The sequence below is a fragment of the Pinus tabuliformis genome, chromosome 4_1, assembly GCF_031772625.1.
Source record: "Pinus tabuliformis cultivar Carrire ecotype Pingquan chromosome 4_1, CPIR1, whole genome shotgun sequence".
In the NCBI taxonomy this organism is placed as follows: domain Eukaryota; kingdom Viridiplantae; phylum Streptophyta; class Pinopsida; order Pinales; family Pinaceae; genus Pinus; species Pinus tabuliformis.
Window position 1 is genome coordinate 330,735,682 of NC_142303.1, and position 72,089 is coordinate 330,807,770.

The 72,089-nt window shown below is 38.7% G+C and overlaps 1 protein-coding gene and 1 pseudogene across 1 annotated transcript; one reads left to right on the forward strand and one right to left on the reverse strand.

The window, feature by feature from the left end:
• Positions 1 to 6,767: 6,767 nt before the first annotated feature.
• LOC149175625 (zinc transporter 6, chloroplastic-like) lies at positions 6,768 to 7,521 on the reverse strand (annotated as a pseudogene).
• A 16,127-nt stretch (positions 7,522 to 23,648) lies between these two features.
• Positions 23,649 to 51,378, forward strand: PHR2 (photolyase/blue-light receptor 2). Its single transcript, XM_089419724.1, has 4 exons — positions 23,649 to 25,231; positions 50,235 to 50,464; positions 50,605 to 50,703; positions 50,802 to 51,378. The coding sequence occupies exons 1-4, from the start codon at positions 24,056 to 24,058 to the stop codon at positions 50,884 to 50,886; spliced, it is 1,590 nt and encodes a 529-aa protein (XP_089275850.1). The 5' UTR covers positions 23,649 to 24,055; the 3' UTR covers positions 50,887 to 51,378.
• Positions 51,379 to 72,089: the final 20,711 nt, after the last annotated feature.

Below are 72,089 nucleotides of genomic sequence, written 5' to 3' on the forward strand. Positions count from 1 at the left end.
TGGTCTTCCTCCAATGGAGTCGCCAGATAGATGATTACAACCAGAAATGTGTCCAGACCTTGTCTATCATCAAAATCTGGAACTGTGTCATCTCCCAAGGAAGCTGAGCTTCAATCTCCTCTCCCTGGCAATGGTGCCAATTAATGTTATCACCCCAAGAAACTCTCCTAGCTTGTATCTCAGAGATGCTCGAGAACATTACAAACTCAACAAAATGTTGGAAATGGATGAATGGGAGGAATGATGCTTGTTCAAGCCAGATAACCACTTCTACTATGCATAACCCCAAACATGGGTGAACACCCCCAGACTACAAGGCTTTAGACCACCAATTACTCACAGTTTGAGGATTAGGTGAAAATGGAGAATGCTGACCACACCAGCAGATGCACAGGACCCTGTGATGGCGGGTTGCAACCAGTAAAGAGGTCTGTAAATCTATTTCCTAATGCACAGACAGGATGACAACTCTCTGGCACTAAGTAAACAAAAACCTGCATAACACATTCAATGATACATACTAGGTTCTAACACAGAGGTGGGATGACAGCCCCTCTAATGCTAAACATCAAGAGCACATGAAAAATGCATAACAGGCATAGCCTAGAACAGAATAGAAGTGGAAAGTGAGCAATTAACAACAAAAGAAGCTTGTATTAGCTGAAAACGAAGACCAGACACTGCAAGTATCACAGTAGTTACAGTCTCCAGAAGTTGAACCTTACATCAAAACTACAACCATCAACCTTCATTACATCTGTGTTTTGGGTATATATAGAGGTTGATTACAAAAATGCTCTGCTATCCTATACGAGGAGGGGTCATAATGGACCACCAACCACATTAGCTGTCTAATATGGGCCTCTACTGCAAACTACGTGCTTTAATGAACAAAATTGGCCTTTCGAGATACTCTGTTGTCCTTTTCGAGCAGGTGAAGTGTCATATGGAAGTAGTTCCATAACTAGTAAATGTTGTAATCTGCTCGAGGTTGTCCTTTTTCTTTTTAGCCATTCTTCCTGTTAAATGCGTTTGTTGAGGAGTAATTGTGTCGAGTACATGAATGCAGGCCACCTTCGTCCTTCGGGAGTCTGAAATGGCTATGGACGGCGATCATGTGGGCGAACTGAGGGGGAAGATAGGCCATTGGATCGCGTAGCTCAACGGCGGGAAATAGTCGGCGAAGGATATCGGGTGGAAGCGGGGCAAACGATTGTGAGTCGTCGGATCATGGGCGGACAGATCCGACGGTGATCGGGCGAAAGACATGCATGGGGGTTAATGCGTGGGGAGAGGCGAGAAGGCGGTAAGCGGTATTCCCCGCACCGCTATCGGGGTCGGGCGGTAAACGTACACAGCCGAGCGATCACAATAGGAGGACGACGCATGGCGGATGGGACAGCCAAAAACCAATTTCCCCACTAGCTAATGTGCGGGAAACTTATGGGCATGGGAGGTGTGAATGCCATCTGATCGCGGTTGGGTAGATCGAACGGCACTGATGCGATCGCATGGATTTATGTGGATGTGACGGGAAAGGGCGATGCAAAGCACGTGGTCGGGTGATTGGGGTCACATGGCGTTTAAACTTGGCGTCCGGGGAGCTAAAGAAATATAGGTTTATGCTAAATGTTGGAGTAAAACAGGGATAGCGGGGGTTATGGAGTTATAAGGAAAATGAAGGAGAAGAGGAAACAAACTGTTGCGAGCCCCTTTTAAGCATAACCAGCATTGCCAGACCTATTTTTTATCCATCGAATGTTTTAGAATATAGTGGAGCTAACATGTCCTATGAAGAAGTTGCAAAACCTTAAGACTCCTGAATAAAGAAGAAAAATTCATGACATTGTGAGGAGGAGTTCTTATAGCAACTGATTGTCCCATCGTCTCCACCCGAGGAGTTGTTGTAGGTCCCTAATTAAGAGGGAGCCTGAAAGCAAGTTTCTTACTTGATATAAATTTGGAAGCAAATTTCCTAAGCTAAGAGGGAGCCTAGGTACATTCCTTCCATAGTGAGTACATTTATTCATTGGAATAGGTATGTCCTCCCTAATTAAGAGGGAGAGATATACACATCATTCTTGTCTTCACTTGGGAAGACATAATGGAGGATTGGGTAAACATAAGGCATCCGATGCTCTTTGAGGATGAGTTACGACATCCAAGATAAGAGTAGTCATAGACGAGCAATATTCTTTGAGGATTGGGAATCCAAAATAAGAATAGTTCGAAGGGGACACACCCTGAGAACCCAGGTGGGGTATGTTTTGAGAGAGACAATGATGAGGGTGTTTATACATCATTGGTCTCGCCAACATTGAGCTCAAATCTTATGGATAGATAGAGTTGTTAGTCAAGGTCTTTATATGTGACAATGTTGGTTGATATGATGTTATACAAATGGGTTACCACTCAGACTCTTCTTATGCGAATTATTTAGATTGAGAATGTCCAAGTACCTTTTATGGATTATGAATACCTCCCAAGTTAAGAGGGAGTGTTGAAAAGTGTAACTAGGTTCGGTCTTCGTAATGACATGTGTAAATGTGATTTTATGTAATTGATGCAAAGAAGAAAAACAAAATTATTATTGTAATGCTTGTCTCATGGGTTTCATGAGCAAGGAATTTTATTTTTAGGTAAGGCTCCCATTGTGAGCCTTTAGGATTGGTCATAAAGTCAAATTGAGTCAATGTCATGTATGAATAACCCTTCTTGGGCATGTTACGTATTTGTATGAGTCATTAAAACAATAAAAAGGCCAAGCGAAAGACTCTTCTTCAAGTCGACTTCAAGATGGAATAATGAAATTGCACCAAAAGACATGTCGACTCACCCTCAACTCATGTTGGCTTATTTGATGGGCAAACAACTATAAATAGGCAACTCAACCTCGTTTCAAAAGTATGATTTTTGGTCAAGGTCTGAAATAAGAAGAAGTGTGAAAGTCACTAGGAAAGGAACCATATAACCAGTGAAGAGAAGGCAAGGAGAAGCAGAGTGTTTTGGCACTGTTTTTGGGCTATTTCTTGTCACATGTACTAAGCAAGAAGGCAACATTTATTGCAGAATAAGCTGAGAAGATTGCTAGAAGAGCCAAGGCCAATAAGATCACTTATGAAGTGAATCAAAGGAGAAGTCATCAAGTTGAATTAAGGAGAAGTCATCAAGATGAATTAAGGAGAAATCATCAAGATGAATTAAGGAGAAGTCATAAGAAGGTCTCCTCCATAAGTGAAGTAGTAGCAAAGTAAAAAATTTGGTCACACGTGCTACAAGTAGGGTTTCAACAGAAGCTGAGGGTTGTAGGTATGATCCTAGAAGCCGAGATCTAAAGGATAATCGAGAAGGAAGGAGAAGCAAGCAATTTGACTATTGAATAGAAGAGGTCTTGTGACTTGGTCTTGGAGAGGTCAACAGGTCAAGGGTCTTGGTCTTGGTATTCGTCAATTGAAGTCTCTATAAGAAGAATAATTTGTTCGGATTTTCCTCTCAAGTGGGAGAGGTTTTGGCCCTGGCTGATAGCCTATATTTTGTGTCTTTGGTCTCTTTATATTTTATTCATTGGTAGTTGTTTGATGAAGAATAACATTATATTAACCTAAGTAAAAGAAGATCGTAACCTATGAAAGTAAAAAGCATTCATGAGCAATTATCTAACGAAGAGAAATCACTTAATCCTGATGCCCTAGATTTCTTAACATACATTATGCATGTGATCCACTAAAATTGTCTTTCCAAGTTGGTTCCCTAGTGTTGCTAACTAGTGAGATGAACTAGTGACACTTGACTCGATGGATGGATGTGACATCAAGGGAATGATGAAAGATGTTAAGTATGGAATGGTTATGGAAATACTACTTCAATCCAAGTTTCAAAAGTAGTGGCCCTCCTAAAATCCTAAGGCCTTAGAGGAGGTCCCACTGGACTAGGGCTAAAGACTAAGACTAACCCCCCTGGTAAGGTGAGAGAACAATTTTATAGTCAAGATCAATTAATTGTTCAAATCACCCCTTTATCCATGTCAAAAATTCCAAAGCGTTAAGTAAAAGCACTTTATTTCAAAATGGTTAAAGTACCTACCCACCTTCATTCAAGAGTAATTGTAGATGGTGAGAGGTGTATGACCCATGAAAATGGTAGAGGAATGTGGCATATCATTACCACTGAGAAATGTGTAGGGTTGCTGGCTTGCTGAATGTCCAAGACAGGAGAATTTTGTTTCTCCTATAGGGTTACCCACTTGGGCGGGTAATAATACCCGATGTAGAAAAGTAAGGAAAAGGACATGTTATTTCAATTATTTTAACCTAATGACTACTTAATATGGCTTAAGGCCCACGCATGTCATTGAAATATTTTATTGATGATATGCATTGAAATATTTCTTCTCTTATTATTGTTTTTTTAAATGTCATATATCAATTCCTTATTTAGTATGAAAGGAATTACACATCTCCCTCATATTGGATTGTAAAAAGTGCTTTTAGACTTAATAATCATAATAATTAACATAATTGACCCTTCTAAGTATGGAGACTTGAACTACAAGGGAGCCCACTTAGTAATAAACCATTGAAATTGAAATATAAGTTACCCTTATATCTAATGATAGAAAAATCAGGAAAAGGACATGTTGTTTCAATTATTTTAGGCTAATGACTACATAATATGGCTCAAGGCCCAAGGTTTGCTTGAAGGCTTGGCATTGTATTATTCATTAGACTTGAATATTGGTGGATGCTACATAACACTCCACTTTCATCAATTTAGAAAATCATTGTCCACTTTTACATGATAGCCAAACGAAAAGGTTGATAGTTCATGTGTGAAAAAATAAAAAGAAAAAAAAGAATCGTTGAAGAGGTAAGTGATTCCAATTATCCAATCTCACAACCAAATGTTGAGCATCTTATTTATCTTCTCATTATGTTGACTAATAAAAATGATACTTGTCTCCTTGTGGGGTGATTGAGTGGTTAGCAAAATTGGATGTTATCCTCTACACCTTTTTTCAAATCCCATGGGGGGGTATCTTTGGCCCATTGTAAGGCTTAAGGAGTAGGCTCCCCCACCTTCGTGGAGTATTGGTTCTTGATAGGTCAGTAATTCCTCGTATATCTAGAGTATGGGTTGCTGGATATACTCTTGGTGTTGTAGTGGTGGTCATTAGGTTTGATCTTGGGCCTCACCCAGATTACTCCAACGAGTTACTGATTCACCATAATAAAAAAATAAAACAATAAAATAAATTAAAAAAGAAGAAGAAGAAGCATAAATTGCTACCTTGCCTGCCTATTAGACATCACCATCCCATTATTGTTGCAAAACAATGTTTATACCTCCATTCCACCATTTTTATCACCTTTTTACACATGTTGGGATGGTTGTCTGTTGCCATGTGAACTCCCTTGTTGAAGTGGTCGTTTCAATGGGTTGTGCATTGAAAAGTTATAAATGATTTTTTCAAACATAATGCGAGATTACAAATGGATATTGTATGATTATTAAAAATAAGATAAAATATCTTATTAATATTTAGCTTGATTCAATTTGACTTATTGAATATATATTAAGTTTTTTTGTTGTTGAAATGTGTAGATCATAATGAAAGATAAGCATGAATGTTATGTCTTCAAAGATGACACAGATATAAATAAAATGTTATGATTACTAGATTCAACTTCCAAGTTCTTTTAGACTCCCCACAACTGTTCACATTCCACACCATAACCCTAATGGATTAGGTCTTCAACATTCCCCCCCTAATCCAAAGGGGTGTATGTGAGCCCAAGCAGAGAGATGACAACTACTAATGGATGAATGCGCTCTCTAAATATGGTGGTTTAAGGAAAACCATAAACCAAATGGATAGTAGAAGTCGAAGTCTTCTACCGGTGGTGGTTTAAGGCTAACCGCCAACTTGAAAAGTGTAGAAGAAGCTAAAGTCTTCTACTAGTGGTGGTTTAAGGCTGACCACAAACTCTAGAACTTGGCTCGAAGTAGTCCTAGAACAATTATGAATTTGGCTAGAAGTTGAAGTCTTTTGCGAAGTGGAGAACTATGATGGTTTAACGATAACCAAAAGCTATTGAAAATAGTGTTTTGAAGTTGACCACAAACTGTTGGAACTTGGCTCTAAGTCACACTTTTCCAAATATGGAAAGAAGCTTCTACCTTATGTTGATTGGAAGTGCTCATTGTTGGCAATTTGAAGATGATCGCAAACTGATGCCAGTTTCAAGATGACTGCAAATTAAATCATGCTCATATCATTGATTCTGGCTACAACTTTGATTTTACTTTAGGTTTGAGACTTAGGTTTTAACTATTGTTTGGGATCACTTGTACATTCTTGATTGACAGGGCTTCAAACTAGAAGCTTCACAATTATTAACTGATATTATTCCCCCTCATCAAATACAAGGCAAGAGGGTGAAAATCTTTTCACAAAGCTCTCATGGATGAAGATAGAAAACTATGATCCTCCATGTGGAAAACTCAACAAGGGTGTTAACTTCCACCGAAATGCACCCTTTTACAAAACAATTTAACTATGAAATTTACAACAAACATCACCATTTGCAAGTTACCTTTTTTTCAATATATAAAATTTTGATAACAAGCATATCTGAATGATGTTAACCCCAATAATCCTTTTATAATGACTTTCTCTCATTGAACTCCATTATGGACATCAATACCATACCTATGGTGATTCATATCAACACTGTCCCTAAAAATAACAACCACATCACCATTCTCATTCAAAGCCCCAATGTTGCTTGAGCGAGGCAACCACCAAGCCCTATCCCTTCAAAGAACTAGTGGAAGGCGAGAGTGCCTGCAAGGGGATTTCTAGTGCATCGATTATTTGGCATTGCCAAAGTTATCCCAATGTCAATGAGATGAAAAATAACTCCAATCAATACTAATTTATGCCTTTGATTCTTTAATTCCTCTAAAGTCTCCTCCTACATCACTGTCTCTTACCACTTTCGATGCTCGAGTTGCAACTAGCATGAGCAACATTGCTATCTTGGCCGATTACACAATATCAATCCACTAGAAAATTTATAGTAGGGTTTCCCATCTCAATGTTAACACTATATATGACCTAGTTTCACCATGTTTGGTGCCCAAAGCATCCGTTGGAAGTGTGAGAAATTCCCTATCCATGGCCATGAATCCTGAAAAGGGTGTTTGACAAAATGGACGAGTGGGTAGGCAATCACTTTCTAGAGTCTAAAAGGATTCCAAATTGGCACAATGGACGAGTGGGTAAACAATCACTTTCTAGAGTTAGAAGGATTCCAACGTTACATGGATGAATCTCTCCCGCAACAAAACATTTCACCAAAATGATAAGGGTGATGTAAAAATGAGGCCTTAGGAATCTTTGGTAAACAAAATTGACAAACAAACTCCCCTAATTCTTGTCACCAAAGTTGCAACCATGGAAAATAGGAATAAAGAGGGTTCATGGGATTGAATCCTCCCTTGCATGGCAAAATATTGCATTTGTAATGTCCCCTATGAATTAATTTCCTACGAAAGGGAAAAATAGCCTATCCAACCCCATAGGTTACAGTGTTGATAAAGGGGATAAACTCCATTTTTTCAATGTTGAGGCAACATTGTTTAAACATTGGGTGAGTTGGGGAAAAAGAACCCAAAATTGGGGGTTGCATTCACAACCCCTCACATTTGGTAGCCCGTGAAGGAATATATAAATAGAGGATAGTTGGAATCAAATTAGCATCGTTGATTTAGATCAAAATATATATGTTTCTTGAATTGTGGCTCTAAGGGTTTTATGACCCCTCACTCTTTACTAATTTCGGCAGTGAAAGATTCCACCCTAGTTAGCCTCTATTCTCCATTCATATTTTTTTATTATTTGTCTGGAAAAATCATGGAATCTTGCATATGTCTAACCAAGAAAAAATTGATGGAATATCTAGTCAAAGGCATTAATTGTGTGGGACATTTTGAGGTTTATGAGGCAACAAAGACAAAAATCGAGATTACATTTTGAGCTATAGGAGTATGAAATGGAGGTCAAGACTTCTCTATTAGAAAAAACCAAGTGAGCAATGATAGCCTTGAAAAAACATTAGTAAATTTGTTGTCCAAAAATAATGGGGTCGAAACCAAACAAATGAATCCTCGGTGTCCTGGAGATACTACAATTTTAGAGGAAGAAAATTTCAATAGCAAAATTGAAATGAAGGGAAATGTGTCTTTACCTTTTCCTATTGGAGGTGGTACTTCCAAGAAAGTTTCACAAGTGGGCAATGAAAGACAAAAATTTAACACGAGACATCCAACCCAAAAAAAGGTGGAAGCATACATCAAGGAAAGTAAATTGGAATTCGATTATGGAGATGAAAGGAACAAAGAAAATAGGGGCAAGGAGAGGAAATACAGAAAGGAAAAATATGAGGATGATAATGGAAAAACTAAGAAGTATAGGCTAAGACGGTATTATCGAAATTGCACTATAAATCACCATGATAGTAAACATTTCAAAGATGAATCTAAGCAACACGTTTGCTACAAGGAAAATAAGCATGTTGAATGTAATATTTCTCTTGGTTTTCATATTGATACTGCTTTTAAAAATCAGCTAGCTTGTAACAAAGTATTGGCTAACGTGATTCATTGGAAATGAGCGTTATTACATCAGATGGCTTTAACAGTAAAAATAATTTGAATCTATCTATTGCTCTATCACAAGGAATTTTTGACCTAGCTTATAACACTACCAATGAAAATTTTTGTAAGGTTATTGCTCCTACCATTGCAACTAGCAAGGATGTATGAAAATGTGATTGTAATTTGGTAGGTTTCCACAATATTGATGTGACTATGACTGTCAATAATTTCTGCAATAATGGTGATCCCAAATCAAAGGAAACATAGACATGGGTAAAAGACTCATGGAATTTGATAAGAATGTTCCTACAGGCGTTGAAAATGTCAAACGAAGATTAAAAGAAATGAATGAAGGAAAAATGTTGTTAGATGATATAAAAGGGTCACTTGATCAAATTCGAGAATGCGAAAAAAATTCGGATCAAGGATTGGATTCCCTAAGGATATCGATCTTTCTAACATAAGAGAATGTACAAGCCATTAAATAAAATGGGAGCCTTGAGTTGAAAAGCGTAACTAGGTTCGGTCTTCATAATGACATGTAATTGTGATATTTGTAAATGATGAAAAGAAGAGAATCAATTTTTTTTTTTGTAATGCCTTGCTTCATTGGTTTCATGAGCAAGAGTTTTTATCTAGATGGCTCCCATTGAGAGCCTTAGGATTTATCACTCGAGTCAAAGATTCAATGTCATGTATGGAGAAGCCCTTCTTGGGCATGCGTCAAATTTATATAAGTTTATAGAACCCTAGCTCTCTCCTCATGTCGGATTTAAGATGAAGTAAAGATCTAATGTCGGATTTAAGATGAAGTAAAGATCTAATGTCGACTTCAAGCTATGGAGACACACCTATCCATAAATACATGTCGGCTTATTTATAGGGGGGCAACCACTATATATAAAGGCTCTTCAAATTAGACAATGAATTAAGCTATGAAATTCAGACAACAGAAATAAGAACAGTTCAGACTAAACACAGAAGAGCAAGTAAGAGACAACGAGGGTTTGTTTTGGGCCAATCACAATATACAGTTCAGATCTCCACAGTGAAGAAGTTCAGATATGTCTCTTTATGATTTCGGATAGATAGTGACAATGAGAAGTTCAGATCTTTGGGTAAAGGTCTCAATGCTACAGCATAAATATACAGTTTGGATGAGGGTATCTATACCACAACCAGATGATATATAGAAGCCATTGTTTAGTGATATGAAGGAGTTGTTATTAAGTGAAGTATTACAGTGATTTGATGTTGCTGTAGTAAGTACAATTTGGTGACAATATAGTGATATGGTTCAATGCCATCTCAAGTATGTCTACAGTTCGTTGCTATCAGATTATGCTAAAAAAGGAGATGATCTTAATGTGTAAGAGGAACCGAAAGGATGAAGGAGAAGATAGTCAGAGAGCTAGTGTCTTGGTCTTGGAAGTGGCTAATAGGTCAAGGATCTTGGTCTTGGTATTCATCAATTGGAATCTCTATAAGAAGAATTTGTGTGGGTTTTCCTCTCAAAGAGTGAGAGGTTTTGGCCCTGGCTCATAGCCTACATTCTATGTCTCTTGTCTATTTATTTTTGTGCATTAGTAGCTGTTTGATGAAGAAGAATACTAATAACTTGAGCTAAGAAGAAGATCGTAATCTAATGAAGTAAAAGATACTCACGAACAATTACTGATCAAGAGAAATCATCGACTAATGATGCCCTAGATTTCTCAACATAGTATCAGAACTAAGGTGACAATTAAGGAAAGGAATCTAATCAAAGAGACACTCAAGGATCGAGTTTCAGGAAGGCATCAAAGCAAGTTAAAAGATATCAAAGTTAAATATAGATATACATCGAAGAAGAAAGTCTACTTCAGAAGGAGTCTTGGGATCATAAATCAAGGTAGCTAAAAGTCTATACCAGCAAGAGTGTTGGATCCTATAGTCCTCAGCAAAAGACCACAAAGACCCTCATCGAGATGAAGAGATCTACAAAGCAAGGCAACCCAAAGTATAGACATCCAATAAAAACATTTGTAGGACTAAGATCGCATCATCTTGGACACCCTAGAATCATTTATGATCTGCACTCATTCACCACCGAGAAGTCGAAGTATCTTGAAGTCAAAGAACGCTAGAAGGCATTGTCATCATCTTCAAAAGATACAAGGCAAGTTCCCTCTCATTGAAGCAAGGATCCCCTCCTTATCCTTGAATAAGATAATCCAAAGAAGCATCAAAACATCCTCATCAATCACCATCAACAAAGGAAGCTAGATCTAAAGGTGTTGACATCATAAAAGGAACAATCTCCTTTATTGAAGAAGGGATTTTTCATTTGGAAGAAGATCATCCAAAAGGGGCACTAATACATCTTTTTCAACCACCATCAAAGTGATCAAGTTGAAGATTTCATCTTCACTTATCAAGTAAGTACCTTTCATTCTATAATCAAATTTGGTAAAATGAATTCATTTTGCAAGGAGCTATAAGCTAGTTGGGTCATCTAAATTCCTTGCATGGAAAATGAGGAATGACATAGTCCTCAAAGAAAGTGAAGTCATTGAACATATTAATGAAAAGGTCTTCTTTAGAAACATGGAAAGAGATTCTTATGAAAGGTCCCCTCATATAGCAGTATTGGAGACATCAAAGAGATATATATGATAAGTTGGTAGAACTATTCTCTGAAGATGCGATAAAGAAGGTCACATCACTTAGATCTGATCTACACAAATTGAAGGTATCAAAGGATAAAGGGTTATCTTCATAAGATCTCAATTGCAAGATCTGGAAGAGATAATCCTCATTGTTCTAAATGCACTAACTAATGAACAAGGTAACAAATGTCTATAAGGATAAGAAAGGTATCCCATTCAACAATTCTATGCAAGATAAGAGATGACAGGTTGAGGGAAAAAGTGTTGAAGGATCAAATGAAAGGATTCAAACATTTTGTTGAAAGGAAAGAAGAACATAGCTAAGATTTAATGCTATGAACATTACAGAAAAGATTGTCCTAAACTCAAGAAGGGCAATAACAAGAAAGGTAGAGAAGAAGTCCATTTCACCAAAGAAGCGGAGAACATTGAAAGAAGGAAATTCAAAAAGAGGAAAAGCATTAGAAGTAAGAGCTCGTGACATCACCATGGGAAACATGAAGGATGTTTGATAGTCAACTATGAAGGGTATATCTCTTGAGAACCTCATTGGAAACTAAAGGAAAGGAAGAAGTCATACAGGACAAGGCTCATCATACATCAGGTAACATCTGTTTGATAAGGATATGCAAGATCCTCAAGACTCATTGATGGAATCTTCATCGGAAGGTTCACCAATCTAGAGTGGAAGCAAGTTCTTCATTAGGAACTCCAACTTGTGGAATTCATGGGATGATGGTATGATGACATAAAAGATGAAGTAGATCAAGGGGTTGAAGCTCTTTTCAATCAAGGAAGTCGTTGAAAGAAGCCTAGATGACCTAAAGCTAAATGAGGTATGTATGCCTGTATTCAATATTACAAAGTCATGCTGTATGGTTGCAGGTAACATGGATCGCTGCTCGATCTTGAGAAGCATGATCAAAGGAAAGGAATCTCCTCCTATAAAAGGTTGCTGGAAGGCATGGGTCACACTAGATGAAATCAACATAATATGTCCTCATATGAAGTATGAGGTGGTTGACTACAATTGAGGAACTTTGATTGGAAGCTCCTGGGAATAAAATGAAATGTGTGAAGAAAGGAAGGAAGAGATTGTGAAATAATGCAACCATGGTAAAAGTAATCAACATTCGAAAGGCCAAGAAGATTTTATTAGGAAATCTCCCGGAAAGATATGAAGACTCTGATGGAAGTCTTGAAAAGATGGAGACCCTTGACAATGGATATCTTTGGGAGATATGTCAACATGTATGCAGGATGCTGATGAAAACTGGAAGATGTCATGATGAAAGACCATCACAAAGGTAATTTTTATTTAAGTGTTCATTTCTTATTTTTGAACAAATATCTAGATGGGTTTATGCAGGTCTGCCAAGAGAAGAACTGTGGATTTCTTCCAAGAGGACCATACAGAAGGATGTAAGGTCCTTCAGGAAAATATGGCATGAAGAAGGCAACATGACATGAAGCAAGGCCAACTGAATACTAATGGATCACTTTTTGATGAAAGAAGTAATGACATGACTGACCCATGGATCAAAGTGATGGATGGTCTGTGCCCTATGAAGAAGCCCCAAAAGATGAAGACTCTTTGACAAAGAAATTCATGACATCGAAGGAAGGATCTCTTCAAGCATCTAGTTGCGGAGCTGCTATAGGTCCCTAATTAAGAGGGAGCCTAAACAAGTTTCTTACTTGGAAGAAACCTGGAAATTCCTAAGCCAAGAGGGAGCTTATGTACATTCCTTCTGTAGGAATGAGTACATTCCTTTATTGGAATTGATATGTCCTCCGTAATTGAGAGAGAGAGATAGACACATCATTGTGGTCTTCACCTGGGAAAACAAAATGGAGGATTGGGTAATCATTTGGCATCCGATACTCTTTAAGGATGAGATAGGACATCCAAGGTAAGAGTAGTTGTGGGCTGATATTCTTTGAGGACTAGCTATCCAAGATAAGAATAGTCCAAAGAAGGTCATACTCGGTGAACACCCCGGTGGAGTATGTACCTTGAGAGACAATGATTATGGTGTCTATGAATAATTGGTCTCGCTAACATTGTGCTCTGATCGCATGGATAGAGCAGTTAGTCAAGGCCTTGCTATGTGAAAATGCTGTTTGGTATGATGTTATACAGGTGGGTTACCAATCTGACTCTTCTTGTAGAAATTTTGAATAATATGACACTTATTCACAAAGATTATCCTGATTATACACTATTGCAGAATGCATGCATAATACATAACCTCCTCTACGTTGATCATCAATTTTGCGGAATTAAAAACAATGAAACATCAATCGCATGTGCACATTAACACAGTATGTAACCCGGGGAAAGCATACAACTGAAAACCCCACACTATCTATATATTATAATGATTGAGAACATGTAACAATACATAGTACAATACTCCTCACAAGTACTCAGTACTATCTCCACCTGTTACACACAAACTAGCTCAGATCTGAAGCCTCAAATCTCCTCCACTATTTGCCTGCCTCCACTGCGCAATCCTGCATGAGAATAATGATGAATGGCTAAAGAAAACTCATATTTCCTTGGCTGAACCACGCAATCCTCATAGGCATTACTCAATCCCATTGATTGTGCAAATCTCATGCACAACTATAGTCACAACTGACAGCAATCTCAACCTCTAACACCTGTCTCCACTGAACTGTACATGCACTGAGTTAACTGATGTATTCTTTAGTTGCTTTATGAGTTAATAATTAGTGAACTAATTAATAATTAATTCACACAACTCATCATTAGTGTACTATTTACTTAGACTAAAATACAACTAGTTCAACCAAGTCAAACTGAACACAACTCCATCAACTCCACAATAAACTCCACCAAACTCAACCACATGAGTTCTAACTGAAGTCCACCATGCAATAGCTTAACTGACTCATAAGAAAAGCGTATTTCCTTATGACAGTTGCATGTGCCACATTTGTAGCTCAAACTGAAGTGCTCCAAGAGGATAAGATAATGTTTATAGTCCAAATATTATTATGAGCTAATAATATTCGACTGTTCTATTTTTAGCCTGGCAGTCTAAAAATAGAAACCGCCCATATGTCTAAAAATAGAAGTCCATCTATTTTTACCAACATGACCAATCATCCACAAATAGCATCCTGCAACTCATAGACCATGATCTATATGTCTAAAAATAGACTTTGCGCCAAAAATAGCCTGCAGGACCACTTAATGAAGGCGACTCCTTTCCACTAAGCTCCATCATCTTGTTGCATTTTCAACACTCCCTCTCAACAAGATATGGATTATCTGCAACCCCTATCCTGCAACTCTGGAATGTTTTGCATGCAACACATTTGCCCGGTCCTTTGCTCCAACAACACGTGGAACAAAAACACTCCCAACTGACCACTCTGTTGGGCTAGGAACATACTATGATGCTGAAGCTCTATCTGCTACTGACAAGTGCTCCCTCTCTGACATCTATGCTACTGCAACATCTCCATGCATCTCGCACCATTGCACACTTCTCTGTGCCACCTAGCACTATGCAAAACACTTGTGCCTCTCGCATTGTTGCAGCCTGCTATCTATGCGCTGTCATGGGATTCCCTACATTTTCGCTCTCTCTGCTGTTCCATTCGCATTTGTCTCTACCCAATCAGTCAATTCCTACTACTCTACATTGGGGCTCCAACAGCAAGGTCTCATCCAAGAGGTTGGGTACCTTAAGGATCTTGCCCCTCCTCCTTAGGACAATCAATCCACATCACCCCACCTCCTACCTGGAGGTATGGCTGCATGCGATCCCTCAGCCCACCTAGCTCGAAGTTTCCCCCTACTGGAGGTCTCTGCATGAGTAGATGTCTCTACTCGATCTCCTCTCAGCTTCCCTTGTTGTGGCTGCTCCACAACCTCCTGAAGCTGCTGCACCAATCGTGGCTCCTCCACAATCGTCTGAGACTTCTTCTGGCTCTGCATGTTGAGAGTAATATACACTCCCTCTCAACCACCAAGTCTCCATCAGTTGCCTCGCTGCTCAAGGCTTTGCATGCATCTTGAACCTCAAGAGCATACAGGTTCTTGACCCGTGAACCAATCTGCTTCACCTGTCTAGTGATGATGTGTCTAAGGAAAACCTTTCCCTTACTGAAGACTACATCATAGCCTCTGTCTTCCAGCATCGCGATCGACACCAAGTTTCTCTTCAGACCCGGTACATACTTGACATCGGTCAAGGTAAGGCGAGCTCCATGCTCCCTCTGAAAAATAATCGTGCCTATACCTGAGACACTATACTTCTCATCATTACCCATCGCTATGAGTATCTAGAGATCTTTCTCCTCCAAAGTACTGAACAAACTCTTGTCACCGGTCATGTGGAAAGAAGCTCCACTGTCAAGAAACCAACCACTTCCCACCATGGATGAAACCATGCATGTGAAGAGTGTGAAATCCAACTCAAACTGTGAAACAAGTGCCTCACCTTCAGATCCTTCCTCGGATCCCTTCTTGGATTTCCTTCGTGGACAATTTGCAACATAATGGCCCACCTCATGACAACGAAAGCATCGCACTTTCGATTTGTCAACCTTCTTCCCATCATTGGAAGAACTAGATTCAGAAAGAGAACCCTTCTCCTTCCCCTTCTTTGCTTTGGCAGCCAAAGCGCAATTTTCTTCATCAGATGCCTTTGATGAAGATCCGTCCCTGGTATTCCGCCTGATCTCCTCTTGCACAAGATCCGATCAAAGTCTCTCCCATCTTGGCAATTTCTCCCGACCATTGACAGAGTCCTGATAGGAATGCCAACTCTTCGGAAGACCAAGGAGAGCCAAGCTCACCAAGTCCTCATCATCGACAGTCACCCCCACACTTCCCAGCTCATCCCGACACTGGGTGAACTTCGTGAGATACCTGGGCATACTGTCTCCATTCTCACACTTAATGTTTATGAGTTTATCCTTGAGTGCCAACTTCCTCTGGTCGCTCTTGCTTTGGAATAGATCTATCAACGCTCTCCGCATCAATTATGGAGAAGCCTTTCCATGCAGGCTGGACACAATGTGATCCTTCACGCGCTCCAACAGAATCCTTTGACACTTTGCTGTCTTCTTTTGCCAAGCCTCAACGTGAGCAATATCAGTAGGCTTTGGGACCTCAGCATCTATGAACTCCTTCAACCCATTGTCATCTAACACCGCCTCCATCATGTCTTTCCATGCAATATAATTCGAGCTGCCTTCAAGGGCATACTCTAATCGCAATCCGTTGAAAGACATTTCAACTTTGACACCAAGAAAACACTGCTGCAAATTCGAATTCTACCAGCTCAAAACTCAACCGCTTTTGATCTAAAATTCGTGAGAACAAAGTATTTCTCGTACAGAGATTGACTGTATGGGCTTTTACCAGATATCTCACCTTCCAAAAGAAGGATGAATCCAGAGGCTACCTGGCCCGATTACAGACTCTGCCTGAAGAAATAAAATGTAAACACTTTCTGAATAATAGATCTGATGATCAACTCTGCTCTGATACCATGTATAAATTTTGAATAATATGACACTTATTCACATAGATTATCCTGATTATACACTATTGCGGAATGCATGCATAATACATAACCTCCTCTACGTTGATCATCAATTTTGCGGAATTAAAAACAATGAAACATCAATCGCATGCGCACATTAACACAGTATGTAACCCAGGGAAAGCATACAGCTGAAAACCCCACACTATCTGTATATTATAATGATTGAGAACATGTAACAATACATAGTACAATACTCCTCACAAGTACTCAATACTATCTCCACCTATTACACACAAACTAACTTAGATTTGAAGCCTCAAATCTCCTCCACTGTTTGCCTGCCTCCACTCCGCAATCCTGCATGAGAATAATGATGAATGGCTGAAGCAAACTCGTATTTCCTTGGCTGAACCATGCAATCCTCATTGGCATTACTCAATCCCATTGATTGTGCAAATCTCATGCACAACTATAGTCACAACTGACAACAATCTCAACCTCTAACACCTGTCTCCACTGAACTGTACATGCACTGAGTTAACTGATGTATTCTTTAGTTGCTTTATGAGTTAATAATTAGTGAATTAATTAATAATTAATTCACACAACTCATCACTAGTGTATTCTTTAGTTAGACTAAAATACAACTAGTTCAACCAAGTCAAACTGAACACAACTCCATCAACTCCACAATCAACTCCACCAAACTCAACCACATGAGTTCTAACTGAAGTCCACCATGCAATAGCTCAACTGACTCATAAGAAAAACATATTTCCTTCTGACAGCTGCATGTTCCACATCTGTAGCTCAAACTGAAGTGCTCCAAGAGGATAAGATAATGTTTATAGTCCAAATATTATTATGAGCTAATAATATTCGACTGTTCTATTTTTAGCATGGCAATCTAAAAATAGAAACCACCCATATGTCTAAAAATAGAAGTCCATCTATTTTTACCAACATGACCAACCATCCACAAATAACATCCTGCAACTCATAGACCATGATCCATATGTCTAAAAATAGACTTTCCGCCAAAAATAGCCTGCGGGACCACTTAGTGAAGGCAACTCCTTTCCACTAAGCTCCATCATCTTGTTGCATTTTCAACACTTCTTATGATAAATTCTCCAGAGTGCGAATGACCAAGCACCATTATGAATGCCTCCCTAGTTAAGAGGGGGTGTTGAAAAGTGCAACTAGGTTCGGTCTTCATAATGACATGTAATTATTATCTTTGTAAATGATGAAAATAAGATAATACAATAGTTTTTGTAATGCCTTGCTTCATGGGTTTCATGAGCAAGAGTTTTTATCTAGATGGCTCCCATTGAGAACCTTAGGATTTTATCATTAGAGTCAAAGAGTCAATGTCATGTATGGAGAAGCCCTTCTTGGGCATGTGCCAAATGTATATAAGTCTATAGAAGCCTCCAAAGACAAGCACTAGCTCTCTTCCTCATGTCGGCTTCAAGATGAAGTAAAGATCCCATGTTGGCTTCAAGCTATGGAGACACACCTATTCATAAATACATGTCGGCTTATTTATAGGGGGCCAACCACTATAAAGATATGTAGAGGCTCTTCGCATTAGACAATGAGTCAAGCTATGAAATTCAGACAACATAAAGAAGAATAGTTCAGACTAAACACAAAGGAGTAAGGGATAACGAGGGTTTATTTTGGGCCAGTCACAATATGCAATTCGAATCTCCACAGTGAAGAAGTTCGGATATGTCTCTCTGTGATTTCGGATAGACAGTGATAGTGAGAAGTTCAGATCTCTGGGTAAAGGTCTCAATGCTACAATAGAAAGATACAGTTCGGATGAGGGTATCTATACCACAACTAGATGATATATAGAAGCCACAGTTCAGTGATATGAAGGAGTTGCTATTAGGTGAAGTAGTACAATGATTTGATGTTGCTGCAGTAAGGACAATTTGGTGACAATACAATGATATGGTTCAATGCCATCTCAAGTATGTCTACAGTTCGTTGCTATCGCATTATGCTCAGAAAGGAGATGATCTCATTGTGTAAGAGGAGCCGAAAGGAGGAAGGAGAAGACAATCAAAGAGCTAGTGTCTTAGTCTTGGAAGTGGCTAATAGGTCAAGGGTCTTGGTCTTGGTGTTCGTCAATTAGAATCTCTATAAGAAGAATTTGTGCGGGTTTTCCTCTCAAAGAGTGAGAGGTTTTAGCCCTGGCTCATAGCCTACATTCTGTGTCTCTTATCTATTTATGTTTGTGCATTGGTCACTGTTTGGTGAAGAAGAACACTAATAACTTAAGCTAAGAAGAAGATCCTAATATAATGAAGTAAAAGATACTCACAAACAATTACTAATCAAGAGAAATCACCAACTGATGATGCCCTAGATTTCTCAACACCTTGAATGTTGGTTTAAGGCAATTGCACGATCAATATCTTAGTGCAAATTATATTAGACAAAACGAATTAAAACCTGAAGAGGAAAAGGAAAAAGAACCTTGGCTAGTTGGTGAAGAACGCGATGATGACCCAGATCTACCTTCTTAGTAAGAGCAACATGCATTCCTGAGAGAGCAAGTCACTTTTAAGCAGGCATGCCTATTGCGAACTCATCAATATCGTCGAATATCCGTCAAACCTGAATGGTTGGATACACAAAGGATGCCATTTTACCATGAGTTTTGGATGAGGGTAATTTCACAACTATTAACTCGATTATGCATTCAAATAATGTAGTAGTCATGTTTGCACTCAAAGAAGACAATGCTTTCATGCATGAGATGTTTGTATGGTTGAAGACATCTGTCATTCCAAATCAAACAAAGAAGGACTTGGCTTTATTCCTCCAAGAATTTTGAAGTCTCAGTAGGATTTTGGAACTTGTTCACCAAAATGTGACTTGATGCTTCTCTTTTGCTTGCATTTGTGGTTCAACAAGAAGGCCATGCCCTTGTCAACCTCTTGACCACGTTTGGAGGGGACATGTGCTGCAAGTGTTTGGAAATTATTTGGATGATTTTGGACCCTAATGTGATGTCAAGTTCTTAGATGGATAAATTGATAGATATTTTATATGATAAGTACATAGACAAGTTGATCCGTGTTATCACATAAACATGTCCTGCACATGGGAGCTGGTACCTAGGTAGAGAAGCTACATGTATTTATGGCAACAACCTAAGGGTTTGTTTGATAGTGCCAAAGATTCTTACAAACATTTGTGACCTCTTAATTTTATGTGTTTCACACCATTCATATAGAATAAAGTATTATTTTATAAATAATGATGTTATAAAGAAGGTACTTCGCTTGATCTGTAGAAAGGAGAAATATCATGTGGTGGCTGGCATTTTATTCTTGCACACCATAATATCTCGCAATGATGATTCTTCATCATGATATAGTGAAGAATGACCTTTTTGATTCAATTATACAAGCCCTTATAACTAATGGGAATTGTTATAACTTTATTAATTCAGTAGTACTTGAGCTTATTGAGTACATTCACAAGGAAAATTTCAAGTCTCTCATTTCATATGCGGTTGAAAACTATTCTCATGAGTTGGAAACTATTGATTATGTTGATAACTTCCAACAACTAAAGTTGAAATATGAGCAATCTCTTAAAGGTTATCCTCCTCAAAATGTTACAACTAGAGGAAAAGATTGTAGTGAACATCGTCCTAATGATTTCAGTGACATAATTGCCATTTCTAAGCCAATGAAGTAGAATGATGTTCTTGAGAAGGAAGAGGATTGCTTCATTGAAGACATTGCTGATGAAGATAACTTGGTAGTTGCTCACACCTCTACTTCGCGCAATCAATCAACAAGCACAAATATTGGAAATGGAAATGTCACGGAATATTTAACCTTCATGAAACAATCTATTGAATTAGTTGATTATGAACATGAAGATGATGATGGGTTGTATGTACTGTCTGATCATAATCTTCTCTAGGAAACTCACAAGACAAGGATGCCCAACCAAGAGAGGTCCTCCTTTTGGAAAATACAAAGGCAGATTTTGTAACACCCAAACTTGTCATTGCTTGAGGACAAGCAATGTCGGGAAGGGGGGACTGTAATATCCCTTGTGAATTAATTGCTTACAACAGGACGAAATAGCCTATCCAAACCTATAGGCTATAATCTTGATAAAGGGGATAAAACCCAATTTTTCCAATGTTGGGGCAACAATGTGTAAATGTTGGGTCAATTGGGGCAAAACAACCCAAAATTGGGGTTTGCATTCACAACCCCTCACACTTGGGAGCCCATGAAGGAATATATAAATAGAGGAGAGTTGGAATCGAATTAGCATCATTGATTTGGATCAAAATATATTTGTTTCTAGAGCTGTGGCTCTAAGGGTTTTAAGACCCCTTTCTCTTTACTAATTCAGGTAGTGAAATATTCCACCTTAGTTAGTTTTTATTCTCCATTAATCTTTTGTTATTATATGTCTCGAAAAATCATGAAATCTGGCATCTGTCTGCCCAAGCAAAATTCATTGGCATCTTTAGTCAAAGGCATTAATTATGTGGAACATTTTGAGGTTTATGAGACAACAAAGATAAAATTTGGGATTCCACATTGATACTAGGGCATTTGAGGGCTTTCCACCAGGTTGCAGACTGAGGGCTGCATTGTCACAGGGCCGCATGAACGAGTTTATTCGAGGCAGTGAAATCCTATTTGGCATTTGTCCAGCCACTGAGGTTAAGGGCATTGCTGAACAATGAATTTAGTACAACACTTAAGGCAACAAGAACTTGAGTGAGGTATACGATTGTCCTCAAGTCAATTCAAGTTCATGTTGCGTAAGTTTAGAAGCAAGATTCCTGTTGCAGTAGGCTTAGAAGCTCAATAAATCAGTAAAGCATAATTAGGTTGGTTGTATATCAAATCAAGTGGATTATTGGATATATTCAATGTTTTATTGGGCAGTTAGCCTTGATTATTATGTCAGTGCAGAACTGATATTTATCGTTGGTGGATTATTGAAGAGTCATATTGTTATATTGTCTACTGAATGAACACTGTTGTCATATAATCATTTATGTTTGATTGGAAATCCTAGATGGGTCACATACTAGAGCAAGGGCACAAGGATTTTTGCATGGTGACACTAGGGTTCCAATAGAGAGATGTAGGTTTGGAGGACAATGTAGAGTAACAAACTTGTTAATGGAAACAATGAGGGCCAACAACCACCAGGTACCTAATTCAACCTAAAAAAATAATGCAAATGATTGTTGGCATCCATGGTTTTTTTCTAGCTTGAAAATGTAGGTTGGGAATTCAAATTTTCCTTGTTTTCTTGGGAAATTAGATGTTTCAAAGTTACTGATTCTCCAAAAAATTCTCATTACACTTAAAAAAAAGCTTTTTAATTCATTAAAATAATAACGATCACCATGACTTTGAAATTAGTGAATTATGTATCACTAGACGATATAGACTACCATGATTATGAAATTAGTGAATTATATATTATCATGAAATGCAAAATAATCAACATTGCCTTAAGACACTCTTTATGTGAAGATGATTATTGATTTAAATTACATATATACAAAAAAAAAATCCAAACACATTTATAGTTAATGTGATCAATATTAAAATAACCTAAATACCCTTATATCATAATTTAAACATTAGTTTTATATATTATAAATAATTAAAAAAATCAACAAACAATGTATTTTTAAACCTATAAATATATAAAAATAGAATACTTATCATTTAAATACGATACCCTTATATCATAATTTAAACATTAGTTTTATATATTATAAATAATTAAAAAAATATGTATTTTTAAACCTATAAATATATAAAAATAAATACTTATCATTTAAGTTTTATATATTAAAATAATTAAAAAATCAACAAACTAAATATATAAAAATAGAATACTTATCATTTAAATACGATACCCTTTACATTAGTTTTATATATTATAAATAATTAAAAAAATCAACAAACAATGTATTTTTAAACCTATAAATATATAAAAATAGAATACTTATCATTTAAATACGAGAACATTATTTTTCCTTGACATCAACATGAGAACATTATTCTTTCTTGACGTAAAGTTATATATAAAAAGGACAATCTCTCTCCAACATAAGAACATTGATCAATAGGACGCCATCTTTTAGACATGACAGCATTGACTAAATTGTTTTAATTTGGTAAAAAACTTAAAAAACAGAAATTTAAATATTAGATTTATGTAAAAGTACAATTAAGAAATAAAACCACATTTTACCAAGAGGTATATTTATTTGCAGTTGTCTATAATGCGACTTTTTGAAAGTCTTTCTGGTGGGTTTTTCAGTCAAAATCTGGCAGCAATTTATTGGAATCGCAAGTTTGATAGCTAGTTTTTACACAATCAAAGCGGCCCAGGGGTTTTTCAGGGTGCTGAATCCAAATATGCAGTTAAAAAACCATTTTAACTGCAAGTCAAGATTTAACCTCAATTTCTTTCACTGGATTTCGTCACCAGAATTTCCAAAAAGTGACATTATAGACGACTCCTATTTATTTTAGTTGATTAAGTATAACTGGATATAATTGCACAATCGAATATACTTTTTTGGATTACCGTTAATCTTTTGAGACTGCAATTATCACAAACAAACCAGATATTTAAGAAAGTTTAAGGATAAAGAAGTTTCAACAAAATTGGCTCCGTTGAAGTGACCTTTCCAGAATCACAATTGGCTTTGTTGAAGTGTCCTTTTTTGAATTACAATAAATTTCCATTTTTCGTTTCTGTAAATGAAAATAAGAAATCAGTGAAATCACACGAACAATTTTTGATTTAACTGAAGCCAGTCTCTATCAGGTAAGGAAATGCTATCTGCAGAAACTTCTTGGATGGATGGTAAACTCCGACTTCATCACTAGACCAGAATTCCTCTTACACATTTTTGACTCACTGTCGTTGGACTTGCAGGAAATGTTGGGTCACCATTGAGGGGTGATGATTAGGTGGATGGGTGGGTTGGTGTGGTGGTAGGTTGGCGGGTAGAGGGATAAAGATTGGAACGTATTTGTTGGATAGTGGGTTTGTTGGAATTTCTGGATATATGCTCAAACGTGCGTGAGGCGAATGTGCCATTGAATCTAGAGGGAGCTTGGTCATTATCTTTTTAGTTCTCCTTTCTTGCTTCTGTGTGTGGGTAGCAAGGAAGCAACAACAATGGCGCCTGCATACACTTCACAGAGTTTCAGGGAGCTGGAGTTGATAATGGACAACAATATAAACAGGGTCATTTCATCCCCTTCTTCATCATCCAGGCATCTGTATCGGCAGCGTCTGCAGAGGCCTACGCCCCCAGCAGAATCTGAGCAGAAACAGCAACAGGAACAGGACTTTGTTTCAGAATGCTGCGCTGTTGAAGCCCAGAAGCCCAATCCCATAACCCCGCCTATTCCCCTCGCCAGCGCAGCTTCAATATCATTAGCCCTGGGTTCGATTCTCTCCTCCAATCTCTTCCACTCCAGAACAACCCTACTCCCATCTCCTCCCCCCAAAGCTCCCACAGCCAGGCTAGGCGCTGCGAGACCCGCTCGTCCTTCGTCGCTGGCCGCCCCGAAGAAGCGCGCAAACGCCCTACCTACCCAGGCCAGCACCGCCCTGCAAGTTCCTGTTACTCCGCCTGCGGCAAGCCACACCAAGGTCGCCGGAGTCTCGGCCTTCCCGGACTACTATCGCCTCCGCCAGTCGGGCCGAGACGCCGGGGACCCGAGCAATGCCGCCGCACTGCGCAAAGCCGCTATCGTCTGGTTCAGGAATGACCTCAGAGTCCACGACAACGAGGCCCTGACGAACGCCAACAAAGAAGCGCTGTCGGTTCTCCCCGTCTACTGCTTTGACCCGAGGGACTACGGCAAGTCGTCATCCGGATTCGACAAGACCGGGCCCTTTAGGGCCACGTTTTTGCTGGAGTGCGTTGCTAATCTGAGGGCAAATTTGAGGGAACGGGGCTCGGACTTAGTGGTTCGCATTGGCAGGCCAGAGGAAATCTTGGTGGAGCTGGCCAAGAGCATCGGTGCCGATGCTCTGTACGCCCACCAAGAGGTCTCTCATGCGGAAATCACCGCGGAGGAGAAGATTAAGTCTTCGCTGGAGGAGGAAGGGGTGGAAACTAAGTTCTTCTGGGGAAGCACATTGTACCATCCTGAGGACTTGCCCTTCAAATTGGAGGATATGCCCACCAATTATGGGGGTTTCAGAGAAAAGGTTCAAAGGCTGAGCGTGAGGCAGATTCTCAAGGACCCCGAGCAGCTAAAGGGGTTGCCGACCCGTGGCGATGTCGAGCCGGGAAAGATTCCCAGCCTCTTGGACCTTGGTTTGAATCCTAATTTCGGCCAGGTAAAGCTACTTCCCCTTTCTGAAATAATTTATTTATTTAATGCTAAACTTAGTACTTTTGAATTGACTTGCATCTTGATCTGGAGCTGGATCTATTACACATCAAGAAAATGGATAAAAAAGCCACAGTGCAAACCTAATAAATAGCATGTGATATGCATCTCCGGTGCTTTTGATCGCTTTCCATGGGTAATATTGATCAGGTAAAAAAAGGCCAAGTGCAAACCTAATAAATATTATGTGATTTGCACCTCCAGCGCTTGTGATCGCTCGCCATCGGTAATAATGCCCAGGTCTTTATGCCAGTGATCTATTAAGCATTAAGAGATTTAAACAAATAGAAAAGAAAAAAGAATTGCAAGGTGCAAACCCAGTATTTATCAGATAGCATCTGACGGTGAAAAAGGGTTGTGGTGTGCATCTCCAGTTCTTCTGGTCCCTCGTCATGCTCAATAGATCCGGGGTTTAAACATATGCTTGTGTTTTAACTTTTGCAAGATGCGTTTTTTCTTTTCCAGCATAGATTTAAAGGTGAAATAAGTTACATGGACATGATCTAACTTAGCAGATATGCTATGAGCCAAACCAGAATTCTGTTATTATAACTGAAAGTCCGAAACTAGATCTGAAAAATTTGATACCTAAAACAAGTTCAATTCTGAAACTAACAGGAGCAGTACCAGCAGTAAAATTTTAAATATCTTCAAGTGTACAAGGAACAGAGAGTTGAAGACTCGCAACCGTGGTCAATTATCAGAGAATTCAGGATCCCTCAAAATTCACTCCAGATTGAAGAACATAAGTAAATTTGATCAGGAAATAGTTTGTAGTTGAATGTCATATAACCAGAAAATAAGTACGTTGGATAGGAACTTTCCAACTCAGGCCAAAGCCAAGGCAACATGGATGCTATTCTTTGCCTCAAATAGTCTCTTCCAGACAACTTGTAATAACACAACTCACAAAAAAGATCCATCCTGTCATGGGCAAGGGCCATTTTATCGTTAGTGATCCCACTTAAGCTTCTTTTTTTTGGCATGTGGGATAATAACTAGATTTACATAAATTTTGGTTAGTTAAACAGAAAAGTGCGTTTAATTGACAATTTTTCTTCCATGTTGCCACACTCCCACTCTCCACCTTGTAGGCAAGAATAAGGTTTCTAATGCCTTGCCAGCCCAAATTAACAATTAGCTCACAAAGAGCCCCAATCAACAATTGGCTCATGAAGAGGAAACATGTCACGAATGGGATTGGAACTTGGGTGGGGATGACAACAACTTCTCCTCTCTAACACTTGAGCTAGATCCAATGGGAAAAGTGGAAAACTTTAATTTGAAACAAGGTGTATTAAGTGACAGAAAACTATAATGAACTTGGAAAAATTCTAATGATCCAAATGAAGCATTGATAGTTAATTGGTCAAGCAAGTTATCCTCAAACATTGCAACAATAGACCCATCTGAACTCAAGTATGATATGAACCTCAAGGATGTGAAATTTGAGGTCGTATATCTTGAGTTCTGAAATTTGATATCAACCTTGTGTGAACTTGAGGCTTACATCCTTGAGGTGCATTTTAGACTTAGGTTTAGATGGGTTTGTGCTAGTGTAGATATTTGTTGCACAATTCTTCGTCTAATTTCAATGCACACAATGCATTGCCTAGATTTCGTTCATGGTCTCTTACAATTGCAAAGAGTTGATGGATCACCTTTGTTATCTCTCATTGGAACAGAAAACTTAAGATACGCAGAAATTTATATATATAAATATTTTATTAAAGAGATGAATTACAGATGATGGTTATTACAATTGCGGGTGCCTGGCTTATATACCGCCGCGGACACCCTTTGGGGAAAGGGCATGATCTTATGATCGTGCCCTTTCATCTAATTTAACTGAAAATTAAATAATAACCTAATCTAACTAATTTTTACATAACATTGCTTTCCTCTCGAAAGAATGCTTTGTCCTCAAAGCATATGTAACGACAGATGTTGTTGACAAAATCCTTCATTCTCCCAAGAAGCTTCTTCTTCAGGTAAGTCCTTCCACTTGATCAGATATTCCTTGATAGTACGATATTGAAGCTTTTTTTCTCTAGTAGACAAAATACCTTCTGGTTCTAAAATGACTCTTCCCTCATCATCTAAGGATGGAAGTGTTGTTTGCGCTGTTTGATTGTTACCTAGTGCCCTTTTAAGGCAAGATACGTGGAAGACGTTGTGAACACGACTTGTCTCTGGAAGGCTTAAACCATATGCAACTTGGCTAATCTTTTTGTTGATCTGATAAGGTCCATAAAACTTTGGTGCCAATTTGTTTTTTCCTTTCTGTTTTAAGGATAATTGTTTGTATGGTTGGAGCTTAACAAATACCCATTCTCCAACTTCAAACTCTCTTTCGGTTTTGTTACGGTCTGCGTGTTGCTTCATACGATTCCTTGCATTATTCAGGTTTTCTTTTAATATTTGGACGATTTTTTGGGTTTCTTCTAGTTGATCTTTAACAACGGGTAGATTTGTCTGGACAATAGCTAGATCCTTCCATTTCGGGGGTTCATACCCATATAGAGCTTGAAATGGCGTCATTTTTGCTGATGTATGATAAGTGGAATTATACCACCACTCAGCAAGATGTAACCATTGAGCCCATTTATTTTGTTTTTCTGTAGCGTAGCAACGTAGGTAGGCCTCCAAACATTTATTGACAACCTCTGTTTGGCCATCTGTTTGAGGGTGATAAGCGGAACTCATATTTAGGTAGGTTCCTATATGGCTGAACAATTCCTTCCAGAAATTACCCTTGAACTTGGCATCTCTATCACTCACAATGACTTTTGGAAAACCGTGTAATTTATATATATTTTTGCAAAATATTTCAGCGATTTCTTTTGCTGAGTATGACTTCTTTATTGCATATTTGGTGAGTTTGTCGACTACTACGAAAATCTTGTCCTTGCCTTCAGATACTGGTAATCCTTCAATAAAGTCCATTGAGATTTCTTCCCATTTCTGATTTGGAATGTTTAAGGGGTGAAGTAATCCTGGTGTCGTAATATTTTCGCTTTTATTCCTTTGACATGTGTCACACTCTGCTACATACTTCTGAATATCACGATTCATTCCCTTCCAAAAGAAGGAATGACGTGCATTGTAGTAAGTCTTAAAGAATCCTACGTGTCCAGCTGATGGTGAGTCATGTAATTCCTTGAGTATTTTAAACTTAAACTTGGAATTTGTATTTAGATAGATTCTTCCCTTATACCATAGGATATCATTCTTCCACTCAAATTTTGAGTTGTTGGGAAGGTTATTGATTATTGCTGTTATTTTTGGATCCTTGGCATACTCACTTTGAATTTCGTTAAGCCATTTAGGAACAACAACTGAAATTGCAAGTAGTGTTGGTTCTTCATCTTTCCTGGATAAGGCATCTGCTACTACATTGTCTTTACCTCTTTTATGTAGTATTTCTAAGTCAAAAGCGGCAATTTTTTCAATCCCTTTTTGTTGTTCTTCGGAAAGTGTTTTTTGTTGAAGGAGATGCTGGAGACTGTTGTGGTCTGTTCGAATAGAAAACTTACTTCCCAAAAGATATTGCCTCCACCTAGCTAGTGCGTGCATGATAGCAAGCATTTCTTTGTTGTATGTGGATTTGAGGCGTTTTCTTTTGTTGAGCTTCCTACTTTCAAAAGCTGTTGGATGTCCTTGTTGCATTAATACTGCACCTATACCAAAGCCAGAAGCATCACACTAAATGATAAATGGTTTAGAAAATTCTGGTGTTGCTAATACGGGCGCATTAGACATAATTTCTTTTAATTTTTCAAAACACCTTCCTGCTTCCTCATCCCATAGAAACGAATTCTTCTTTAAAAGATTTGTTAGAGGTGCAGTTATATGTGCATAGTTTTTAATAAACCTTCGGTAATGTCCAGTCAAACCTAAGAATCCTCTTAGCTTGGATATATTAACAGGTTTGGTCCATTCTTTTATAGCTTTGATTTTGTTAGGGTCCACCTTTACACCTTCATGGGATATAATGTGTCCAAGGTATTCTACTTCTTCCTTTCCGAAGGTGCATTTGGATTTTTTTGCGTAAAATTGGTGTTCTTTAAGTAGTGTAAGAACCTTGTCCAAATGTTGCAAGTGCTCCTTCCAAGTTTTATTGTAAATTAGAATATCGTCAAAGAATACTAATACAAACTTTCTGAGATGTGGGCGAAATAATTCATTCATAGTTGCTTGAAACGTCGCTGGTGCATTGGTTAATCCAAACGACATTACTTTAAATTCATAGTGACCTTCGTGTGTTCGGAATGCCGTTTTTGGTATGTCCTCTAATCTGATTCTAATTTGATAGTAGCCTGATCTTAAGTCCAATTTTGAGAAATACCTTGCGCCATGTAGCTCATCCAACATTTCGTCGATAAAGGGGATTGGAAACTTGTTTTTAATTGTTATTTTGTTTAATCCCCTATAGTCAATACATAGCCTGAATGACCCATCTTTCTTCCTTACCAACACTGGAGTAGCGTAAGGAATTTTACTTTTCGAGATGATTCCACACTTTAAGAGGTCTTGGATTAATCTCTCGATTTCTGTTTTTTGGTGATGTGGATATCGGTATGGCTTGATGTTGACCGGGTCTGATCCTGCCTTGACTTCTATTGTATGCTCAATTTCCCTATTAGGCAACATCTTCAGAGGTAGGTCTTGAAATACTTTTTCATGTTTCCTAATCAGATCTTGTATCTCTGGTGACTCTTCACTGGTCATATTCGCAGATAACATTTCTAACTGATGACATTGTACTACATAAGCGGGTGCTCCTTTTCGAATCATCTTCATCATCTGTGATGATGATACAATTTGATTTTCTGGTGCTTGGAATCCTTGTAATTTGTACTTCTGACCTCCCCATTTGAATTTTATAAATTGTACTTGGTGGTTGGCGGCATAAGTACCTAAGGTCTGTAACCACTGAATACCTAAGACTACATCTACTCCTCCTAATGGTACTGTAAAAAATGGAGACTCTAAACTGAAGTCTTGAATCTGCAATTTAACCTTATGGCATTTCCCCACCTTTTCTATCTTCTTACCGTCAGCTACCATCACCTTCATGTTTGGTAAGGGAAATGAAAAAATATTGAGTCTCTTTGCCATGGTTGCATCCAAAAAATTGTGTGTGCTACCAGAGTCAATGAGAACCACCACGTTGTTCTTCTTTATGTGTACCTTTAACTTTAGAGTCTGAGGTTGTGATATACCTGTCATAGCTGATAATGACACTTGCGGAATACTTTCGTCATCTAATTCTGGAGAGAATTCCGGAGCATCTTCTGTTTCTTCAATGTCATAATCTTCACTGTTTGAATCATTGGTTGCTTCACAATTATATAGGTTCTTTGGTTCTTTTCCTTTAGCACACCTATGTTTGGGGTCCCACTTCTCACCACAACGCTTGCATTTACCCTCCTTTATCCTTTGCGCTTCCACATTAGATTTTTCATCTTCACGACGATGTGGTGGAACGTATCTTGTATTTTTTGCGTTCGCATACTGAGGTGTTCTTCGTCTTGAATATGTTTTTTCGGATTTTGACCAAAATATTTGTTCGAATTTCTTTTCGGCTGTTTTTGCTTTTCGTCTTGCTACTTCTATTGATGAAATGTCATGCGTCTCAAGTTCTACTTGTAAATGGGTTTTGAGTCCCGAGATGTATGACTGAATTAAACGAGATTCTGATAACCCAGGTACTCGTGTTACTAAGGTCTCCCATTCTTGAGTGTATTCATCCACACTTCCTTTTTGTCGTAATTTGATGAGTTTTGAAAATAATTCTTCTTCTTTTACACCTTGGAATTTTTTAAAAAAGGCATCTTTAAATTTTCTCCAGCTAATGACGTGTGTTGTTTTTTTCCACCACATATACCAGTTATATGCTTCTCCCTCCATTTTCATGGATGCATGCCTGAGCTTTTCGTCATCGTCATTAATGTCATATATCTCAAAGTATTCTTCTGCTTTATTTATCCATGCAACATTGTTTTTTTCGTTTCCATCGAATTTAGGCATCTCAACTTTTGCCCTTCGCTGGTATGTTGCTAATGGTTGAGCGAAAAAAGGGTGTTGATTGGTAAAGTTATCCTAGAGTTGCTTGTTTGTAAAGGCTGTGTTACTCGCTTCTTGGTGGGGTGTCGCTGATTTCCTTGGGGATTCAACTTTTTCATGAGAGTCAGTGGATTTTGCTGAATCTAATGAGATGTGTTCTTGATTCTCTTCATTTTCTTTTAGTAGTTGTTCGGGTGTACAGTTCATCTTTTTACACAAAAGTTTCAGCATTGTTATGGCATCCCTGATATGTACTTCTGTTTGGACATGTTGATTTTCCATCTTTGTTTCTATTCGGTTTGTCGTATCGTGAAGACTTTTGATTTCATCAGCTTGCTCCCCAAGCTTGATCTGGAATTCATTTAATCTTTTACTGACCTCGTCATGGTTGTTATTTATCTTATGCTCTGCGTCAACCAATTTTTTTTGGAAATCTGCCATTGTCATTGTCGACATTGAGCGAGTTTGTGGCGGAGTATATTTATCTGCCAGCGTAAAATTTTTAGGTTTTTTTTTTTTTTTTTTTTTTTTTTTTTTTTTAAATTATAATTATTAACCTTATATATATATATCAATTAAAGCTATAAATTATATATTATAATTAAATATATATATATTATATATAAATTAAAGTATGATATACATATATTATAATTAAATCACGTTATAATTATTTTATATATATATCATAAACGTCAACTGGACAGTCACGTCTTTTCTTTTGATTGTTCTGAAACTTATCGATTTTTTTTTTATTAACTGGCCGCTACATGTGATAATCGGCCAAGCGAGTGAAGGGCGAGTCACGTCGTAGGGTGAAGAAGTGTATTTGTCGTGGGTAACTCGGCGTTCACCAGGGATACGACGGCTGCAAGAGAAAGGTTACTGGCGGAAGGCAGAACGGACGGGATAACTCTGGACAGCGAACGGATGAGGGTGGTTATGTCAAGGACTGTGGACAGAAGTTCGAAGTTTGTTGGGACAGCGTGGGGTGGACGCCAGGCGTTGACGCAGGTGGGATGCACGCCGGCAGACAAGAAGTAACGGGTAGCCAACGACGGTGCGGATGGGAGAAACGGTGGCTGCGTGCAAGGTGGTGACCTATGCAACGAAAATTGTCCAGAGGGTCGAACCCGCTCTGATACCAAATGGAACAGAAAACTTAAGATACGCAAAAATTTATATATATAAATATTTTATTAAAGAGATGAATTACAGATGATGGTTATTACAATTGCGGGTGCCTGGCTTATATACCGCCATGGACACCCTTTGGGGAAAGGGCATGATCTTATGATCGTGCCCTTTCATCTAATTTAACTGAAAATTAAATAATAACCTAATCTAACTAATTTTTACATAACACTCATATTGACATTAATGGGTGACATTATATTCTGCAGATTGATGGGATCATTCTAGTGTTCCAAATCTTAGAATGTTGGTTGGTTAAGGTTGCTTCAGGGGTGTTTCTTTTTCTTCACAGATATTCATCATGGTGGTCACACTCTATTTTGGAATTTGGAAATACTAAGGGGTGAATTGATATTTCACTTCAATTAGTTAATTTTTAACCTTCAGAGTATTAATTAACATTAGCATCAAGATCAAAACATAAATCAACAACACCAGTCAACAATGCACAATATCAAAGACAATAGACACATAATTTTTAGGTGGAAACCCTTCTGGGAGAAAAACTATTGAATATTCTTAATATAGGTCTTTAAAGTTTAGATCAATAGGAAGCTCCGACTTCCAAGATTTTTTGCATCAACTGAAAGAGACTCCAACTCCCTAGTTTACAAGCTCCAACTTGAAGGAAGCTTCAACTCCTTGATTTACTAGCTCCAACTGGAAGGATGCTCCAACGACCTGGTTTACCAACTCCAACTAGAAGGATTCTCCAATGCCCTGGTTTACCCTCTCCGATGCCTTGGTTTACTCTCCCCAACTGGAAGGATGCTCAAACGCTTTAGTTCTTCAACTAATAGGATGCTCCAACACCCTGTGTAGGCTCCAACTTGCCCTAACAACACCATGCCTCCCTGTAGTGTAACATGTTCTTTAGTCTTTGACCCAAAGGAGGCTTCAATCTCCTGCGTTGCACCGCCTTGCCTCCCTATTCAGTAAATGGACCACGTTTCACAATTTTTAGATTGGATCCACCTGTGCTCAATAAATAATATCAAAACAATCTGCTGGCTTTCTCAATCTGCATATTGTCACAAGGTCGTCAGCAGTAATAATGACTTCTTGCGCTCAAAATATCAAACCTAGTAGCATAAAATGTATTAAGTTCACTTTCACTGTCACAATTAAATATGCTTCTGGTCAACATCAATACCAAACACTAGCTAGACAATGTAGCAGCACCCAGCGCTTTTTGCTAAATAGTCCTCAACAACTCAATATTCTCTGCTCATCAAGCTGTCAAATCCTAACAGTAACATAAATTCTGTCTGGAGACAATAACATTTCTAGTGGCATTCTCAGATATCAATAACAATAACTCTGCTTTCTCAACGCATCTCAACAGATTTTGTCAAACCCTAGCTCAACAATCAAACATGCATCAATGCCAACCTTCTCTGCAATACATATTCAACAACAATTCTGGTCAACTAGTACGAAAACCTAGACAAAACGCTGGAACTGATGAACTATTCCTCAAAAGGAGCTGCAGATAAGCCTCAGAAAACTTCCTCAGATAGGGCACGGATATGGCAAGACTTTGCTCAGCCAAAACCCTCCAACAATCCGTGACAAATCTGCTCAGACAGAGGTATAGTGATCACCGAAATGCATACTTAAACTCCAGTCCACACGTCACAGAAATAGACAGAATTTATGCCACCGAGAAGCATGGTTGTATAGCCATTGAAGCACTGGCAGGATCTGAGATTAGCCAACAAAAAAGCTTCAGAAGTTTGTTGTAGACATCTGCTTAAGAGGGCAGAGTAGACCTCTTCCAAGGATGCCCTCTATCAGTCAACAAAATCCGCACAAAATTTCTATTTAAAAGTGTTAACGCTAGATCAACATGTGCACAGATTTGTGCCCTAAGAGGGCCTAAAATTTCAGAGATGATAGAGCCGAATGCCTCAGGCAGCCCAAGCTGATCCACTCCAGAGATATCCTAGAAACAATCAAATTTCTCCTTAGAATCCTTGCCACAGAGGGCTGAGTAGTCCTGAATCAGACTCAAAGATTTTTAATTTTTTACAAGTGCAACTCAGAATTTTTCACACTGATCAGCTTCAAGAAAAAGGGCCGTATGGCGTGTTGAAAAACCCAGCAAAGAAACAGAAATTTAGCCCAAACAATCCCCAGTGAATAGCCCATAACCAATCACAGATGTATGCCAAAGGAAGGCCATGAAGGCCTGTAATGATCAACAAATTATCTACAAAACTGACCCAGAAATTCAACCGCCTATCTTCAGATTTGCTTGACTACACTAGGCCCCAGAGCTTGGATGAAATCTCAGAAGATTAGGTATTGAAATCATGCCCTTTTGTGCAGGATTCGACCACGCTTGGTCTAGGCCCTTGAGCATAAGATCTAGTCTCCAAATTTTTCGCAGGGCCAACATCAAGATATTTTGCAGTGATTTGGGCAAATATTGAAGATTTGAAGCTAATTCACCTTTTGGCGAGGGTTTGTAATTTTTTTTGGGCCTATAGGCCTAGTGTCCTCCTCCAAGCCTAGTCGCAACCCTGGTTTGCTCATTAACCCTAGCTGCTTTTTGGCCTAGTTACCCTTGTCTTGGGCCTAGAAGGCTTGGTCGTAAGCCTCTAAGGGCCTGGACTTGCCTTTCCCTACCTGGCTGTGGGTTTTTTCAGGTCTCTTAGGCCTGACTGTAGGCCTTAATGACCTCCTTCCTGCCCTCCGCCCTCCTCATCCCTCCGATGCCTCTTCCCCTAGCCTTCTGCTCTCAGCTAGCTTCCTTGAGGCCTTTTTCCTGGGCCGCAGCCCCTCTAGGCCTTACAACAGCCCCTTGTGGGGTTTTCTCCCTTAGCGGCAGCCTTTTAGGGCTTGTTTGATCCTAGCCGCAACCCTAAGAGGCTTGCTCTGCCCCCTCTTCCTAGCCATTCCCTTGCCTCTCTTCCCCTCATTTGCCTCTGTGGGTGGTTTGTCAAATTCTGGACTGATCTATTGGTGTGTTTTGCAGAGATGTGGAGATAATTTTGTATTTACAAGTGTCCCAGTCACTAGAAGAATTTTGGGCAAGTTTCTTCTAGGCCTAACGCCTAAGGGTTTGATCTCTAAACCCTGTTTTCTCTCATTGTTTCGCCACAACATTTGGTCTCTTCGTAACAATGGTAACAATTTTCATTTAAGAGCCATAATAATCATTCATAAGTTGCTTTACCTATTAAGAAATTAATTGCATAAGTTGGGCATCTATCATTTGGCTTACTTCATGATTTATTGATGACTGTCACACTGCATACTACGGCCTGAAATACATCAATGGCATAAACAAATCTTTTACTGTTTGCATTCTATATCAAGTGCTCTAATCTAGTTCAAGAGGAAGTTGTAATTCTAACACTGTTTTGCCACTTTGTGATTGATTAGTTTACTGCTGTCCTAAAGGGTTTAAAATATGCTTATTTAAATGTGATTGGATAACATTTTGTTAAAATTGGCAACTAGGGCCAAACTCCATGTGGGCCATCTTATTTATGGCAGCTGATATTTTTCTTGGATCCCTCTCATCGAGAGGTGTAGGATTGATCTAAAGATCATCCGATTCTGATAAGTATTCATGGAGTTATGAATTTATTTGTGTTATAAGACAATTAGTCAAGGTCGGCCAGCAACCAAATAACCCACACATGTGCTCCACATTTTAGTATAAAAAGAGGTGACTTGATAGTCATTTCTACACACACTTCACTCTTGATTTCTCTCCACTTATTCTGGGTTTTAGTGGAAGAGAAATCTAAGAGAGGAAGCCTTAAAACGCAGAAGGTAAGGAGCCCTAGTATGAAGCTCTAGACACAGTCCTAAGGAGGATGCCCTAACACAGTCCTAAGGAGGATGATCTAGCAACAATTTAAGGGAGGAGACCCTACTTCTATATGCTGCCTAAAGGAACCTAGCCGTAGTCCTAGGATGGAGAAATCACACGATGGAGGAGGCCCTACTCACGCAGGTCTGCCCAGCCCTAACCGCAGGTTTGTTCAAGCCCTAGCTGCAGGTCTATTGAGGTGTCTTGGGTGCAAGAAAAGGCAACAAGAAGAGGCCAAGGCAGCGAGGGAGTTAAGGTCTGTTTAAGGGCTAACCGAGCTATTGTTAGAGGACCGAGGAGCTGAGCTTGGAGGCTGAGTTGAAGAAGGGTGAATGCAGGACTGTTTGGGGCAGCAAAAAGGGAAGGGAAGTCTGTTTTGAGTGGGCTGTAGGTGACAGCATGGGACTGTGGTAGGCCACAGACCGAACCACTTCAAAACAGGAACAACGTGGAGAGGTTTTGGGTCAGATTTGTGCCCAGAACAACACGTAAATGGAAGACTCTTCCCTAGTAGGGCCACAGAGATTAAGAGCCATTTTGGTGGATGGTTAAGCACTGTTGCAGCATGACCAAATGCCCTAACCAATCACATTATAAACAACAGTGAAAGCATACAATTGGGACAACAGTTATGGCATGGCACAATTGATGGGACAACATCAATACAATTGGGACAACAACTATGTCATGGCACAATTGGGATAGCAGCTGTGATGGGACAGCAACAATAGCCAATTGGGACAACAGTACTGTAAGCAAGATGCATGGGCAACATGAGAGCAGCAATGTTACAATGACAGCATGATAGCAGCAATGTTACAATGATGGCATGGGACAACAATGTCACAATGGGACAATAACAAAGGCATGCTTACAATGAAACAAAAGTATGGTAAGGAAGGTGCAGTAAGCACATGGTGGCAAGCATAGTGCAATAAGCACATGGGACAGTATGGCAAACATGGTGCAACAATGGCACATGATGGTACATGATGCAGTACAATGATGGGTACAATAATGATTGATGAAGCATGATGAGATACAACATAGTGATGATGGGTGCAACATGGTGCAGCACAGTGAGGTGCAACATGATGATGAAGAGCAGCACAATGATAGGTGCAACATGGTGATGGAGTCACCAGGGAGAATCAGTTGAAGCAGTATGTTTTCAACTGAGTTCAGCTACCCCATGTATCATCTACTTAGAGATGATCTATGCTCTTATTTAGATAAATCAATGTCTTGCATGATGCATGCATTGAGCTTTGGGAGCTCCGGGGGGCTTGGGGTGCTTCTTGGAGCAACAAGCGACCATAGGGCGACTCACCCTCCCCTAATGGTGTGCTTTGTAGAGGGTGAATGGTTCAGTCTTTCCTTGTGATACACTGTGGCGACTTATGGACAGGATGAGTGGTTCTCCTGTTGAGGTATCCTGCCCATGAAGTTTGGGACTCATGGGAAGTACCTCTCATCTGGTCAATGAGTAGGGAAATGGGGTTAGGGACCATAGTAGTACTATTGATGGACGCATCGTTGTATCTACTGTACTCCCTATGCTAGGATGACCTCCATTGATCTGGGATCAGTATGAGTGGTTTGAGACACTCTCTTTTGATATTGATCTGGGATCAATTGGAACTGACTTCGGGTCAGTAAGAGTGATATGACTCACTCTCTTGGAACTGATCTGGGATCAGTAAGAGTGGTATGACACACTCTCTTCATATGGAACTGACTTCGGGTCAGTAGAGAATGGTATGAGACATTCTCGATCAATTCTTCTTCTTCATGGTTCAACAAAGCAGTGCAGGGCACTGATGGCAGAGATAGTACAGTCTGGCAGATGGATCAGCAGATGGAGTTCTCCCTAGTTGAGAGGGAGTGTTAAAATTGGCAACTAGGGCCAAACTCCATGCGGGTCATCTTATTTATGGCAGTTGATATTTTTTTTGGATCCCTCTCATCGAGAGGTGTAGGATTGAGCTAAAGATCATCCGATTCCGATAAGTATTCATGGAGTTATGAATTTATTTGTGTTATAAGACAATTCGTTAAGGTCGACCAACAACCAAATAACCCACACATGTGCTCCACGTTTTAGTATAAAAAGAGGTGACTTGATAGTCATTTCTACACATAGACTCTTGATTTCTCTCCACTTGTTCTGGGTTTTAGTGGAAGAGAAATCTAAGAGAGGAAGCCCTAAAACGCAAAAGGTAAGGAGCCCTAGTATGAAGCCCTAGACGCAGTCCTAAGGAGGATGCCCTAACGTAGTTGTTAAATTTGGACAACTAGGTCCAAACTCCATGTTCTGATGCTCAGATTAAGAGGCTAATATTTTTGTTGGATTCCTCTTTCTGAGAGGTGTAAAATCCATATAAAAATAGTCTTAATCCGATGAGCAGAACTTATATTTTGAATTTATTATTCTTAATAAATTATATGTGCAAGGTCAGCCAGTTTTGTAATGTAGGCTCACATGCCCAACAGATGTGTCACACACCCTCATTGATGGATATATATACAGGAAAAGTTGGAGAGAATTTCATCACAACAAAACTCACATCTTAGGGTTGTTGTGACACATGCTGGGCTGGCTGACCAAAGGAGACTTTGCTGGTTGAAGCATCCTGTTGACCGCCGAAACGATCACATACATTTTTCTTGTTTCTGATTTGTCTTCTGTAAGATCTGCTTATATGTTCTATCTGCATTTTGCTTATCTACTTGTATGATTGCTGTGAGAAAAGTGAAATTGCTCTTAGCATAGAACATCTACAAAACTTAACATGGTATCAGAGCCAAGTTGAAGACAAACTCTATCTATAACAATCATCTCTTGTGATCTCTCTCCACTTGTCTTTGGGTTTTGGTGGTGTGAGAGATCAAAAGGGATACGCTATCCTAAAGGATGCCCTAACTAATACGCGGTCAGGGAGGAAGGTTTCATAGCGCAGCAAGGGAGTGACCTAAACACAGGTCTAATGTTCCGTTGATTGGTTTGCATATCTACTTGTTCGTGGAATATATAAGTTCGCAAGACTGTCTCACATATGATATGATCGCGATACTGTGATGATATGTGATATTGCTCTGGTGTGAAAATTGATACAAGATGTATGGCATCAGCGTTATATGACAGGGTCTCGATATATATGATCTTGCTCCAGCAGTATATAGGGTCTTAATATGTATCTGGTCTTGATGTGTATGGTCTTTATATATACGGTAGACTGTACTGACGATGGGCAGTAATCGCTGGACAATATACGCTATAGTACATAAGTTATATATATATGCTGGACATGTATATACACCGGGCAGTCATGATTATATTTACACTTGTCATGGTTATTAATACCAGGACCAGAAATACCAGGTATGAGGAGTCTAATGTTGTTGATAAAAGAAATAAGTTCAAAGACTTTTGCAGAGAAGCTGGCATTAAGAGGGAGACTACCACTGCATATACTCCTGAGCAGAATGGTGTTGCTGAACGCAAGAATAGGACTATTGTGGAAGCTGCCCGTGCCATGCTATGTGACCAGGGTCTTCCAAAGTTTCTGTGGGGAGAAGCTGCAAATACTGCTGTGTACATTCAAAACCGATGCCCTCATTCCGCTTTGGACTCCAAAACTCCCGAAGAGGTTTTCTCTGGTAAGAAACCTGATGTCTCACATTTTAGAATTTTTGGATGTCCTGTCTATTTTCATGTGCCGAAAGAAAAGAGAAGTAAGCTGGATGCTACTGGGAAGAAATGAATGTTTGTGGGCTACAGTGAGACTTCTAAGGCATATAGAGTCTATGTACCTGGTCAAAGGGAAGTAGAGATAAGCCATGATGTCACTTTTGACGAAGATGCTTCCCTGAAGAAAGTAGTAGATCTTCCTAGATCTGAAGAAAACCATGAAGAAAGACCTGGAAATCTGGAAGAACCCCAGGATGAGACTATGCCTGATGTTGAAGGGCCAATGGAACCTATTGATCCTTCCCCTTCTCTAGGAAAGAGGCCATCATGGCTCAGGGTCACCCTCGAAGATGCTGAGGGTCATGCTGCCCCAAGGGGAACATTCCGAGAAAGCAAGAAGCTGTGTAGATACCAAGGGTATCTAGCTGCCATGAGTACTATTATACAATCTGAACCTGGATCTTTTGAGGAAGCCATCAAGCATCAAGTCTGGAAGGATGCTATGCATGAAGAATATGAGGCTATTATGAAGAATGATGTTTGGGATGTGGTCCCGAGACCGAAGGACAAATCTGTTGTCACCGCTAAATGGCTCTACAAGATTAAACATGGATCTGATGGGAGTGCTGAAAAGTTTAAGGCAAGATTTGTTGCCCGTGGCTTCCCTCAAAAGGAAGAAATTGACTATGACGATATATTTGCACCTGTGGCTCGATATACCACCATCCGATCCATCATAGCCCTTGCTGCTACGCAAGGATGGAGTCTTCATCAGATGGATGTCAAGACCGCTTTTCTGCATGATGCAATAAAGGAAGAGGTGTATGTAGAACAACCTCTGGGATTTGAAGTTCAAGATCGAGACACTTATGTCTGCAGGTTGAAGAAAGCCCTCTATGGGTTAAAGCAAGCACCCAGAGCTTGGTATGAGAGGATGGATAGTTACTTGATGAAGCTGGGCTTCACTCGAAGCAATGCTGATCCAAACCTTTACTTTAAGGTTGTGGAAGGAAAGCCTCTCATTCTAGTGCTGTATGTGGACGACCTCTTCCTGACAGGTGATGACCCTCTCATTCATCAATGTAAGAGGGAGCTTGCTGCTGAGTTCGAGATGAAAGACCTAGGACTGATGCACTATTTCCTAGGCCTGGAGGTCTGGCAGAGACCTGGAGAGATTTTCCTTTCTCAAGGAAAGTATATTGTGAAGCTTCTGGAAAGATTTGGGATGGTGGACTGTAAGTCCGTGTCGACACCAATGGAACTCAACTTTAAGAAGTTGAGTGGCAGCGCTGCAGGGCCTATCTTGGCCAATCTTACTGAGTATCGTCAACTCATAGGAGCTTTGATGTTCTTAGTGAACACCCGTCCAGACATATGTTTTGTAGTGAATACTTTGAGTCAACAGATGGTTGAGCCTCATCATTTTCACTGGGTTGGTGCCAAGAATCTTTTGAGATATCTTCGGGGCACGATAAACCATGGGCTGAGATACACTGCCGGGAGTGTGATACTCCGGGGATATACTGATGCCGATTGGGCTGGCAGTGTGGTGGATCGTAAGAGCACATCTGGATGCTGTTTCAATCTTGGTTCTGCTTCGATCTCATGGATGAGCAGGAAGCAGAAGTCGGTGGCTTTGAGCACCGCGGAGGCCGAATACATTGCTGCTAGTATGGCCTGTTGTGAAGCAGTTTGGTTGAGGAAGCTCTTTAGTGAGCTGTTCCAACATGTGCTAGATACCACTGTAATACTCTGTGATAATCAGAGTGGGATTCGTATGACTGAGAATCCTGTGTTCCACGACCGATCCAAGCATATTGATATCAGGTACCACTTTATCCGGGATATGGTACAGCGAGGCGCCGTAAGGCTCGATCATATAGGAACTGATGAGCAGGTCGCGGATATTCTCACTAAGCCCCTAGGGAAGGTCAAGTTCCTAACCTTCCGTGAGAGTCTTGGTGTCGTGGAAAGACCCTATGATGTGGGTCCTGTTGGACGATGAGCTCTGGGAGCTCTGGGGGGCTTTGGGGATAGCTTCTCAGAGCTATAAGCACTCATAATGCTTCTGCCCCACCCTTGTGATTATTGAGCTGGTTCGCCACTCATTTAATCTGTGCCCCGTATGCATCCTACCCATTGAGTTCAGGGCTCATGGGAAGTACCTCTCATTTGGCCAATGAGGTGTGGAAAAGCTAGAGACTATTAGCAAAGACTGATGGACGCATCAGAGATTGCCGTACTCTCTATCTAGGATGGCATGGTCCAACCACTTGATCTGGGATCAAGATTTGTGAGGTCTGGGACCTCTGGACTGATTATGTCAGTCGGGGAATGATGTCTTTGTGACTGACCCACTTCTGTTCTGAAATAAAGAAGCCAACAAAGCAAGTTTCGGCGGGATGACTCACGATGTTAATTGCACTAATAGATGGAGTTCTCCCTAGTTGAGAGGGAGTGTTAAATTTGGACAACTAGGTCCAAACTCCATGTTCTGATGCTCAGATTAAGAGGCTAATATTTTTGTTGGATTCCTCTTTCTGAGAGGTGTAAAATCCATATAAAAATAGTCTTAATCCGATGAGCAGAACTTATATTTTGAATTTATTATTCTTAATAAATTATATGTGCAAGGTCAGCCAGTTTTGTAATGTAGGCTCACATGCCCAACAGATGTGTCACACACCCTCATTGATGGATATATATACAGGAAAAGTTGGAGAGAATTTCATCACAACAAAACTCACATCTTAGGGTTGTTGTGACACATGCTGGGCTGGCTGACCAAAGGAGACTTTGCTGGTTGAAGCATCCTGTTGACCGCCGAAACGATCACATACATTTTTCTTGTTTCTGATTTGTCTTCTGTAAGATCTGCTTATATGTTCTATCTGCATGTTGCTTATCTACTTGTATGATTGCTGTGAGAAAAGTGAAATTGCTCTTAGCATAGAACATCTACAAAACTTAACAGTAGTCCTGAGGAGGATGATCTAGCAACAATTCAAGGGAGGAGACCCTACTTCTATACGCTGCCTAAAGGAACCTAGCCGCAGTCCTAGGATGGAGAAATCACATTATGGAGGAGGCCCTACTCACGCAGATCTAATTTGCCGTAATCGCTGGTCTGCTTAGCCCTAACTGTAGGTTTGTTCAAGTCCTAGCCGCAGGTCTATTGAGGTGTCTTGCGTGCAAGAAAGGGAAACAAGAAGAGGCCAAGGCAGCGAGGGAGTTAAGGTTTGTTTTAGGGCTAACCGAGTTGCTGTTAGAGGATTGAGGAGCTGAGCTTGGAGGCCGAGTTGAAGAAGGGTGAACGCAGGACTGTTTGGGGCAACGAAAAGGTAAGGGAAGTCTGTTTTGAGTGGGCTGTAGGTGACAACGTGGGACTGTGGTAGGCCACAGACCGAACCACTTCAAAATAGGAACAACGTGGAGAGGCTTTTGGTCAGATTTGTGCCCAGAACAACAACACGTATGTGGAGGACTCTTCCCTAGTAGGGCTGCAGAGATTAAGAGCTGTTTTGGTGGATGGTTAAGGGCTGTTGCAGCATGACTAGATGCCCTAACCAGTCACAGTATAAATAGCAGTGAAAGCATACAATTGGGACAACAGTTATGGCATGGCACAATTGATGGGACAACAATAATACAATTGGGACAACAACTATGTCATGGCACAATTGGGATGGTAGCTGTGATGGGACAACAAGAATAGCCAATTGGGACAACAGTACTGTAAGCAAGATGCATGGGCAGCATGATAGCAATGACAACATGATAGCAACAATGTTACAATGATGGCATGGGACAACAATGTCACAATGGGACAACAACAAAGGCATACTTACAATGAAACAACAATATGGTAAGCAAGGTGCAGTAAGCACATCGTGGCAAACATGGTGAAGCAAGCACATGGGACAATATGGCAAACATGGTGCAACAATGACACATGATGGTACATGATGTAGTACATCGATGGGTACAATCAGGATTGATGAAGCATGATGAGATGCAGCATAATGATGATGGATGTAGCATGGTGTAGCTGACAACATGGGACTGTGGTAGGTCACAGACCGAACCACTTCAAAATAGAAACAATGCGGAGAGGCTTTGGGTCAGATTTGTGCCCAGAACAACACGTATGTGGAGGACTCTTCCCTAGTAGGGCTGCAGAGATTAAGAGCCGTTTTGGTGGATTGTTAAGGGCTGTTGCAGCATGACTAGATGCCCTAACCAGTCACAGTATAAATAGCAGTGAAAGCATACAATTGGGACAACAGTTATGGCATGGCCCAATTGGTGGGACAACAATAATACAATTGGGACAACAACTATGTCATGGCACAATTGGGATGGTAGCTATGATGGGACAACAAGAATAGCCAATTGGGACAACAGTACTGTAAACAAGATGCATGGGCAGCATGATAGCAATGACAACATGATAGCAACAATGTTACAATGACAACATGATAGCAACAATGTTACAATGATGGCATGGGACAACAACAAAGGCATGCTTACAATGAAACAACAATATGGTAAGCAAGGTGCAGTAAGCACATCGTGGCAAACATGGTGAAGCAAGCACATGGGACAATATGGCAAACATGGTGCAACAATGACACATGATGGTACATGATGTAGTACATCGATGGGTACAATCAGGATTGATGAAGCATGATGAGATGCAACATAATGATGATGGATGTAGCATGGTGTAGCACAGTGAGGTGCAACATGATGATGAGGAGCAACACAATGATAGGTGCAGCATGGTGATGGAGTCACCTGGGAGAATCATTTGAAGCAGCATGTCTTCAACTGAGTTCAACTACCTCATGTATCATCATCTACTTAGAGATGATCTATGCTTTTATTTAGATAAGTCAAAGTGTTGACTTCTGTTGTAAATGTACTATCTCTCTCTCTGTGCTGAACTATTGAAGAACATATAAGAAGAATTGATCAAGGGTTTCCCTACATTGGGGTTTGTCCTTGGCTAGCGCCATATCTTGTGTCCTCTTGTCTTGGCTTGTCTTCTGTGATCTATGTTTATGTTCTATCTGCAATTTACTTTAATGCTGATATGATTGCTAATTTGGAAATGATATTGAGCTAACTGTGAAAATTGAAATAAATTGCACTAAGCATAGAACATACCTAAAATTAACACAATTAATATAGGGATTGTCAATAGTATATGTTATATTGCTAAGAGAGTTTATTGTTGAGCTAATTATCACATTGCTTCTATTGTTTCAAAGAACACTAACATTTTGAGAAGTTCCATAATCTTAAATTGTGCACACAAACTCACTCTCTAAAGCACATTGATATCATAATCCAATAATCTTGGTTGCATAAGTGAATAAATCTAAGATCTCATTTAATATTGCTATCTTGTTGAGTGGTGTATCATTGGTCAAATGCTAATTGTATGAAAAGAGTCAATCTCTTGGGTAATCTTTTGTTTTCATAATTGGCATTGAGCAATATTGGCATATCTTGGGTATCTTCTAATCTTGTTGTCTATCTTGTGTAATTGGCATTTTGTGTTGAGAATCATTGGTTAATTGGATAAATGCTCTAATTGTAATTTGACTTGTAGTTCTCGTGAATTGGTCTTGTCTTTAAAGAGCATATATCTTGTCATTTAACACTCGAGTAATTGTATCGTGGATATCTCTTGTTTATTATTGGCACTTGTAAAAATTGACACACATTCTTATTATTAAGATTGTCTTTTCATTCATCGGTTGAGTACTCTTGACATAAGATAATTATAACTAAGTACTTAAAATCACTAAACAAGCTTAACTTGAGAACATTCATTCATCTTGCATCTCATCATAAGACTAGTATTGCATTAATAACTTACTTCCAAGTATAAGCTTGGTTGATAGAGATAATAGGGCCACCTTTCTCAAGCACCTCTTTAGTGGTTAACATGGTGACCTTGCAGTAGTCAGAGCCACAGTGTCTGCAGCGCTGGAGGCACTGGGTGGTTAGTACCTGAGGGAAGGTATCGTTAATCAAGCCTTTGCTTGCTTCCCCTTGGCCTCTTTCTCATAACCTACTCTAGAGACCAGGATCAAAATAGTTAAGAGGAAGGATACACCATAGAATAGACATTTAATTAAAAGTAACCAAGATCCTTGCATCACACCTAAGTCTTAGGATTTGCATAGCATATAGGATAGTTAACCACCCAAGCAACGACTGTTCATCTGGTTACTTGGTTTTTAATCGATATAAAGCAAGAAATTGACTCCATAAGGTATTGGTCTCACATCTAAATCTTATCTAATCTAACCAAGTGGCTAGGCCATGTAATCGTGTCTCCCAGATTCGTTGGTTGCCAACAAGTCTTGCATATCTATTTTTATAGGGACTAACCCCCATAGCTAGCTGTTGGGAGACAACTAGAACGGAGAGGTCGGGGCTCAGAGTGAAAACCCCCGACCTGAGTCGTTGTCGCATCGTGCCTGTACAATCTGAGCGACAACACTGCACTTCTCAAAAGTTCTATAGAAACTATGATTAGGCAAGGGTGACCATGGCAACTGCTGTATTTCATGCTCAAGTGGCGTCATGGAAGGCAACCCATATGTCTCTCCCAAAACAACTTTGTACTTGTTGAAAAGTTGATCCAAATCCTTATTTTGGTTTGTTGTTATATCGGCTTCAACATAGCTGGTTTCTACAAGCCTATCCTCTGAGTCTCACAATCAACATCACTAATTCCTCATTGCTGTCAATCCACTCTTGGCTTTGTCATAACAAAATCTAGCGCCCCCAAAGTGATATAAAGTCCCAAGCATCCAAGGGGCTAGTCTTGTGCAGCTCAAGAAGGCTACCCACTGTCACCTCAGTAGCGCTTCCTCTCTCTTCTGGTTGGCTCTTTTCCTACTCAAGGTTGGTATCCCCAAGTAAGATTGCTTGAGGCTATTGAGTGGGCTTTTTAGGTGATATAGGAAGAGTAAGCCTTAACAAAATGTATGGTAGGAGTATAATGGATTAGTGAGTTCTGTAAGGGATAGGTGAAGGAAGACCCCAAGACTAGTGCCTACCAAATCTTGGGCAAAATGGAGTCAAAAAGGCATGGATGTAAGTGGGCGATTGCATGAATATGTATGGTGAATAAGGGCTACTATGCATGCCACAATTCAGCCTTAGTTCGCTGAAAGTTGATGAAGAAAACTATCCTTGGACAGGTAGTAGTGCTACTCTAAAATAAAGTCATGAACGTGATGTTATATTACTTCAAGCAACAACCTAGTTTGTTAGATGCAAACTTAATATAAATACAATGAATATAAGATAGATGAAATCCTCACAGTGCATTATTAAAATGGTAGATACATCATTGCAAGGAGTTAGTGACTAGTTACAAGGGTTTCCTACTACAAAGCCTCACATAAGATCAATGCAATACCTCCAATCTTCCATTAAGCTTGCCAATTGATGTACAATGTAGCCCAAGGGAAGAGCCGCTCAATCCCCAAATTCCCAACAACCATTACTATGGAGAGAGAGCTCCTCTTTATAGAATGAGTCTCTTCTCTCACGATCAAAAGTCATTATCCTTCTCACTCCATGACAAGTCAAACAAATAGTAAAATATTGGAGGAGTTAGATCTCTCCTAAATCCATGGTTGACAATGTCAGATCATGTGGACAAAAGCCATCAAGGACAACTCGCCCTCATCTGAAAATAGTAGTGAAGTTACATCAAATAATGCTCAAGAAGGGTGCGTACCACCAAAAATAGGCATCAAACCAAGTTAAATGCCAAGTGTCCACATGGGATTTGCCTTTCAAGACTGCATGCAATCAAGATATATTAAAATGATATCCACATGGGAGAATGTGCCCCAAGGTCCACCTAGGAGAACTCACTAAGTGTGCCCTCCAAGATGCATGAGAGAAATAAACATATAATAATCCTCCTAGGAGAATGCTCCATAGAAACCCCCTCCAAAAATAGGAAGTAATCCGCAAAATGCGTACCATCAATCCACATATGTGAATCCCAAGCCAACCAACTCCATGGATGATGTGCAATATGCCAAGCAGATGAAGTGCTCCACAAAAGATATGTGGTCAAACTACAAAATAAAAAGTAGAAGTCTCCACATTTACGTTCTCCATGACAACCTTCAAAAATAGAAGGGAACCTTCAACATGTGTGCTCTCCGAGAAGAATCTCCAAGAATAGAAAGAAGAACAAGTACTATGCATGCAAAAGCCACATAACCCTCCAAAATTAAGTCACATGCCTCCCACTAAAATTACTTCCTGATGCTGACACAAACACTGTTAGACATAGAAAACCCTAGAGAATTGACCCAGGCCTGGACTATCATCACCCGAGATATCAACATTGGAAACTGTATATTAATACAGGAGTTGGATCACTGGGCATATGAATTTTTCTGGGGACCTTGTATCTAGAGGCCAGTTCTAGGAACTGGTGGTTACTGTGGCTGGTTACCCAGGTAATATGGCAGATGACTATGTTCTGCAAGAACTTTGCAGCTTGAAAAAAATCTCACATGTAATTCGTGTAGATAGGTACGAAGTATGTGGGTTGCTTCCATCCTTCCAGAGGGTGAAGAGTCAAGACTCACAAAGGGTACTATTAACATTAGTATTGTTGTTCAACACCTTGCGAGAGTTTTTGATTTTCAGCCATCATCGGTAGTTAGGTTTGAGGTGAACTAGTGACTAAAACCTGTTGGAACGTTGGTTTGGGTGATATAGGCACAAAAGGCAACGAAAAATGAGTTCAAGCTGCCTATTGCAGCGATAATGAACTAGATAGAAGGCTTCAGCAATATTGAAAACAAATTAAGATTGAAGATCTTGCCAGTTGTTGGCTCAAGGGGGGGAATGGGATACTCCAAACATGTGCATTGCATCAAAGGAACTGATCTAATTTATGAAGGTTGATAAACAAACCCAAGAACCAAGGGGAGTATAAGAATGTGACAACAAATCCACTCAGATGAGATCTATGCTACAACATGGCAATGTTCATGAAGGTGATTGAACAAAGTTTGAGACATTTGTGCAGGGACAAATAACTGATGAATGCAATATTTAAAGCAACTACAGATCAATGGATACCGAAACTGAACTGTCATGAAATTGATTTCCCCTTTTGATGGTTGATTGTTGAAGAGTAATGGTGACTGCAAATTCAGAACAATGATTGGTTGGTGGTTGTCAAATTGTTTGATTGTAGTGATTTTGGAGCCAGCGCTTGAGTTTTCTGATTGATGATTGGGTATCATTAATGGAGGTGACAACAGAATTGAGTCAGACATGGTGTATGTGCACATGGGTATTCCCAGAAGATGATGCCTCAGGGTAAGTGAAAGAAAACACTGTGTTTAGTGGTGATCCAGAGAAAACCATCACTAGAAGCAGCTGCAAAGGCAAAGGGCACCAAAGCACATGCATAGAGATTGAAAACTGAAGTAATCATTAATGGTTTGGTTTAGGGTCAGCCATGGAAAAACTTCTGGTTGGAACACAGATTAATTGAGGAAAGTGAAGACCACCAGTTTGAAAAGGTAGCTGAATGCAGATGAAGCCAACACATCAGCCAGAAAGAAGACAACAAATGGAAGAATCTGAAGACAACAGGTTGAAGGAGATTCGAAGACACCATATGTCCATTAAGGGGAATAATGGAAGATTGATTAGTAATTTGACTATATTTTGTTAAGTATAACTGTTAATAAGACTTTAATAAGTGTTTTAGTCAAAGGTGGTTTGTATATAAGGTGAGTTAGTGGGACTTATGTATATGTAATAAAGGGAGTGTGTACGTTTGTACAATGTCATGCAAGGTGCTTAGGGAGAATACTGGCAGGTCTCAAATATAGATATAGTTGGTGAATTTGTTTGAGATTCCAAGATATGGCATGTGGTGGAAGATCCTTCCTTTGTCTTCTAAATATGCCATTTTTAATTGTAGTGCTGATATTCAAGTATCAAGCCTTCTATATTCAGTGACACCACCTGTTATATTCATGTAATGGTTTTTAATCAATATTGGTCATAGACTTGGATATTTCACATACTGTTATGTAAATGGTTTTATGCTCTTTGTATCTATGGTTCATTGGTTTATAAGAAACGCAATTCTTGCAGGATAACAAGACTACTGCTAATGCATCTCTTGCTGGAGGTGAATCAGAAGCATTGCAAAGGCTTAAAAAGTTTGCTGTAGAATGTAGAGAACAGCCCAACAAGCTTGGTAAGCATGGCTCTGGAGAAAGTCTGTATGGTGCAAACTTCTCATGTAAGATATCACCTTGGTTGGCCATGGGTTGTCTTTCACCACGTTACATGTTTGAAGAACTGAAGAAAAGCGAGAAAATGTGAGTCTCTGCTTTTGTTCTTTTTACTTTGACTGTTATGGAATGCATGAAAATTGACACCAGTTAATGATTGGAAGGCCTTTTTTTAATTGTACACCAGCTATTTACCAACCAGTATGCTCCTTAATGATGTTTTACAGATCTATTTCATCTTCTCTGGGGAAAAGTTCTGGTGCTGATTCTGGTCAGGGTGGATTAAATTGGTTGACATTTGAGCTTTTATGGAGGGACTTCTTCAGGTATGTCATCTATCGAAGTAATTGTTGTGGATATGTGGATTTCAATTCTTATTTGATTCATCTAGCCTCACTGATTTCTAAACTGTTGTTGTGTCCAGATTCATTACCAAGAAATATGCTTCAGCTAATAAACGACAAGATGCTTCACCAGCCACAGCTTGTACAGGTGCTTTTGCTGTCTAGTAGAGTTTCGATGGCGCCGGAGTATTCTGATACTAAATGTTTGTTTCTTTCAAATGCAAGTTTCTATAGAATATGAAATTCTGTGTATCTCATATGTCAAAAACACATATCTATTTACATTTGTTGTGGCAGAGTATATTAGAATGAACGGATCAATAGGATGAACAATTAATGCAGTTAAATTGATTTATTAGATCTGTTCAACTCCTATAGTTTTTCATCCTAGTGGTATCAACAGCTTGATACTTCTACTATGTTATACTATGGAGAAGCATTCAGGATTCTTGACGACTCTTGATTGTATGCACTTTTAATGGTGTTATTGTGCTGGATTATGAAGGTAATTGTGTTCTTCACAATGAGTTTTGGTCCTTGAAGGACCTCCAAAATGAATAAACCCTCTCAAGTAGTCCTATTTTGGTTGTGGGATGCAATATAAGACAATAGTGAAATGCTTTCCACAAGAATAAATGTATTTTTATGTCCATATTATACTCCGGTTTATGCCACAATGTTTTTGGGAATTTGCTTCACAATTAGATTATTGTATAACCTTCTTTACATTTGATCACATTTATCTAGATAATTGAAATGCTAATTACTTTCGAGTTGAATTGTTTGTGGCTTTCTTAGATGCAACCATGTTAGAACTTTTAGCGTTTAGAAAATAGTCAGAGGAGCTAAAGGAAGATGCTGGGTATTATGAAATGGGAGTTTGTTTGTAGCTATCTCTTGGGTAGTCTTTACGATGAGACAGATGGAAAATTCATTTATAGTTTTGTCCCTGAGGTTACAAGTGAAATAATAAGCTCTCGTGAACTGTCAGAACTCGTAAAAATAACTGTTTGAGTTTGAGATGTCAAAGAATGGACAATTATAAAGAATAATGAACCCTAGTTGTGACAATTCAAGATTATAAAAATAGTGGCAACACATTTTAAAAGTGTGACTTACGGTTGCTATGGGTTTTTAATATGTGAAATGTACAATGCATTCTATCTTTGATGTCTCGAGGATGTAATTATTTGTCAATAAAGATCCCGTCTGCTGAAGTCTATATTTGGAGAGATTTAATGTTGCAAGGGTGGATGTTCTTGGTGTGAACATTACCTCCATTGGTGCTTCAATAGCTTGGTTATTTCATTGTTGTCCAGGCAACATTCCGATGGACTTAAGGTGGCCCATCATGCAACATCCGATATAACAACATGCTGTCTAGAAGGGTCAATGACCATCAAAACCAATTGTACTAATAGGTCTCTGCTTGTAATCTTTCTGGAAGGCCTAACCCATTGAAATCAAGTTATAACGTTTTGGAAACTAGAGTAAAACGGAATGCTTTTACTGCAAGTTATGTATAAAAGTTACTGTATAATTAAATACCATGCAATATTCCAGATCTGTCCTTGGAGAATCTGCAAACTCGAGTAGCTCACAGGATACTTGGTGGTTTGTAAAAGAAAAGCCAGAAATTTTAAAGAACCAGTTGGAATTTTCGTAGATCATATGCTCATGCTGTCTAGAAGGGTCAATGACCATCAAAACCATTTGTACTAATAGGTCTCTGCCTGTAATCTTTCTGGAAGGCCTAACCCATTGAAATCAAGGCATAACGTTTTGGAAACTAGAGTAAAACGGAATGCTTTTACTGCAAGTTATGTATAAAAGTTACTGTATAATTAAATACCATGCAATATTCCAGATCTGTCCTTGGAGAATCTGCAAACTCGAGTAGCTCACAGGATACTTGGTGGTTTGTAAAAGAAAAGCCAGAAATTTTATAGAACCAGTTGGAATTTTCGTAGATCATATGCTCATTGTTAACCAATGGATAGCAGGTTTTCCGTAATGACAAATTAAGGTAAATAACTTGGATGTCATAGAGCTATTGTGTTGTTGTCATGTCGCTGGAAGGATTATGGAAATTTGTTCAGGATTCCCTATTTGAAAGGGCATAATAGATGCGATCACAATAAGGCAATAGGGAATTGGGCAAAGTTGAAGGCAGTAACCTCGAGGAAAGGGAACCACAACAATAGTTGTTTCAGATCTGAGTCTTTATTCTAATTGTATTTTTGATTTCAAAAAGATGCTTGTAGTGTATTTATAATGACGAGAAGCCTGTAAGCTTCCAAATATTTTTGTGCTTCCCTTTCCTCATGGCTGTTATTTATATAGAGGTCACTGCATAAATAAATACTAATCTAATATTCTAGATTCAGCCTTTTAGAGAATCTGCAACTTGATTAAGCTTGGAGGATGCTTGGTTGCTTTTAAAAGAAAAGCCAGAAATTTTATAAAACGAGCTGGAATTTTATTAAAGATCATACGCTCATTGTGAACCAATAGATAAGGAGGTTGCCTAAAGTGACAATTTCAGGTAAGTCAACGTAAATCCATCTGAACTTTGGATCTCTCATGGTGTCAAAAGGGATCAAATTCTTTTAGATGCAAGCCTTTCCTCTGGTTTTTCCAAGTTAAGGACGTTTTCACCTTGAGGGACTTGATCCCTCTCTGCACATGATAGATCCAAAGTTTTTACCTTGAGGGATTTGATCCCTCTGTGCACAATCGTTGGTTATATATATATATATATATATATATATATATATATATATATACTGAGGGAGAGGTGTACATCATTTTGTGCACATTTGGAGTTGACAGTTGGGGAGGTGTATAATTCCTTATGGTGTATAATTCCTTATGTAACTCCATATTGAGAATTATATACCTCTCCATCTGTCAATTCCATGTTCAGCACGGAATGATTTACACATCTATTTCTACAACAAGTTGTATAAAATTGGTATAGTGACTTTTGACATAACAGTAACCCTATTTATCTAGGGTGGTGTTGTCACATGAAGTAATATAAGTTTATACTTTTTGTACATGATTGTTTATGTTTGTTGTGATGTCGAAGGAATATAATTTTTTAACATGATTCAATATTTGGAAGGCATAGTAGATGGAATGGTAAACAGTAACTTCAATTTATCTACAGTGGCGTTGTCACTTGCGGGAATATAATTTTATACATGATTGTTTATGTATGTTGTGATGTCGAAGGAATATAATTTTATAATTTTTTAACATGATTCAGTATTTGGTAGCCATGGTAGATGGGATGGTAAACAACTCAAAAAAGAGTGAGGCAAAGTTGAAGACATTCTCCTCAAGGATAGGGAACCACACCAGTTGAGCATTTACCATATGGAATGCCCCACTATAGATTGACCAGGAAATTACCCTGGTGGTCTGAGATTTTATTCTAAATTCCGTTTGTCATCTCAGATATAGAAGATAAATGCTCGTAGTGTGTTTATGAATAGAGACTTGAACGTGCTTGAAGAATAATGGAATGGCAGAGGGATCCTCTAGAGTTTAATTTTGACTCAGTGGGAAACAACATCCTTTATAACCCTAGAGTGAACATGTTTTAAATTAAGAGAGAAAAATTTGAAGTGCATTCTGTTGATAGATCTTCTGTAAAATTTAGAGTGGTTCAACTCCCTGCAGGATAACAATTCTGCAAACTTTGCGGACATCTAGCACATTGTTCAAAAAGGATTAATGTGCCAAAATTAGAACAAAACATGACTTGAGACAATCTTGAGGCCATTTTTTATTGGCGAAAATGGATCGTATAATTTATTAAAAATATACACCAAAAATCAACTTATCCAGGAGTTAAGAATGAGCACCTCAAAATCCATGCATGCGTAGGCCGAGTGCTTACACGTAATATCGTGAACTGCTAAAAATTTTATACTTGAATTTTCGAACAACATCAAACATATCAGGAGTCAAAAGAATGATGAAATTAGAATCCATGCATACAGGCTGAGTGCACATATGTAATTTTGCAAAACATCAATTTCCACGTCAATTCATACAAATAATTTCATTAATACGATATTTAATTATTATTATTGTTTGAAAAATGCACGTGGGTTGGTTTATATAGCTTATTTATTATTATGGTCAAATTTACATGAATTATTAATTATAATAATAAAAAATGTTTTTATTAATTTTTGAATAATAACGCTTTTATATATATATATATATATATATATTAATTTATAAAAATCTAATAAATAAGTTAACTATATGTTAAATCTAATATATATTTATATTTTGTGTTAGCAACCCTATTCAGATTCAACATTTTTGCAAGTGATATGTGGAGTTCATAACAATGTATGTCTCTTGTGTTTGATATGTGGAGTTCGTAACTATGTATGTCTCTTGTGTTTGGTAGGGATGTGTTATTCTCTTTATAAGTTCAATTTCTGTAAGTGATATGTCTCGTGTTTGGTAGGGATATATTATTCTCTTCATAGGTTCAATTTTTTCAAGTGATATGCTGAGCTTATAACTGAGTTTATCTCTTATATTTGGTAAGAATATGTTATCCTCTCACATAGGTTTTTATTTTACAAGTGACATGCCAGTGACATGTTGAACTCGTAACAAGTACATTGTTGTAATGGCTTCAAGCCTTACTGTTGATTGATCTTGGGCCTTAAAGATTCTGTCTGTTATGTAAAAAATTAGTTTATTTTAGGTTTATTAATTAATTTAGGTTTAGTTAGGCGAAAGGGCACGATCATAAGATCATGCCCTTTCCCAAAGGGTGTCCATGGCGGTATTTAAGCCAGGAGCCCCATTGTAATCAGACATCATCTGTCTATTCATTTATTAATAAAGTATTTTTATATATATTTCTGTTATCCCGAAATTTTTACACTTCATCTGGTATCAGAGCGGTTCAGTTCTTAGGCTGTACTCCGCTGTCCACTCAGTTGAGCTGCATCCCAAACCTCGCATCCTGATTTTTCTGCCCATCTCCATTCCCAAACCACGCTGCTGTCAACCTACGTTACTATCTCAACTGCATTCGCTGCTCAATCAGCTGTCACTGCATTCCACCACTGAATCCTTGCTCACCCTTCAACGCCAACAACGCCAGCGATTCCGTTGTGTACGCACGTCTCCCTTATTCCATTCTGTTGTCTGTTGGCCGATGCACCTTTGCCCAAACCATTGTTGAGCCGCCGGTTCTTGCAGTCGATTCATCAGGTTAAACCGCCAGATCCACCTCTGTTGCGTCACGCTGAAACCGCAGTCAATTCCGTCGTGGTAGCCTCGTAACCTGGTGTGTGCCGTGGTAACATCGGGCAGCAAACGGATCAGCGGTCTCCTTCTCTTCTGGTGGACTGCCAAATATTACCGGTGGACGTGTATATTAACCAGCCGTGACCAATTACAGGGACGCGATTGTCTGCTTTAAAATTATATGACATACGCTTATTGCTGTCGGACGAGAAAGGGTGAAAGTCAACCTGAGCGTGAATTCTAGTTGAACGTCACTGTCCATAAAAGAATTCGTGACAGTTCATAAGAAATTCGTGACGGTTCTAGTTGAACGTGACTGTCCATAAAAAAAAAAATCGTGACGGTTCATAAGAAATTCGGTTCTGTAATATATATATAATATAATTTACAATATAAATATATATATATATATTACAATATATATATAAGTTATATAACAATAATTCTAACGTATAGTAAATTATATATATATATATATATTATATAAATTATATAACTTAATTAAGTTATAATATAAGTTATATATATAACGGTTAACATATAACTTTAATTTTAATTTAGTTATAAGTTTATATATATATAAAAAGTTAATTTAATTAATTAAAATTATTTTAATTAATTAAAAAGTTATATATATATAAATTAATTTAATTATTAAAAGTTATATGTATAAAATTTATTTTAGATAATAATAAAAAAAAATAATTATTAATTAAATTAAATTATTAAATTAATTTAATTTAATTATTTAAAAAAAGAAAGAAAGAAAGAGGGAAAACCCTTAAACTGGCAGATAAATACACGCCTCCGCAAACCCGCTCAATGTCGACAATGACAATGGCGGATTTTCAGAAAAGGTTGTTGGAGGCAGAGCAAAAGATAAATAACAACCATGACGAGGTCAGTAGAAGATTAAATGAAGTCGAGAGCAAGCTTGGGGAGCAAGCAGACAAAATCAAAAATCTGGAAGATACGACAAATCGAATAGAGATAAAAATGGAAAGTCAACATGTCCAAACAGAAGTAAACTTCAAAGAAGTCTTAACAATGCTAAAAGCTGTGTGTAAAAGGTCGAATTGTATGCCTGAGCAACTACTGAAAGAAGGTGAAGAGAATCAAGAACACGTCTCGTCGGATTCAACTAAGTCCACAGACTCGCATGACAAGGATGAATCCCCAAAAAAATCAGCGACACCCCACCAAGAAGCAAGTAACACAGTCTTTACAAACAAGCAACTTTGGGATAACTTTACCAATCAACACCCTTTTTTCGCTCAACCAGTGGCAACATACCAGCGAAGGGCAAAGGTCGAGATGCCTAAATTCGATGGAGACGAAAAAAACAATGTTGCATGGATAAATAAAGCAGAAGAATACTTTGAGATATATGACATCACTGACGATGACGAAAAGCTCAGACATGCATCCATGAAAATGGAGGGAGAAGCATATAACTGGTATATGTGGTGGAAAAAGACAACACATGTCATTAGCTGGAGGAAATTTAAAGATGCATTCTTCAAAAGATTCCAAGGTGTAAAGGAAGAAGAGTTCTTTTCAAAACTCATCAAATTACGACAAAAAGGAAGTGTGGACGAATACACTCAAGAATGGGAGACCTTAGTAACACGAGTACCTGGGTTATCAAAATCTCGTCTAATTCAGTCATACATCTCGGGGCTCAAAACCCATTTACAAGCAGAACTTGAGATGCATGATATTACATCTATAGAAGAAGCAAGACGAAAAGCAAAAACAGCCGAAAAGAAATCCGAACCAATATTTTGGTCAACAGTGGAAAAAGCTTATGCAAGACGAAGGATACCCCAGTATGTGGACTCAAATAATACAAGATATGTTCCACCACATCGTCGTGAAGATGAAAAATCTAATTTGGAAATGCAAAGGATAAAAGAGGGTAAATGTAAACGCTGTGGTGAGAAGTGGGATCCCAAACATAGATGTGCTAAGGGAAAAGAACCAAAGAACCTATATAATTGTGAAGCAACCAATGATTCAAACAGTGAAGATTATGACGTAGAAGACACAGAAGACGCTCCAGAATTTTCACCAGTACTAGATGACGGAAGTACTCCGCAAGTGTCATTATCAGCCATGACAGGTATATCACAACCTCAGACCTTGAAGTTAAAAGGACACATAAAGAAGAACAACGTAGTGGTTCTCATCGACTCTGGAAGCACACACAATTTTCTAGATACGAATGTGGCCAAGAAACTCAATATCTTTTCATTTCCCTTACCAAACATGAAAGTGATGATAGCTAATGGTAAGAAGATTGAAAAGGTAGGGAAATGCCATAAAGTCAATTTGCAGATTCAAGACTTTAAATTAGAGTCTCCGTTCTTCACGGTACCATTAGGAGGAGTAGATGTAGTCTTAGGTATCCAATGGTTACGAACTTTAGGTACTTATGCCGCCAACCATCAAGTACAATTTATAAAATTCAAATGGGGACGTCAGAAGTACAAACTACATGGATTCCAAGCACCAGAAAATCATGATGTATCATCATCTCAGATGATGAAGCTGAGTCGAAAAAGAGCACCTACTTATGTAGTACAATGTCATCAATTAGAAATGTTATCTGCAAATATGACCAGAGAAGAATCACCAGAGATACAAGATCTGATTCGGAAGCATGAAAAAGTATTTCAAGACCTACCTATGAAGATGCCGCCTAATAGGGAAATTGAGCATACAATAGAAGTCAAGGCAAGACCAGACCCTGTTAACATCAAGCCATACCGATATCCACATCACCAAAAAATGAAACGTGAAAGATTAATCCAAGACCTTTTTAAATGTGCGACCTTGATCATCTTAGAATATCTGATCAAGTGGAAGGACTTACCCGAAGAAGACGCTTTTTGGGAGAATGAATCATTCTTCAACAACATCCGTCGTTATTTATGCTTTGAGGACAAAGCATTCTTTCAAGAGGAAGGCAATGTTATGTAAAAAATTAGTTTATTTTAGGTTTATTAATTAATTTAGGTTTAGTTAGGCGAAAGGGCACGATCATAAGATCATGCCCTTTCCCAAAGGGTGTCCATGGCGGTATTTAAGCCAGGAGCCCCATTGTAATCAGACATCATCTGTCTATTCATTTATTAATAAAGTATTTTTATATATATTTCTGTTATCCCGAAATTTTTACACTTCACTGTCGTTCACCTTTACTATCACCCTCAAAATAAGAGGAAGTATTTGGCATTTTTCCTTGATTATGATTTAGCTATTATTATGATTTTAAGAACAATGTGTTTCCCTTTTCATTTTCATAATCAAATTTATGAATTATTGAGAAAAAAAGGAATAAATACTTTATCAATTTCTGAATAATAATGTCTTATCTTATAATAAGATATATAATAATAAAAAAAGAAATAATTTTTTAATTGTAAATGTTTTTATGTAAAATTTTTGCTCATATCAATTACAAAAGAGGATGTTAACTTTTAATTTGCCACTTTTATTTTGTCATTAATTGTGACAAGCTTTTTTCTCAGTGAGTGGCCCTAATTTTTAAATTTGTATTAAAAATAATGTTAATATAAAAATGACATTTCACTAAAATAAATAAATAAATAAATAAAATGTTGCCCACTAAACTTTGATCATATGTGCAATTTTATTTTCCAAATGATGGCCATCAAAATAAGTGAAAATAAGTTATGAAAGATTGCTAATGATTTGGAAAATATCATATAAATGAACAAATAAGCTGTTTGTGGTTTGAAATTCACTTGTTTTTAATGATTGAAGTGATAAGTTAAGAAGGTTTTTCATTCCATGTTTGAACCATTCGTTCACATTAAATGGCGTAGTCTAACGAGTCGACGATTTTGAATTTGTTTTTTGCGCCCTCGATTTATCAGTCAACGACCTCCAACTGTCCTTTGCCTCCAGCTGCAACTTCGTCTGTCTCCATCTTTGTCATCGTCTAGTCTCGATGGATGGTCTCTGTCATCATCTCCGTATCTTCTCCAATTATGTCTGTCTCAGTCTCTGCTCCAACTCTGTCTCCGTCGGCTTCGTAAGTGTTACACCAACCAGGTGTACGCCCAAGCGTGAGTGTTAATGTAGTATTTTCAAATTTTGAACAAGGATTTGAATTGGTGCCATTTCAATTTCAAATTCGAAACTTACATTCTACACCTTTTCTGATCTAGGTGGATATTTGTGGCCACCCGCCTATTCCATCCATACCTCCATCTAGTTTCATCAGTTTCCTTGATTATAGCAGCGTTTGCAATTTTTAGCAGTTTTCAAGTCTTGAACTTCCGGAGTTGTTTCGGCCCCCTAAACAATGTTTTTTTGAGGTCCACAACAAGTCCATCGCTGTAAATCTCGTAGTACTTGGAGAGATATTTCCAACGATGTATTGTACATGGCAAACATAGATCACATGACCAAGTTACGAACCCGGGAAGTTCGCTGCCCAAATAACCCCAACGAGGCCCACAAACTCTTGGCGTTCCATCTCTTAGGGTTAGGGTTTTGGTTTTTTAGGATTTTCCCTTGTTGTTCAATAATAAAAAGGCCCTTGAGTTTCATTGTAGCATAGTTCAAAGGCATGTAGCCGCGACATCTCTTCTAAGAGATAAGCTATCATCGCTCGAGCTAGTTTACATGGACATCTTCATCTCATCCACAGGGGTACCCCTACACTGTCAGGGCAAGCACTCCATCGATCTAACTCCGGGTGCGCTGCTACCCAACATGACGATCTATCGATGCTTTGTTCTAGAGAACAATGAAATCAAGAGGCAGATGTAGGAGCTGTTGCAGAAAGGGCACATTAGGCCAAGTTCGTCACCCTGTGGGAGCTCGATCGTGTTGGTACAGAAGAAGGATGAGAGCTGGAGACTCTGTATTGACTATCGGGCACTGAATAAGATCACTATCCAGAATAGGTATCTAATCCCACAGATTGATGACCTTTTGGACCAACTCAAGGGGACCAAATATTTCAACAAGATTTACTTGAAGTTTGGTTATCGCCAAGTACCAATCAAACCCTCCAATGTGTGGAAGACTGTCTTCAAATCCAAGGAGGGCCTTTTCGAACGGATGGTCATGCCTTTCAAGTTGACGAATGCCCTCGAAATCTTCATGAGGTTGATGGAAGACATCTTGCAGTCCTTCACCAACTCATTCATGGTAGTGTATTTGGATGAAATTGAACGGGTGGTCATGCCTTTTAGGTTGATCAATGCCCCAAAAATCTTCATGAGGTTGATGGAAGACATCTTGCGGTCCTTCACCAACTCATTCGTGGTAGTGTATTTGGATGAAATATTGATTTTCAACCAGAGTTGCGAAGAGCACCTCCACCATATTCAACAGGTCCTCCAAACCCTGCGACAACACAAATTGTGTGCCAATTTGGAAAAATGCACTTTTGGTATGACCCAGGTTCAATATCTGGGTACATCATTGATGAATAGGGTGTGCATGTGGACCCAACCGAGATACAATTTATTCAGGATTGGCCAACCTTCACCACTCTAATAGAGCTCTGCAACTTTCTGGGTCTCAACAATTTCTATCGCAGGTTCGTGTTGGGGTTCTCTCATATCACTTGGCCTTCGAGTCAAATCACCAAGGGTGGAGCGAAAGCAAAGTTATTTTGGTCTGAAACCCAATAGAAGGCGTTTGTCGAGTTGAAGCATCGCCTTTGCTCTGCACCAATGCTCACATTACCAGACCCACAACAACCATTTGAAATTGAGACAGATGCCTCCGACTATGCTATTGGTGCAGTTCTTACTCAGTAGGGGCATTTAATGGCATATCACAACGAGACACTTTCAGACATAGTCTGAAAGTGTCCCACCTATGACAAATAGATGTATTCCATTTTGCAGGCCTGCCGATAATGGAAGAATTACATTATGAGGAAGGAAATGATCATCCACACAGACCACCGGCCCCTGCAGTTCATATAGACACAAGTGAAGTTGTAGAACGATTGCCATCAGAAATCATCCACATCCCTGCAACAATTCCATTTGAACATTAAGTACAAGAAGGGAAGAACCAATAATGTTGCAAACTGCCTCAGCCAACCGCTGATTGCTGTGCTCAACTCTTGTGGACATGAGACTTCGGGGTAGTTGCATCGTTACAAGAGTGATCCAAAGTTCAGCGACACATACCAGATGCTCCTAGAAGGCAGGAAAGTTCGCGATTTTCACCTCCAGGGTGCACTGTTATGCCACCCGAGACACCTTTGTGTTCCTTCAAGCGAGCATGCCAAGATGATTTGGGAGGCAGACTACAGTTAGGTCATTGGACATTTCAGAGTAGAGAAAACAATGACAGTGCTGGGGAAGTATTTTAATTGGACAAAATTTCAACATGATGTTGGGATGTACATTAGATCCCGCACTGCTTGCCCCATTGCCAAACCGAACATCAAGAAGCAAAGCCTATATACTCCTCTGCCTACTCTTAGTCGGCATTGAGAATCCATCTCCATGGATTACATGTCAGGCCTTCCTTCTACTAAGCATGGCAACAAATGCATTTTCATCGTCGTCGACAAATTCTCTAAGATGGCCATTTTAATGGCCTGCAAGAAGAGTACCACAACATAAGCCACTACTAAGCTCTTCTTTGAGCGAGTGTGGTTACACTTTGGAATCCCAAAATCCATTATCTTAGATCGGGACAATAGGTCCTGAGTACATTTTGGTCAAGCCTTTGATCGATGCTGGATACCAAGCTCACTAAGTCCACGACCTTCCACCCCCAAACTGATGGCCAAACAAAGGTCGTCAATAGGATGATGGTGCACATTATGCACATGTACAACTTGAAGCATCCATGCACATGGGATGAAAGCCTTGCCTATGTCCAACATAATTACAATAGATTTCTCAATAGTTCAATTGGCCACAACCCCTTTTAGGTGCCGTTAGAATTCCAACCACTATGTCCCATTGATGTGGCCATACCATTTGTAGCTACTCAGGCAAATTTGGCTCATGTCCAAGCCGAAGTTGACAAGGCTAACAAATTCATTGAACACATTCAACACATCTGCCAGCAGGTCCATTACATATTGGACAAAGCTAATGATAAGTACATCTGGTGCCACACAGGTTCAAGGTGGGCGACAAAGTTTGGTTACATTTGCAGAAAGAGTACCTCGCTGGGCCCCACTGCAAACTTCTCCTGCTCTAATATGGGTCGTACACCATCACCAAGGCTGTAGGGGTCAATGCCTTCGAGTTCAACATTCCACCGTTTATTGGCTTGCACCCAGTATTCAATGAGGACCAATTGTGACCATAATTTCCCCCATTGTTGGACACATTCGACGTTGCTGAGCAACTGACACTAAATAAGCTCAACCCAAGATGCATCGAACATGCCACAACTGACATGATCATGGACACACAGATCAATAACACTCACCAGAAGATGATCCAACTATATGGAGTTGTCACAGTAGGCCAACTCCTTCACAAAGGCGAGTGGTTCATTAGGGATCAAGTTCAACAAACATTTCCTCACCTCATGGAGGCTCTGCATGCAATGGGGACCATTGCTTCCTAAGGGGGGAGGACTGATCCAGGTGGATATTGGTGGCCACCCACCTATTCCACCCAAACCTTTAGTCAGTTTTATTCGTTTCCTTGATTATAGTAGCATTTACTATTTTCAGCAATTTTTTTTTTCTTCGGGACTTGAACTTCCAGAGATGTTTTGAACTCCTAAACGACGTTTTTTTGAGTTCCACAATAGATGCATAGCCACAAATCTTGTATTAATAGGAGAGATATTTCCAACGAGGTATCATACATGCTAAACAAAGATCATATGATCAAGTTACGACCTCAAGAAGTTCGCTGCCCAACTAACCCCAACGGGGACCACCAACTCTTGGCGTTCCATCTTCTGGGTTTAGGGTTTTCCCTTGTTTTTCAATAATAAAAAGGCACTTGAACTATTGAAGAATGTAACTAGGTTCGGTCTTCATAAAATGTATTTGTCAAAAGAATTTTTATTATTGTTACAATGACTTATTAAAGCATGGGTTTCATGCTTGGGTCATCATTATATTAGTCAAAGTCCCCATTCTGGACTCCTAGGATTAATATTGAGTCAATAGAGTCTATACAATTAAAGAGACCCTTCTTGGGCTTTGGAGTCATGTGAAAAGGTTTATTATTGAGTAAAATGTGATTTATGTAACCTCCACACCAAGTTGGCCCAAAGGAGATCAAGTCAGCCTAAGGGACACCAATTCAACCTCACTTGGAGCCTATAAATAGAAGGAGATCAAATTCATTTGGAGCATCTCATCTCAAGCAAGCTCGATATCTCTAGTGAAGTTGGAAAAAGTGCGAAGTGGGTCAAGGCAGTCAAAATAAGTGCGAGTTGAGTCAAGGTCAAAGAGAAAAGGAAAATCGAAGTTTTGGTACTCTCTCTCTCTCTTTCGTGCCCTAGTTTGGGAGATCGAAGTCTTTCAAGTGTTGTTGATGCCTGATGTCGTAAGTTGCTGCATAGTTGAAGTTGCTGGGGTGGAAGTGCTGCTGCAAAGTGCTCGAAGATCTGGAAGGGATAAATTGGTGTGGAGGGAAGCTTTGGTCTATGTCTAGGTTGAAGAGTCTCAAAGAAAACTATTGAAGGAAGAGAATTTTTAATCTGGGTTTCCCTTCGAGATGGGTTTTTCCCTGGCATAGTGGCTACATCTTGTGTCTTGTGTTTTTGTGATATTCACACACACATAATATGGTAATTGCTTGATGAAGGATAAGATAATAAAGAAGTCAAAGAAGTCAACATAACTCACAAGTAATTATCAAGAAAGAGGAATGAAACCCTAATCTACCTGCCTTGATTTCTCAACATGGTATCGAAGCTAAGGCCAGGAAAGGTTGAAGATCACTTTGTTGGCTCAAAAGGAATGAACATGGATTCTCCCTCTTTGATAAACTATATGAGAATGCGTATCAACACTGCTGGACGCTGGATCAAGAAGGTCATCCACTACTTATTCAACAAGGTAAAAAGTCAAGGGTTCTTGGCTGCCCTTACAGGTTCTCTTAGTGATGACAGTGCATGGATCATTGATAGTGGAGCATCAAGGCACATGACAAGAGAAAGTAAACAACTTCATACATTATAAAAGGAGCCATCTTCTCATGCAGTGGAATTGGGTGAAAACAAAAGATATGTTGTTAGAGGCTTGGTATCAACATTGTTGAAGCTAGAAAATGGATTGACGCTGCACCTCAACAACATACTTTATGTTCCAGGTTTGAAAATGTTTTTTCTTTCTATTTATTGTTTAGAAGATAAAGGGGATAGAGTTGCTTTTGTTGATGGAAAAATATTGGTTTTGGGAAAAGACTCTAGCATTGATAGAGTTATTACACCACCTCCTCAAGATTTGGTTTACATTGAGATCAATCCCATTGAGTTATGGCATAAGAGGTGTGGTAATCTACATTATAAGGTTATACCTACTCTTAATAAATTGGTTCATGGCATCCCCAATATGAAGTTAGATCATGAAGGTGTGTGCAGGGAATGCTCTTTGGGTAAACATACAAGAAAGCCATTTCCTAATAATGAAACTAGGTCTAAGGAGATATTAGACCTCATTCATTCTGAAGTGTGTGGGACCATGTCTGAAAAATCACTTGGAGGTCATATCTACTATGTAAAATTCATTGATAACCATTCTAGAAAGACATGGCTCTACCTTCAAAAGACGAAGTATTTGAGAAGTATAAGGAGTTTAGATCCGAAGTGGAATCCCTAACCAAAAGAAAGATAAAAACTCTAAGGTCCGAAAATGGTGGGGAATACACTTCTAAGGAATTGATTGCCCATTGTAAGGAAGCAGGAATTAAGAGGGAGATCATTGTTCCCTATTATCCCAAACAAAATGGAGTGACTGAAAGGAAGAACAGGTCAATTGAAGAAGGCATTTGAACAATGCTCCTTGATCAAGACCTACCAAAATTCTTATGGGGAGAATCAACAATGACAACTGTGTACATTCAAAATAGAATTCCTCATAGAAGTCTTAATAATATAACACCCGAAGAAGTATTCACAGGAAAGAAACCAAGTGTGGATCACCTTCGAATCTTTGGAAGTCCAACATACATCCATGTTCCAAAGGACAAGCGAAAGAAGTTGGATTCCACAAGTATCAAGGGAATATTCGTTGGATATAGTCTCTCCTCAAAAGCATATAGAATCTACATTAAGAAGGGAATAAATATTGAAGTAAGCAGGGATGTCATATTCTATGAAAATAAAGCCTACAAGAAATCAAAGCATATTCCTATTGATTCCGATGATGAAGAAGTTCCAATATTTGAAGAAGAAGAAGATCATCATGAAAACCCAACTGCAAATCAAGAAGAATAAGAAGGACCAAGTGAGCCTATTCAATCTGTGGTCATCCCAACCACAAGGAAAAAGCCAAATTGGTTAAAAGCTACACTAGAAGATGCTGAAGGACATGAAGATGCGAAATGAACCTTTAGGGAAAGTAAAATACTAAAGATATATTTTGGTTATGTTGCATATATGACAAAGTTAATTGAAGTTGAACCATCTACATTCAAGGAAATTGCTCATCAAGAGGTTTGGAAGAAAGCGATAAAAGAAGGGTATCAATCCATTATGAAGAATGAGGTTTGGGAAATAGTCCCTAGACCTAGTGACAAATCGGTTGTCACCTCCAAATGGATCTATAAGATCAAACATGCTATTGATGGAAGTATAGACAAGTACAAAGATAGATTCATTGTAAGGGGTTTCTCTCAAAAGGAAGGCATTGATTATGAAGAAACCTTTACACCCACAACAAGGTACACTACCATTATATATTTGGTTTCATTGGATGCTACAATGGGTTGGAATATCCATAAAATGGACGTGAAGACCCTATTTCTGAATGGGACCATTTATGAGGAAGTGTATGTCAACAACCCAAATGCTTTGAAGTTAATAGCATGGACTCTCATGTTTGTAGACTCAAGAAGGCTCTATATGGTTTGAAGCAAGCACCTAGGGCATGGTATGCAAGAATGGATGCATATCTCCTTAGCATTGGGTTCGTAAAGAGTTTTGTTGATCCAAATATCTACATCAAGGTCATGAATAATGAGCCCATCATTATTCTACTATATGTGGATGATCTATTCATCACAGGGTGGAGCAAAGAATTCAAGAATGTAAGAATATGTCGGAAACTGAATTTGAGATGAAGGATATAGGACTAATGCACTACTACCTGGGTCTAGAAGTATGGCAAAAACCTGGGGAGATATATTTGGGGCAAGGAAATTACATAATCAACTTGTTGCAGAGATTTAGGATGATGGATTCCAAGCCTATGACTACTCCTATGATCACTGATCTCAAGAAGTTGAGGGGATCTGACTCTAGTCTCGTGGATCCTACCTCCTATCGTCAGTTGGTGGGCTCCCTAATGTATATGATGAATACTAGGCTAGATATATGTTTTGTAGTAAACATTCTTAGTCAGTTTTAGTTGGAGCCTCGTCATGATCACTGGATAACTTTCAAACACATACAGAGGTATCTTTGTGGCACTATACATCACTGCCCAAAGTATGACAATAATGAATTCAAGTTAATTGTCCTAACAAATTCTAATTGGGGTGGTAGTGAGAGTGATGGAAGGATCACTACCAGAGGATGTTTTAGTTTGGGAGATGCTATGATCTCATGGATGAGTAGAAAGCAAGATCCCGTTGCTTAAGTAGCGCTAAGGCAGAATATGTGGTTGCATGTGAAGTAGGAAAGGATGTCATTTGGTTAAGGAAGCTTTTGACAGATTTGTTCGAGAAGTCTCTGGGTCCTACTGTGATTAATTATGATAATCAAAGTTATATTAAAATGTCTGGAGATCCCATGTTTCATGCTATAACGAAGCATATCAACAATAAGTTCCACTTTATTAGGACCTTGGTGCAGGATGGGATCATGAAGTTGGAGTATGTCTCGACAGATGAACAAGTAACAAACATACTAACAAAGTCTCGTCCTAATAATAAGTTTGAATATCTAAGAAACATGCTTGGTTTGGTAGATATTGCTAACTGTATTGATGATAAGAGATTGGAAGAGACTTGTTGAGGATTTGCAAGTGAAGCATTGCCTGGGAGGACATATGGCCGTCACTTTGTGTTGATGTCTAGGTCCCAAAGTAGGGAGGGTGGCGTTGGTCGTAGAGCTCCGACATTAGATATGCACCTAGGTCCCTGGTTTGGTGGTTAGAAAGTAAGCTCGATGGTATCTAAAGAGGCTGAAATCTTGAGTCCACCTTAGTCCCACTTGGATAGATTGTCCTGACCGAGAATCTAGTCCGTGGCGTTGCAGTGCCTAAAATGTTGAGAGACCAATGGATAGATTTCCCTAGTTAAGAATCTAGTCCATGGCATTGTGTTGCCTAATCTCTTAATTGTTCATATAGTTTGATATATTCCATTATATATGTATATTATGAATACCTCCCTAGTTAAGAGGGAGTGTTGAATAATGTAACAAGGTTTGGTCTTCATAAAATGTATTTGTCAAAATAATTTTTATTATTGTTACAATGGCTTATTAAAGCATGGGTTTCATGCTTGCGTCATCATTATATTAGTTAAATTCCCCATTGTGGACTCCTAGGATTAATATTTAGTGAATAGAGTCATTGTACAATTAAATAGACCCTTCTTGGGCTTTGGAATCATGTAAAAAGGTTTATTATTGAGTAAAATATGATTTATTTAACCTCCACACCAAGTCGACCTAAAGGACACCAATTCGACCTCACTTGGAGCCTCTAAATAGAAGGAGATCAAATTCATTTGGAAAATTTCATCTCAAGCAAGTTCAATATCTCTAGTGAAGCTAGAAAAAGTGTGAAGTGGGTCAAGGAAATCAAAAGAAGTTCGACTTGGGTCGAGGTCAAAGAGAAAAGGAAAATCAAGTTTTGGTGGTACTCTCTCTCTTTCATGCCCTAGTTTGGGAGACTGAATTCTTTCAAGTGTTGTTGCTTCCTAATGCCATAAGTTGCTACATAGTCGAAGATGCTTGGGTGGAAGTGCTACTGCAAAGGGGTCAAAGATCTAGAAGGGCTGATTTGGTGTGAAGGGAAGGTTTGGTCTATGTCTAGGTTGAAGAGTCTCAAAGAAAACTATTGAAGGAAAATAATTTTTGACTAGGTTTTCCCCTCGAGAGGGGTTTTCCCCTGGCATAGTGCCTACATCTTGTGTCTTGTGTTTTTGTGATATTCATACACACATAATATGGTAATTTCTTGATGAAAGATACGATAATAAATAAGTCAAAGAATCCAACATAACTCACAAGTAATTATCAAGACAGAGGAATCAAACCCTAATCTACTTGCCTTGATTTCTCAACATGGACCTCATTGTAACATGGTTCAAAGGTATGTGGCTACCACATCTCTTCTCAGAGATAAGCTACCATCACCTGAGCTAGTTTATTTCCATTTTGTAATCATATTTCAATTCTTTGATATTAATGAAATGAAGCTTTATTTCTATTACATCTCTGTGTTTATGTTTGTATCAGTATTCTGTTGCATTCCTATATAAGCTCAGATCATTCTCCCTCTAGTGATAAAATGACTATATAGACCTCTGCAAACTTCATCGACTGATTGAAGTCGTCTACTCGTTCGACCACTTTACCCGTATGACTCGACGATTTTAATCGTGTGACATTTACGGGCAAATTTGAATTTTCTCACCTTTATTTGAAATTGACCCCATGTCTATGCCATTTCTCCTCCACATCACCCTTCCTCCTCCCTTGTCAAAACCATTTGCCTTTGTGGAGAAAGTAGATTATCAGAGCAATTGGCGAGCGACCTGTGAAAACAAAGCAAGAAGATTATTAGAGCAATTGGAAAGTGACCTGTGCAAACAGAGCAACTAGATTTCAGGCTGATGAGCAAAGGTTGCTGATTTTCTTTTACAAAATTATTGATTTCCCCAATTTTCATGTTCATGTAGTTTCCATAATGGTGACTCAGTGAGTTTCTGCAACGATGACCAATAATTTGTCGCAACAGGTGAACCAACTAGTTTCCTAGTTGGTTCACCTATTGCAGCAACTCGCTGCGTCACCATCTTGGTACTTGCACGATTTCAAAAAACATGTTGCTCTGTATGTGTTATTCCCCTTGTCTGACTGAATTTTTAACATTCGATAACAAATTTCTAATCCATGGGAATTTCTAACAACAAAATTTCTTTGGGGAACAAGCCATCCAACTATAACACTTATCTTTTCTAGGTCCATCTTCAAACCTTCTTAGAAAACCAAAAAATCTGAATGTAATAACTCTCTTGCAAAAAAGCTATTTTTTTCAAGTTAAACAATCAATTCTTTTCTTTTAACCAATCCAATGTTTATTGCACATGCCTCAAATGCTCCTCTTTTATCCTACTAAAAATCAAAATGTCATCAAGGTAAACAAATACAAATTTATCTAGGATTGGCTTGAGTACCTCATGAAGGTACTTGGTGCATTTTTCAAACTATGACATACTCAACCATTGATAGAATCCTTGATGTGTATTGGATGTTGTCTTAATTCATCCCCTTCTCTATTTTTCATCGAATGATATTCACTCTTCTTTGAAAATTATCTTACGCCACTCAAACAATCCATAACCTCATACACTCTTGGAAATGGAAATATGTTCTTGATCATTATCACATTTAGGACTTTAAATTCCACATGCATTCTCCATTCTCCACCCTTTTTTGGTGCTAGTAATGTAGGTATAACACTATGGACTCTATCTTTCTCTTATAACAACCCTATCTAGAAACTCTTAAGCTTGTTTATTAACCTCTTCACTTTCTATTGGGGCAATCCTATATGCAACCTTGTTATGCAATATTAATCGAAGTATCAATTCAATTTGACATGAAATGTTTCTAATTAGAGGTATTCCTATTGGCATATCATCTATGATAATCTCCTTGTATTTATTTAACAATTCTTCAATTTCTATTGGCACTTTCTTCTCTTCTTCTCAAACCATATTTGGAAAAATTACAATGTGGCACTTTGAACTCTTTATTTATTGAAAAAATATCCTAACTAAACAAACCATGATCATTTTTATCTTCCTATCTCCAACACTCACTTCATCCATTAGATGTAATACGAAACTTTTTCCCTCTTTCTGACATTGGTAAGTAATTCACATGTTATCAAGAAAACCTCTCCTATCAGATGGCTAAGGTATACCAATGAATACATGACAAGCATCCATCAAATAGATAACACAACACTTTGTCTTTTTACTATCTTCTTTGAAATTAAGCAAGCATTGTTGAGAAACACAACCTAATGTCCTCTTTGTGGCCATGAAATTATATATACACTAGGCTTGGGTGTACATTTCAACTTTAACTTCTCTCACTTTTATAAATACTACGTTTTTAGTGATTTCTTAATCAATAATAAGAGTACAAGACTTACCTTGCATCTTCGATTTTTTATTGAATATGTTCTTTCTCTAGTTTAATTCCTCAAAAAATTCTTCTATAGCTTGAGTAACACTCTTTTGAAGATGCAATTTTATCCTTGCTCATGGTGAATATTTGCAATGCTATCCCCAACAATAGAAGAATCCTTTACTCTAGCCACATGTTTCCTTGTTTCTTTCCTTTTTCCATCATTTTTATTCTCATGACATTCTATCATCTTGCCTCTTTTTTCACCACATATATCATGTATGCAAAAATATACCTCCTATATATCTACCAAAATACCTCTACATATGTTATTATCTCCTATATTGTTCTTACTATTGTTGCTCACTTCTTCTTCATTTCCTTCCTTTGTTTCATTTGTTTGAATGCTTGATATGCCTATGCTTTGACCACCTCTTCCTTAGCACTTTGCTATCTTCTGCTCATTTTTTCTTCAGTTTTAAGGGAAATTTTTTTTATGCTTAATCTATAAGACATTTATGAGAGTTCATTTGATACTGAATTTGGAAACGTAGAAAGTTAAC

What these genes read in the sequence shown, in the direction of transcription:
- PHR2 (XM_089419724.1), top strand. Translation starts at nt 24,056, where the DNA reads ATGGCGCCTGCATACACTTCACAGAGTTTCAGGGAGCTGGAGTTGATA. An exon ending in CTGAAGAAAAGCGAGAAAAT is followed by an intron (nt 50,465 to 50,604) that starts GTGAGTCTCTGC and finishes GATGTTTTACAG; the next exon opens with ATCTATTTCATCTTCTCTGG. An exon ending in TTATGGAGGGACTTCTTCAG is followed by an intron (nt 50,704 to 50,801) that starts GTATGTCATCTA and finishes TGTTGTGTCCAG; the next exon opens with ATTCATTACCAAGAAATATG.